Here is a 69914-nt window from a genome sequence, read left to right as displayed (position 1 = left end):
TCATTCGATGCATAACAAGTTGAGTTAAATGGCGGCGAGAATGAACGTCACGAGTATTGGACCAGGCGTGCTTTAGTACAGCATGGATCCGATAAGTGGCGATAGCAGCTAACGATGAGAGAAAAGATCATCATTTGTGAGCCACTTGGACAGAGCAGGCTAGATTCATGAAAAGATCAAGATTCATACCTTGAACTTCTGCACAACCTGGGTCTAGCTTCTGTTCTTCATCAAGAGTTGGTTTTGGAGAGAAAGCTTTAATGATACGTGATTTGTTAACTTTATCAATCGCTTTAGAATCAGCATTCCTTAAATCTAGGATCCTAGTCAAAGCTTTCTGTTTCAAAGATTCTTCTGAAATACTTTTGTCTTGACGTTGTTGTTGAACAGATTCGAAATTAGTAACATCTAAGATTGATTTTTGACTACTAACTAAAGGTAAAGCTTTGAATAAAAGTTCTTTATGATCATCTGTTAAACCAAAGTTTAATAGATTTGGGATTTGATCGACTTGTTCACCTTCACCTAATTTACCTGACCAAACATCTTCATTTTTTAAAATTAATTGATTTAATTCACAATTTTCCCATGTAAGATAATCTTTTGGTTTGGAAGTTGAATAACCTAAGATCGGATCAGGTTTTTCTTTTTGCAAATTGATTTGTTTTTGTTCTTTTAAAGATTCATATGCTTTAGTTTTTTGTCGTTTGATTTCTTTTTTTTGTGATTTAGTTTTAACTAGATTGATGATTGATGTAGAAAAGTATGATGATTGGATTTGAATAGGATTATTGATGATGATAGGAGTTGTCCTTTGATTTGAGATTGCTTGAATGGGGGCTTCAAAAAGGGTCAAGTTGATGGTAAGCTAAAGCCGATCAAGATGAGATCTAGAGTTGAAAGAGAGACTAACTTGATCTTGTTGAAGTGCCACGTCGAATAAGTTGAGTCAATGAGGATGACGAAGACATGTTGATCAAGAAGTCAAGATGAGCTGAAGAGAAACACTCAATGACACCAAGACTCCAACCAACCAAAATGTTAAGATTCTCAATTATAAGCATACCCTCAACCTATACATAGACATACATACATAACTCACCCTAGCTACATAAGGCCCATAAGCTTCTTTACTTGACACATTTGGAAGATTTGTGACATGCAGAACAATTGAACTTGACATGGGTGCAATCTTGGGCTCAAAGTTAACCCAATGCTGCTCTTGGAGTCAAAGGCTGACATTCAACAAACATAATATGCAGCCCTGCTCCCTCCTAGAAATTAAAATCAGATACAGAAAGTTGATCAGTGATAACCTCCAGAGAAATCAATTCATATATATTCAATGCCTCCCAGTCCACTTGCATCGCCTTCTTTATAAGTTGGAGTATATTTGATGCCAATGATCTTGAATTGAAAGATATCACTTATTAGCTTCAAGGCTTTCCCTATAGTTAACATCTTTCAAAGAGAATTGATTTACATAATCAGCAGTGAGGATTTCTCATTTCACTCTTAGACACCTTCAAAAGTCAAACAGACTCTCAGCAGGTGGCTGAGCTGCTGACTGATGACGTATTCCATAGCAAGAAACTATACTCAACAATCTTGAGGACTTATACCACAGGCATAGCAAGGTTGTAGGTCACATGAGCTCACAAGATGTTTGTACACTTGAGTCTAGTAGTCAGAGCAAAGGTCACAAATATCTACAAGGTCAATTATTTTTGATCACTCCAAGTCAGAAGACTCTACAGGGGCTCAAAAAGACCTTCAACAAAATCGCCAGACCACACGAACACCTCACGTCAGGAGCACCATATGAAGCATTGTAAGGCAAATTTCCTTTAAATTACACATATTGCATTGCATACTTCTGTTACTCATCGCCTTGTACTTGTATGCCAAATGGATCCAGTCTTTGCCAGCGTCCACGATGAAAGTTTCTGAAGTCGAGGGACCCGCTACACCTTTCAAAACAGCTACTCAAAATTAAAATCAAAATGCATAAACTTTGCTTTTTGCACCATATTTTTTCTTCTTCTACGACAGTGTAGATCAAGGGGCTATATTGCTATAATTACATCTTACTCAACAAACTACATCCACTTCCAAAAAAAATCTTACTCATTTCGTGTATTGGTTTCATCATTATCAGATGTCGAACCAGCTTCGTTTGTGCGTCTACGAGTAATCAAATTATTTGAATCATTTTGACTGGCAGGATTGAGTGTTGTAGAAGCTTCCAAGTTAGTCCCAGAAGTAAATGTTGTTGATGTGTTTGTGTTGTCAGTAATCGTAGTGGTGGGAGTAGGTGCTGCATTCACAACTGCTTCTGGTACTTCAGTAGCTTGACGTTCAGTTTCGGCCCTCGCGTTCGCTTGTTCTCGTTGCTGCCGTAGAAAGATAAACGCGCTGTAATCCAGAACAGTCAGATCAGCAAGTCAAGACTCCCATTAGCGTCAATGAACAGAACTGTATATAGTAAAACAGTAAAAACACATACCCAACACCAAGACACAGGAAAAGGATACCAATCGTTTCAATGAAATCGTCACCACCCTCACCAGCCAAAAACAAATCATCATCATCCCCTTCTTCTGTCTGCAGTCTCTCTCGATCACGTGCATTCCTGGCCCATTCTACAGGATCATCATCCTGTTGCAATGCACGCTGAGCAGCAGTAACATCGAATGCAGCAGCTTCAGCATCTGACATTGGCATATCACCATTCGCAGTGCGTGGTGGTCCTCCATCTTGATTAGCTCCTGCAGGTGGTGCGATCCCAAACCATCTACTTGTAATCTCATCCCGTACCTTACGTAAAGACCACCAGCCAGATTTAGCCGCATCTTCATTCGAATACGTAAAGAGCGAAAGGTGTTTTGAATTGCCATGTACCACATAACCCCACAATGAACGAGCGTAAAGTTTGATTAATGACAGTGTGACTGGCAAAGAAGCCTCTGTATTAGTCTCGAGAGCTAAATCATAAAATCGTTTCGCCAAATGATAATCTTGTGAAACTCCGATCCCATTCTCGTGCATCCATCCTAAATTCCACATTGACATAGCACTCAAATGAGTATTTGTCGCAGTTTGATAACATGCAGCCGCTTTCTCGGGTTGTGGGATCCCAGATAATGAACCATAACCTGACAAATAATAATCACCCATCTTGACTAACGCATCAATGTTATCTTGTGCAGCCGATCGAGTCCAGTAGGTAAGAGCAAGACGATCGGTCGAATTACTAGAGTATTGTTCAATAGGTAATTGGATTCGACGTTTATGACGATCCAAAATATATGCCATATTATTCTGAGCCACTTCATATCCACGTTCAGCTGTCATCCAATAACCCAATAAAGCAGTAGCTTCATCTCCATCTGCCCATGCCTTTTCAGCTTTCCAATAAACTTCTTGAAACCAATCTCCTCGCTCGGCCACACGTTTATAAAATGCTACAGCTATCGGACATAAATCAGCACGTCCGATTTGTTCCGAATTGATCTCAGCTAGGTAAAAGTATGATTGAAAACTATCGCCATGTTTGATGGCTGAGTCGAAAAAAGACACGGCGCTGACGTAATCATCCACTCCTATAAAAATGAAATCATCGTCCGTGTAAGGAAAAGTCGAGATCACATGTGATTTTTTCGTCTGAAAACAAAAAGACTGACCCATATAGTATTTCCCAAGGTTGACATGTGCATCGGCAAGCTCTGCATTTGCGGCTGTCTGAAAGTAATCCACAGCCTTGTCAATGTCTTCCTGCACGCCCAATCCGTCCTGATACATGAGCCCCAACCCGTTGTGAGATTCTCTATCACCCTGAAATAATGCAAATGATAACAGAAGTTAATGATGAGATAGACATCAAGAAGATGCGTAGATAACTGACTTGAACTTCACCACGACTAAACCATAAGAACGCTTTAGCATTGTTACGCGGAACTCCTTCTCCTCTCAGGTAAAGTCGTCCTAAGAACCCAGCGGCCAATCCAGCAGCCATAGCTTGATGCTCATCAACCTTCAACTTCACATCTTTTGATGCGTCATAGGCTCCTATCACAGGTGTTTGCCAATGTCCTTGTGAATTCTGGAATGATTGACCGGTAGGAGAAGTAGCGGCTTCAGGATCCCTAGGCCATACTGTCCTTGCAATTCGATTGAACCACATTAGAGCTTTTCGAAAATTACGACCATTGGTCACTGCAAAATCTTTGATATCATCTCCAGCAGTTCCAAACCCGTAATAATAAATTCGACCAAGCCGAAACATAAACGTAGCGTCCCCTCTCTCAGCATGAAACTCTAAAAAATTCAAAAAGCAAATCATGAGCTAAGAAGCAAAACTCTGATGTAGTCAAGACTGAATAACTGACGATAGAATTCCAAAACGTCATTCCACTCTTGAACTGTGGCTGGATGTTGAGGTGAGTGTTGGTGTCGATTGGTACCAGTCGAAGCCACAGAAGCACCAGGTCCATAAACCCCACCGTCGCGATCAGATAGCCGAACCTTGAGAGGTGGCATATGATGACCACCGGGTGGGCCCGAATTGAACGTTTTCATAGCTGTTTGAGGATCAAATGATGAGTTGATTTTCAAATAAATAGGATCCCATCAAGGACAATTTTGACTCACCTTTAGTGGCCGCACTCTTGTAGAAGGGTAACGCATCACTACAGCTCTGTTTAGTGCCAATTCCAGTCCAATGACGATACCCTAGAGACATCTCTGCTGCATAATCACCGCCCAGCGCAGCAAAAGTGTAATACAAAAGTGCAGTACTCTGATCACCAGTATTGACCAGCTCATTTCCTAACGCGCCACCATAACCTGTTGCGTAAAGAAACGCCAGATTTGCCTGAGCAGTAGCATTTCCAGTAAGATCGGCAACCCATTTATAGGCTTGCATAGCTTTTGTAGCATTTCGCTTAATGAGACCAGGAGGAGTACCACCCCAGAGCCATAAATTACCTAACGCTAGACCAGCATCAGGATTTCCATGCTCATACGTAGCTCTCTCGAGAAGTTCAGCCGCTCGATAAGTAGCCTCTTCAGCATCTCTTTGACCTAAAACCTTGGCGCTACCATTCTTTCGACCACCTTTAGTAATCCGTTCTGATGTTCTTCCAAACTTATCAAAGATCCGTCGTGGAAGTAACAAAAAGTTGACTAATCCGTTTCTTTTTCTTTCAGATCTTGAATCATCTGTATCATCGGATGATGTTGAAGGTTTTTCTTGACGGACGAGCTTGATAAGGTAAGAGAATATACCACGGTTGAGCCATGAGGCCCGGTCCAGTAGAGGGGCGTAAGATGAAGGAGAAAGGAATGAAGCTGAGGGTTGAAGAGATATTCGAGGAGGAATAGGTGTTGAATGAGCCTGAACATGATTAAGTAGACGTTGAGCCCGATTGTATAACAAAACACCTGAAAAACAAATCATATAAATAAGTTAAGATGTATGGATTTCAAAAAAAAACACCAAAGTTGATCTTTGAGATTCGTACCTTCTGATGGTGGAGGTTTTAGTGATTGAGAAGGTAAAGAACCATCTACAGAATCTACAGAATTCTGAGCCTCTATAGGCGGAGTTGACAAATCGTCATTTTGTGTTGTAGTAGACGATGATTCTGTCGAAGGGGCCGAAGTTTCGAATTGCTCAGTAGCAAAGACCAAATATGTGAATCCAAAGGTAAATAGTAGGAAAAGAGTTCCAGAGACACAAAGCACTTGACACCGCATTGTCCACCTGTGCGGTTAAGATCTTGAGCCTTCCCAATTGAATGTCACAACCAATTGAGCTATAATAATGTGTTCGATGATAAAATGATTTTAAAGAGACTGAAGCCTTGAGTCAATTATCGGATTTCGATTGATGATAATGAGTTGAGAGAGGTTGAGGTTGTGGTTGAGGTGGTAGTTGGTGATCTTGAGAATGATTGATCGAACTGATTGACGTCGTTGTGCTGGATACCTGTACATTGCCATACTCAACACTGACATAAACTGCGTGGAAGGGTGACACGCCATTCATTCTCCTGTATACAAACCCATACTCGGGTCGAGTCACTCCAACAATCCACTTCACGGAGATACCACTTAAACAGACCCCGTCGCTAGTATGGGCAGTGATGAGTCTGTTTCATTCGCATTTTTGTCTTACACAGACGCTTCCTAAGCCTCCGTCCGGTGCTCTCACATAGTCTTGTATGAGGATCCTCCAGCCGTGTGGGATGAACCCGATGCGCCAGTGCCATCACCTTCAGGTGCCTTAGTAGAACGAACTGGAACACCCGGTCGCACCCAGTTCGATCAAAGGCATGAGGTGTTGATTTGAGTTTATTTCAAGTTCGAGATAAAAAATGTAGTCCATGGTACCGAGGAGCAAACCGAAGAGGTCAATGGATCTGAATCAAGGAAACGATCATTGTCGAATCACATCATCAGGAAAAATGAAAACAATTTCTTTGAAATGTCAACTTTCTTCGTATATCAAACCTGCTGAGCAAGGTCCAATGGCTCCTGTTTCCTTCTTATGATGCGCCAGTCAAATAGTGCTGAAAACATCAGCCACATCACCATCGGAAGCCAGTGTCAAGGTGTTGAGTTTGGCTGACAAATCTTGCAAGAAATGAATTCTACGAGCACCCATGGTGATGGGTTTGGGTGACGTCATTCTTGAAATTGGTAAACAGCTTCTTTTCTACTTTCTAGAATTCTACTTAACGATCAGTTCACTCTGTCCAATCAACCCTCTCTCACTTCACTTCTTCTTCACTCCCAATCATGGATCTGCCAGCATCAAGTAACGCATCCATAGCTGGAGACTTTGATATCCTTGACTTCGGTCAGTCTGTCTCATTCACCTTGCTGTTTTTAGACGCTCATAGACCTTCGTTTGTTTCTATCTAGCCATCGAGTGCTTGAATCACCTTCCGGGTCAATTTGAGGAGACAGTCCAACTACCTTCAGGCGCCTTACTAGAACCAATAGGGACTCCTGCTCGCACCGAGTTTGATAAATTGCATGAGGTGTTGATTCGGGTTTCCTTCAAGCTCGAGTTTGAGAAGCAAGTCAATGCTACCGAGGAAAAGACTGATGGGGTCAAGGATTCCAATTCCAAGGAGAAGAAGATTATCAATTCGAAAGACTTATCATCAGATGGAGAGGATCCATTCTTCAGGGCGTCACTTTATGGCAAGAGCTTCGACGACTTCAAGGATCTGTGTGTAGGCGTTAGCCTGAATATTCTTGAGAGACTGAGACCATTAGACCCGACCGACGAGTTCGAAGACTTGATATGGAAGGGCCGAGTGGGCAAAAAAGAGTTAACCCTTGACTCCTTCTCAGCCTTTGTTGAATTTGTCAATCGTATCTACCGATCAAACTGTAAGACTGGTGATGTGCTCATACGGAGCCCCAATGTAGCAGAAAAGAAAAAACAAGCCAACGCGGTAAGCCTTTTTGGTGTTTCTTTTTCATGTTTACTAATGTTTGAGATTGATGTATCTGATACTTTTACCAAATGGTCAAATGATAGAAAATCGATCAGATGCTTGAATTTGAGAAGACGATGGTGAGTTCTCACCTTTCGATTCGTTTTTTCTTCAAGATAAAACTGAATCTCTGCTCTATATGTCGTCTAGGCCGAGGAATAAATCACCCAAGACTTACAAAGCCGTTTTTGGAAGCTCGTCAGAGGCTTTCCCAAAGCTAACGTATTGACGGCACCATGGGATCCAAATTTTTACTATCAGCTCGCGCTGTTTTCGTCTAACACTTGGGCCATAGCCATTGTCAGTCAAATGCTTCTTGTTTCTCTGCCGAGTCTTGACTAATGTCATCTATTTAGATGAATGGAACTGCTACGCCGGACATGCCACCTGACTCAGTGGAATATCGCGAATATATGGCCGCATGTCGACGGCCTGACAGGTCTATACCTCCAAGTTCTTTACCCTATGAACGACGTTTTAAAAGACCTCGACCTCAAAACTTGGTGACCGATTTGGAAAAAGAGTCCAAAGATAACTGATCTCAAGAGCCGGCTCAACATCCGGGCAAACCTTAGATTGATCAATCATAAATGCCTCACACCATCATTCTTATCCTTAAAATGCCTATTGTGACGAGTCAGTCTTGTTCACATCGTGTAGTCAATCATATGTAAACATTATGCAAAATTTTGTGTTGTCAGAGTTATGTCAGTATGAAACATGGCTATCAAGGAGTTTGTTTCTAATCAATTTGAGTTTCTGCTGGTCAGGAATATATGCAAGTCATTGATGCCAGAGAACTACAGAAAAGTGAAAAATCACTCAGTAGAAACTCAAAGTGTGTGGCATTCTAAGTTTTGTAAGAAGGGGAGAAGGATTCTGGCTGTTGGGTCCTTATGAGCATCTGCTCAAAAGTCAAAGACGCAAAAAATTGCATCATCTTTATATACAACATCCCTAAAGGGGTTTTTGTCAATTAAGCCATATCTGTTGGAAAGATATCACAGAATCTTTTGCTCTGGTTTGAAGTGGACAGTGGTGTGATTCCAGAGCCTACTTTCTCTAATAAAACAATAATTCTAATTAAAACCAGAAGAAAGAGGAAAGTTTGCAGTGCAGCAGCCCAAACTGGTCTGGTGAGCATATCTAATGAATAATGGTAAATATAGTTAAAAAAATTCCTTAACAATCACCGCGTCCAAATCAGACCGTCTTGACGTCAAGACGGTCAAAAGGCCACAAATTATCAGAACTTTGTCAGAACTTTGTCACTCGACAAATGCCTTAGCAATTGCTGAGGAATACTTGATCGTGAAGCTCTCAAACTGAGGCTTGCTTGATCCTTAGGGCCTCAGTCCCAGACTCACTCTTGGCTGAGATGCTTGAATTCAAGAGTTCAACCTGTTCATTCACTTCTGAAAACGCTTTTGATCAGAATTTGCACATTGCCTATGTCCTCAAAAATATATTTGAATACCGATGAACAGGGAGGCGGTACAACGGTCTTCCTCGCGTTTCCTGATTGTCTACCCGGCTCTCGGTACCCAGCGTCTCGGGAAGTGATGCATAGAGAAAAGTCCAAACGTCTTGCAGCTCTGAGTCTGGGTCAGTCATCAAAGATCATCTCAAGATCAGTGCTTTCAGAAGTAAAATCAGATTGAACAAGGACAGAAACAATTCATTCGGATCCAGGTCTATCGAATGCATCAATGGATGGACAAGAAAGGGAAGAAAGACCATGGCGGATGGCACGACATCAGATGGTTGACCAAGAGATGGAATTAGAAGATACTAGTAATGATGATTATCCAAGGATCAAAAACATCAAAAAAATCTTTGATCAGTCTCCTAATAATAAGTTTGTTTCGATGGTTATTAAATTATTCTTCAATTGCTTGGTCAAATGAAACTTGGAGAATTGGGTCCGATAGGATTGATTGGGATCATCAAATCATACATGTTACTGGTGGCTCCGATGGTTTAGGTAGAGTAATTACTGAAACTTTGGCTATTAAGAATATGAGGTTTTTTTGGGATATTAGACCTCTTACTGCAAATCCATCTGACTCAGGTTAGCTTTTTTTGGTTATGGACTCACTATTATTCAAATCAAGCTTGTCATTGACTTTGGTTGTCTTTATCTCTAGATGTCCATCACTATGAGTGCGACATATCGGATGCGAAAGCTGTAGAAGCTGTAGCTGATCGAGTCAAAAACGAAGTAGGAGATCCAACAATCATTATCAATAACGTTGAAGTAGCGAATGGAACATTTATCATCGATCTTAATCCTAGTGAAATTCGGCGGTTTGCCACTTTGTCTTATAAACAATCTCATTGGAAATCATAACTGACAATCACGATGTACCTCTTAACCACTTTGTAGGAGCTTTGGAGTGAATATAATGGCTCATTTTCACCTCTTGAAGGCTTTCTTACCAACATTAATTGAACTAAAGAACGGATACATCGTCAGTACGATTTCTATTGTGAATCTTGATATCATCACTAAACTCATCGCGATAATCTGTTTCTACTTGTTCTTGTCATCTCAGGTCACTGTAGCTTCAATTTTAGGCACTTTTGGCGTCTGTCAAGCTTCAGATTACTGTACTTCAAAAGCAGCTGTTTTGAGTTTACATGAATCACTTGAACTAGATTGTAGGTTCCTAAATATCCTCATTCCCACTGTATCTTTCTTTATTGAGTGAACAGAAAGATAGTAACATGAACCAAAAAAAATGAATATCAGTGTTCAGGGGTTCGTGCCACTTAAGTAAGTCCAGGTAGATTGGAAACCAAAATGTTTGGACCCTGTAAGTTTTATTATTATTTAAGACCTATCGAACTATTCAACTTCCAATCCAAAAAACTAATCAAATTTTGCTAGAACTTCTCATTAAGAAGTAAGACCACAGAACCCATTTTTATTCCCACAAGTTGTACCTCATGATCTAGCCAAACTGGACATTTGAACATTAGGTTCATAAGTTTATCTGAATCATCAAAGTGTTTCCTTCTTGGTTGAAAGATTTGGCTCATTGGTTTGCTGGCTCTACTGAGGCTGTGATCGATTTCAATAAGTGAAACCAGTCAGTTTTGGGGGATAAATAGATTGTGTGTGTTTTGTGCATACCTTTTTTTCAAAAAGTAGTATGAGGCACCACAAATGGCATTAGGTGTAGTTCCTTTATAATATTTGATTGCTTAAGAATCTAAAGAATGAAGATTCCGAGCGATTTTTCAGTGTGATTCATAAGAAAGTCGATGATGTTATGAATTTGAGGGAAATTTTGAACACAAAAGTCTAGATGAAATCTCTGATTCCCTCCTAAAAAAACTCACAAGATGTGGAAAGGGAATAGTTCATCACATCACTCATAGAGTTTAGAAGTATTGGAATAGATAGAACAGTGGGCAGTGAGAACCTTCTCTTTTATTCTTTTAATTTACACTTATTCATTTCATTGAGATAAAATCCTTTTGGAGTAAAAAATCAGTCCTACTCACCGTGTCCGGGACGTTCGCTCTTCGACGAGCGCGCACGACTTCCCTTTCTGCCTCAAAGGGAGTTGGTGTGCGCTCGTTGACTAGCAAATCCTACACAGACACGGTGTACTAAGCATCTAAAACTGACTTTGATTCACAACTCTGGGATGTTAATTGGATATGGGTCCACATCAAACGATACAAAAATGTTTTTTTGACAATTTCAAAGGTAATGAATCATTTCATCTTAGCCATCTTGTTTTTTGACAGAGTGGATATACATTTCATATCACCATATGCTGTTGAAACAAAAAGTACACTGGTTTTCGAATCGAATGTCTCTCTAATTTGATTACTAGTGGAGCTGTACAGTGTCCCTGGGTGGCCATACCCAGTATTGTATCTGGGCAGAGGCCTTCGGATCACCCGTCTGTTCATTGGTACACCTTATTGAGCAGTGTGACATGGTAAAACTTTTGTATCGGTCCAAGATCTCCCTCAAGCTATTTGCGCAAGATTATGCCAGCAAATAAAGCACAGGTTTTGAACCCCATATACCCTTATGATTTGTCTCTCAATGTCAATTGACAAGACCGAAACACAAAGCGTACCAGAGTCTTCCTATACACAATTTTGATTCAGTCTCTTACTTAGTGGTCTAGCTTGTTAGATCACTTGCTCATGATTTTAATGGTGCACTGCCTAGTTACACTTATTGTTGATCTTAGAAGTGTGCTCAGGTTTGGCTGAACTTGCCAATTGCTAAACAACGCAGCGGCCCTCTAAGGTAGCTCGGATCAAAGCTCTGAGCTCAGATTGAAGCTGCTGAACTGGGGCAGGGAACAATTGACACACTTTCTGAAGAACAATATGCATGCCTTCTGACTGTCTCGACGTTGAGACGGTCAGTGGCAGACGCAGTGAATGAGATAAGAAACTTTTTGGTGATACCAACACTCTCAGTCCAGACCCAGTAAGAACTTTTGTTTGCCTTCAGGTGGCCCTTTTTTCTTGGTATCCTGCATACACTGATCAGTTGTGTTACAGCCATCCACGGGAAAGCTATGAGAGAAACCTGATGTGTTCACATGGCCATCAGTGTAAATTGAGGAGGTCACAGGTATTGATGGACAACAAGTCGGAGTTGGTCGATTGTGTTTGTTTGAGCTTTCAAAAAGTGATGTTGAGGTGGAATGGTTAACTGAACAATGCTGAGGACTGATGCATTTTAATAGTGGCACAGTCCGAAGCTTCAAGCTGCTGAGGTTGAGAAGTGCTGGGTTGCAAGCGTTTGTGAGCAGTTTGAAACGAACCAGAGATCAGCCATAACACAGAAACAAACTCAAATCGAAATCCCAAATCATTGGCCCCCCGACGTTCGTTGGGGGCACCAGCTGCCAGCAACGGGCAGAGGTGTAGGGTCCTGTCAAATAACAGGTCTGGCTTGGGATCAGTCCAGATCCCCGCAAAAGCAAAAGCTGCCGTCATGAGTACATATAACCGGCCGTCTCTCACGCGATGGAGACTGATTGAGATTGATTGACCTACATAGTGAGCTTCTTTCACTTTGATATTTATCTTTTCCTCCTGCCACTTCACTCACCTTTTCATCGGTTTTCAATCATGGATCCGACGCCAACTATTCACACCACCATAGCTGCAGACGGCGAAACCGCACCAATAGATGCCGTTGATAGCATGGACAGTGGTCAGTCGGCTCCATTCACGCTTTTGTTTCGGACGCTTTCTAACCCTCCATTGCTCTTAAACAGTACTTGAGGATGCGCCAGCCGTTGAGGATGGACCCGATACGTCAGTCCCTGCACCCTCAGGTGCTATACTAGAACCACCCGGAACTCCCGCCCGCACAGAGAATTGGAGGACTGCCGGAGGTTGGGAATCGCGGGAATGGGAATAGGATGTATGAGCCTGTACTCACCGCCACGTTTCAGTCTGTTTCAGTCCAAAGGTTTAGACTGAGCAGTACACAATTATCCTCAATTATCTTCTTCGTAAACATTCGTCCCATTGGCCTACATAGAAACCATCCTGTCTATGTTTTTAATGCATTTTGAGTACAACTATGTAGTGCGCGACATAAGACTAGATCACATTTCGATGATCTTGACCAGACCGATCATACAAACATCCTACTATGAACATATCAAAATAAGAGTCTTACAAGCTCTTCGGATGATTTTTCTCACTTAAGTTGAGTAGGAGTGGGGAAGGGTTGCATATGAAAGGACCTACGGGAGATCCGGGTGAAAAAGCCTCGATCGCTGTCACCTGCTGTCACATGTTAAAGCATCGATCAAGCGCCATCATCAGAGCGGTCTGAGTGCAAGACCAACTTTGATAATGATCGGAAGAGAGTCAATCAAATGTCTTCTTTTACTTTCTTTATCGTGTTTCTCTCACTTAAAGCGCTCTGAAATTTGGACAGGCCAAATTGGTCTGACGGTGCTGTTTGTTCTAGCGTACGCTCTCGACTGATGTTGTTCTCGCGATCTTGTGATATTTTTGATCCTCCTGATTATCATTTTGTTATCTTTGTTGGTATCGATCTATGTGTGCCTTTGACACTCTGTACCAGTTTGGACTTGTATGTTTTTGATTGTACTATATCATTACTCTTTGGCTTTTAACAATGACTTACTCGGTTATTTGTTCATTTGTTTGATTCGAGTTTTCATTGATTCTTCTCTATCACGGAGAATATGATACTTCAGCTTATGATATCTGATTGAATCATTGGTGTTTTGTCAAAAAAACAAATCGTTTTTCTTGTTCGCCTCATAATTTCAATCGATATGTCGGTTCGGAGCGGTTATGAATCGATGATGTTACTGCTCTGGAACAACTGGAACTGCACAACCTCTCAATGCTCGGTGATTATTGGAAAGGAGGTAACTTTGTCTACAAACATACGCGAGTGACTGAAGATGAAAGATCAAGCTGCATATCTCAAAAGGGGTCTTGAACGTCTATAAGCCAACGGTGTGGCGCTTTGTTGGATGTTTCAAAATAAAAGTTAAGACCAATTGGGCGTTGACCAACCCCTGTATGCCTATTCATTCATACAGCTCCCAATCCCAATCCCATCCCATTCCCAATCTCCGGCAATCCTCTGGTGCTCCCCGCCCGCACCCAGTTCGACCAAACGCACGAGGTGTTGATTCGAGTTGCCTTCAAGATCGAATCTAAGAAGGAAGTCGATCAAAGCGAGGGACAAACCAGTGAGGTCGAGGAACCCGACTCAGACAACACGACTATTGTTGATTCAGCAGACCTATCCGAAGCTCAGCAATCCATCAGAGTGACACTTTATGGCAAGAGCTTGAATGAGTTTAAGCTCTTATGTGGAGAAGCATGTGATAAAATTTATGAGGGAATGAAGCACGTTGTCTTGACCAGTAATATCGCACAGGACTTGATTTGGCAGGGTCAAGTGGGTACTACGAAACTTACCCTTGACTCTTTCTCAGCCTTTGTTCAATTTGTCGATCGTGTCAATCGATCGCACTGCAAACTTGGAGATGTGCTTATACGCAGCCCTAATGCAGCAGAAAAGAAAAAACAGGCTGAAGCGGTAAGCCTTTTTCATATTTACTGATGTTGGAAATTGATTCATCAAACATCTTTTTTTATGGGGTAGAGGGCTGCTCTGCTCGCCGAGTATGAGAGGGTGAAGGTAAGTTTGTCTCCTGTGCTTTCTCTTTTCCTCTGCATTTACCAACTGAGGATTTCTGTTTTGGATGTCAAGCAGGCCGAAATAAAACGGTATGAAACTGCTTATGACTTGTTTCAACGTAATGAGGAGATTGGCATGGCGCTCGGCATGGGCAATTCTCTTATATTGACGGCACCATGGGATACAACTTTTCATTATCGACTCTCGCTTGAGGCATCTCAAATTTGGGCCAGAGCCATCGTAAGCCAAGTCCGTTTCGTATCTTTGTGTACTCCTGACCAACGTTCAATTCTTTAGATCGATGGAAGTACGACGGGAGATATGCCACCTGACTCAGTGGCATACCGTCAGGCAATAACTCCCTATCGAGTGACAAACAGGACTCATGCATCGACTCGGATTCCAATTTCCAGAGGTTTCAAAAGACCTCGACCCTAAAACTAGCCGACCCATTGCAAGCTCCCTATTGGGGAACACGCTCGAGAACGAGCAAATTGGGCTTCTCAGTCAGTGGCCCATTTGGATGATCTTTGCATCGATGTTCCAGCGAGGCCAATCCAGAAGACACGCGCGATCATATTCTTTCACAGAACATCTCACGTGATGAGGCAAGGTTGTTCACATCTTAGTTGAAATATAAGTATCAGCCGAGTTTGTTATCCGAATTGTATTATTGTTTGATCATATCCATTTGAAAGTTTTATCAAGTGTGAATAGCTTTGAAGGAGCGTGTACCCATCACCCACGTTGTTATTGCCACTGTTGATCTAGGGATGGCCCATGATCCCAGCAAAATGACATCATTTGCTCCTGATGATCACCTGACTGGGGCCAAAATGGGCAACCACACCAGTGACAGAAAGTGATACACAGACAACAATTTCCCACACTGAGAGCAATCAAAGGACTGAGGAACTACAAGCCGCCCGTGATCAAGAGCCCTCCCCTCCCCTTTTGGATATATGATATGATACATATATCTGCAACGAGCTTCAATCCCACAAAAAGATCAGTTACCACAGAAGGTTTGAGGAACCATGATATCATACCAAACCTCCCTATCACTTCACAGGCTGGTATGTAACAGTGCCACAGGTCGTAACTGAATGTAGCACAAATGGAGCAATGTAGCACATCATATAGCTTATATCTGATTCATGATATTTCCTTCTCACCAGATTGTGGTTATAAAAGTGAGGAATTTGGAATGGCCATAGCGGCAAGGTTCAACTACATTTTGGGATGTAAGGGATGCAGAAGATGAGATAAATAATGTGAGATAGAGCCATGTGATGATGATTATAATTATTGAGTGACATTTAAAACCATTGAGCTGCATATACATATGTCATCTTTGGGTCTAGATATATATATCCCTTTTGTCATCTGATTGTGTTCCTTCTGTATCTAAGCATTGATGCAACACCGGGTAAGCTACACTTTGCCACATTACTTGTCCCATGAGCGCTGTGCAGCTCTTTCTCAATTTCTCACATTGTGTTCATTTTTCTACAGAGCATTTTCAAAGAAATGAAAAAATGAAAGTTTGAAAGTCAAGCCCCCAAACAGCAATGATGCTTACATTAGCCGTTGAGCAACTTTGGAATATGCACAAGGCTATGTGAAACGCTTTAGCTTCTGCTCACCAGCCATAGATGTAGCTTGAATGGAACATGTAAATAAACAGTAAAAAAGTGTTAAGGTTAATAAAAAGATAGAAAAGAACAGTGAACAAATGATAATAAATGAGGGTGATGGAAAAATATAAAGAAAAACAAATCATGAACTTCATTTATTCATATATGTCAGCCCTGAGCCCTGTGTACAGGACCACGGGCTAACAAACACACATGTAAATATATGTATTACATATGTAAATATATGTAACTTGTTTAAACCCATAAAGATTACATCTCATGGCTCAGTATCAAGAGTCACTCAAGTAACAAGACTTACTATGACTTGAATTAGTAATAGTAAACCTAACCCAAACCTAACCCAAAGAAAAAGCAAACCTAAGTGCCGACCACAAGTTGACACCTAGGTCTAGGATATATAAACCCCTCTTCTTCCCACTCTGGAAGAAGAACCAACTTCACATCATTACACAACTCATCATCACAACTTACTTGATTCTTCACCAAGAATATTGAGTAAAGTGATATTGTTGTACTTTGACCGTCATACTTCTTTTCTGTCTTTGTTCAGGTTATTGTAAAACCTCAAGTGGTGTTCTGAGTTGGTGGGATTAATAGCTAACAGAACAAGTTTGGAATTTACAAAGGGTTCCTGTTCAAACGAGTCTAAAGTACCCAGCGGCACCTCTGAATCCTCAGAGTCTAAAGTACTGTAGGCTCCAGAGTTGTAAGACAACCAGAGCTCCGAGTAAGATCCTTAGAGGGATTACTCAGCCATCCCACTGGCTATAAATCCTCTCCTCGGAGGTCAACTAACTGTAGTCTTCACTTGGGTGTACCAAGTGAAGACTTCATCTTTGTCTACTCTTCACCTTTTTTAGTGAAGAGTCAGCCCAACAGTTGCTGACTCCTCACAATATACCCATTGATTCAAAGGACTTCACAAGAGCTTCAAAATCTGGACCAAGATCTTCTCCTAACCATATCTTACTTGAAATCAGGCATTAAACAGTCTGTGCAATCAAACTACCTTGACAACTAAAGCATAAGTTGGCAGCATCTGAGAGTATGTCCCTGAGATTGGAAGTGCACAATGATCAAGTGGTTGCCAAATAGTGTCTGACCATGTGTGCAAGTGTGCAATAATTCCTTTCATGTAACTAGAGATACATTAAACAAAATGTTAATTCAAGAAGAATAAAGAGGATTGAGATTGATACTCACCTTCCACCACTGAAGACTTGCTTCAGAATCCTGAATATCATAATCTTCAGCCTTTTTTATTAGTCCCATGTAAGTAGTTTTCAAGTGGAATATATTTGGATTCCTCAACCTTGTGTTCTTTTTCAGAGTCTCTGCAAAATATGTCAGGCTTTGGAGGAGAGGTTGCTGTTGTTGCTTTTTTGGGATTGAGACAATTGTGTTACATTATTTGAAGGTGCTGACAGCTTTTACTCCCGATAAATTTTAAACAGAGTGGCTTTGGCTCCAATACTTACCACAGAGGCAGAACCATACCATTTGTGGAAAAACTTGAGTTGGAAGAGAAGATGGAGAGTGGTAGCCATGGCCAGGGTCTTGCATCAAAGTACTTTCTCAAGGTATTTGAATGTTTTCTCTTTCATCTTGGCAAACATGGGATAAGTGGTGTCAGTGGGGCTGAGGGGGTAGATTTTTTTCTCTAGTGTTGTACAAGTTCCACATAGATATGATGATAAGTGGAAAGGAGAAGGATAAGGGTCCGTTCGGCTGCACATCTGGTGACCATCTGACCGTCATCTGTCACCAAAAATCAGGATGACAATCTCTTTGCCCGACCCCGACTGGGCAGAAGGTCCAGTTGGATGTCAGATGAGATGGCGCAGCCGAACGGACCCTAAGAAATGAAGTAAAAAGGCAATTGAAAGAATTTGGTCAAAGAGGTACATTACCTTTGAAACTGTCAATTCTGTTGTTTACATGCCACAGACTCATTATTGATCCCCTGACCTCAGGCTGTACTAACCACATATGTCAAGATAAGTCCCAGATCAAGTAGTGTGGTCTCTGGTCAAAGGAGAAGTTGGTTCCAGATTGAATGGTGTGTCTGGATAAGAGAGGGTCTAGCATGTGTATGACTGTCAAATGTGGTGATAGGGTAGTTCTGCTTGTTTGGGCAGATTAGCCCCACTTCACCACTTCATCAATGGTCCTGGGTGTTACATGAGCTGTTTCAAGACTGATTGAAAGTCAACCCACTTTCAAGATCTTGGAAGCTCAGCTCTGATTTCAAGGAGAGAGTTGTGCTACACAGCAGCGCAACACAATGTTGTGCAAGCACTTCATGCAGCACAACTTACCTGGTGTTGTTTGATGAACAACTTTGCCCACATAGGGACTGCACAACCAGTAATCCGTGGTTTAGAACATTCCCAATTTACCTCCAGAAATGGAACATTTACATAACATTTACCTAATGTTTCTGATACAAACATAGAATCATCTTTATTTTTTCAAAGATTTTCCAAAAAAACCCTCCTACACAAGCAAAAGATCAGACAGTCAGCCACTGGTGTGAGTTTGCTTTCCCAACAACTGTATTTTTCAGAGTTTGTCATAATTGTGTCCAGTTGACCTGGAAACTCTGGAAACTGTGGTGTCTCATGCTATGAACACCTGGAGAAACAAATGATACCCTCTTTGTTTGCATTGTGTGCCATCTTGAATCAAAGATAATATATTACCACCCTATTGATGCAATCTCATCACTTGATATGATTGTGTTCCAACACAATACAATAAATTGGTCAAGCTTAGACATGGGTAGAATCCCAAACTCATGATTCAGTTTGTGTGGTGCTGAGAATGCTGGCTGAAGCAGAAATATGGTGACTAACTTGTAGAGGGTAATTGTGGACAATAACTAGTGTTGGTAATGATCTACCAAAAACAATAAGAAATGCAACAATAGGAAAGAAACCCAAGTTGATAGAGAACACAAGATCTTATATATGAACCATGTTTAACAAGGTGTTTTGACTATGACAAGATAGGAAATGGATACCCTGGTTACAATCATAGCATTCCTATACCTTTCAACCAGTCTAAACCAAAAACAAGGGAGCCTAGGCTAAGTACCTGTCATCTGTGATGCCCAGCCAGGCCAAGCTGTAGCACAACTGTCATTTTTACACACCTGTACCCACTTTCTGGTTTCAGCCTCAGTGGGGATGCTCTTAGAATGTATCCCAGTCATGTCTTGATGAGGTATTACACTGTTTTACATGAGGGAGTGTTAAAACATCCTGCTGTACTTCACAGATAAGTTGATGGGGGTGGTGTGACAGTTTTACCTAAGAAAGATTCAAGCTGTTTTTTCAATCAACTGTGGCTCCTGAACCAACAAGCCACCCAGGATTTCATCGCCTTTGTGTTCTCTGCCCACATCAACCACTCAGCATCCAAATACAACTCTCAAGTGGAGCGAGGATCATCTTGTCATTGATGAACCCAGAGACAAAATTCATGGCCAGAAGCATGGGTATAGCAAGGTTGGACTCACAGGTTGATGTCAAATTTTTGATTGATAGGCACAACATCAAGATACACCTCTCAGTTAGATTATTGTTACGGCCTAGACATCATGAGACTTGCATACACATAAGTGCTTAAGCTTGCTTTATACTTGTCTAGAAGTTTGGAGGTTGGATTCCTCATGTGGCAATCCAACTATGATACTAAACCATCCTCACCCTTCTCTTCCATCCTATAAGATCCCCGGTTCTATCATATTGCTACGACTAAATAAACGTAGGACCCAAGAAATGAAGTCAAAATAGAAAACTATTGAGAAGTTGAAAAAAAAAGAAAGAACAAAGAAAAAATTTAAATAATCAGAACAAATACAGAGAAGAAGGTTTATTTTGATTATGCTCTGTATGGCCAAAGGCAAGAAGCTTCTGTGGAGCAAACAATATACTCTTCCTGGTGGCGCATAGTGTTGAAAAAAGCCAAAAAAAACTATCTACCAAAAATTATGTACACATACATACTCACTTTGAGCAACCTAAATCTGTGTAATTGTTTTAAATCAGAACACCTTACTAAGTGTCCCAAATTAGAAATACATTGGTTTTACAAAAATGTTTTTGGACAACTGGTCCAAATTTTAAAAACATATGTAAAAATAATTAAACTTGAACCCCCTTGATAGATACCCCAGAAATCTATGAAGAATCTCACACATAAAACATCCACTTGTTTATTTCCCATAACCTGAAAGTACACATCTTACATTATCTAAGATGGCCCAGATTGTCAGGCCAGATTCCCAGCTTGTATATCATAGTTTATATGTTGATTGTCAGACTATATTCCACTACCAGAAACTTAATATCTTCTGGACAGAAAAGGAAATGAATAAAGCAGAAAAATATTGAAAAGCCATTAAGCAAGCCAAAAAATGCCCAAAAAATATGGATTTTATATCCAGAGTTTAAGCCTTCAATCCAAAATCTTTCAAGTCCTCAGAAGAGGACCTGTAACATATTCTGAAATTTTCCTCATGACTTTTGAGATATATTTTTCAATTTTACCAATGCCCATAGTTTCCTGAAGTCTGCTTCAAATATCTTGATTATGAGCTCATTAGAAAGCTAGCCTTTTCCTTTACAAATTTTATTTGATGTTCAACTCTGTCGCTAGGCCATACAAGATGTGACATGTACGCACATCCAAACATCTTTTGACATCAATATGTTGCTTGTTTGAACAGCTAACCCTTTGATTCCTTAACAAAATACATCAAGGAAAAGGCAAGCTTATTGATGCTTTAAAATTCAACCTATTTGGAGAAAATCTGAAACAGTCATTGGCATTCATGGCATCTAGAATTCTGCCATTACAGTCATGGGGCATATTTTAGAATATGTTACAGGTAGTTTGTTATAAAGCTTTGGGGTTAAAAAATGAGCAAAAATACTAGAATTGAAGGTCAAAAGTATGGGTATAAGATGCATATTTTTTGGTATTTTTTGTGTGCTTAATGACCTTTAACACTTATGTGTATTGTGAATTTGCTTTTCTGTCCAGAAAATATTAAATTTGTGATAGTGTTCAAAGCTAGTTCCAACCCATATGATCCAGAGAGTTTAAAGGTAGTTTTTACAATCAGACCTGATAGTCCACTCCACATGCAAGTCCTACACTTGAGAGGGACAAACCAGCTCTTTTATAAGGCCATTCTAATCACCATTCTGATCCATTACTTGAACAAAATGAAAAAGTATGATAAGTACTACTTTTGAGGAAAGAATTGCTTTGACTGCTTTGCTTTGGACGCGATCTCTTTTATCAGAAATCTTTGTCTGCTATATTTGAAGTCTTGTGTGTCCCACACTGATTATCAAAGTGAATGACCTCCATTGTTCCCTGATATATCCATAACTGTCGTCTCTGACATAAGTTTAACTAAACCCTTCACGAGGGTGTTCCGTATGTCTGACACCCCGGTTGGGGTTTGTATCACCATGGAAAATCATTCTTTATCTTCTCCAGAGGACTTGTCAAGAAATCATAGCTGAAATTTTTGGCGCAAGTCTCATCTTTTACTTCTTCTTTTTGATTTGATTGAGAAGCTTCAATATTTGCCTTGTGACCATCCGACAAGACCTTGGACGGTATGCCCATTGGTAGCCTAAGCATGTCAATCCCAGATTTCTGATTGCAAGACCATGATAACTCTGAGATTTAGTAATTTGATAGGATCTCTTCATTCCATCAAATCCCTTAAGCACTTTGATGGTCATATCTTCCTTATCCAAGATTTCACTATGGCAAGGAATCCATTCTAAAAAGACCTAGAAAAATTGACTTTTTCCATCTTCGTTTTGGTTTTGTTTACGAGCTGGTTTTACTATTCCATTTTCTCATGTTTCCCCTTCCACCTAAGTTTCTCATATATTTCTCTGAATTTTTGTATGCTCTTTTACAGCAAAATACTATTTTTTACCTATAACGTTGTGACAAAGCGTTGTAAAAATTTATCACACTTTTTATTGAATTCTCCCGAAATCTTTTTCCAGCCCTTCCGCTCTTGAGTTTGACCAAAAATAAAATCAGTTATATTGTTCTCTAAATAAAGCTTCGCAGCTTTGTGTGACTTGGTTTCAATCTTTGTACCTGTTTTATATAATGTCTTAATTAAAAAGTCTTTCAAACATGTATGGAAGATTTTATTTATCATATAATTGACAATCCACTTGTCTGCGTCTGTCTATCATCTGCTGACAACATGTCTCTCAAATCATCCAAGATGATCAAGTTCATTTGCTTGTCTATCGTAGCTTGTCTTTTCATTGTTAGTTCTTCTTCAAAGCCATTCTCTTCCAAATCAGACATTACAAAGTTAGATACTATATCTAAATCTACTTCCAAGATCAACAAGAAGAAAACCAAAGAAGAAGAAGAATTTATCAGTTTTACAGATTGGAAGGCTCGAAGAGATGCAAAAAGAAATGAAGAAAGTAGTAGTTCAGGTCATAAAATGAAATCTCAATCAAACTATTGGAATGAAATTGATGATGATGATGACAATGACGATGGACCACCAGGATTTAATTCACCTTTAATCCATTATCCAAAAGACGTTGATCACTCAGGAGAAGATGACTCTAAAAAGACATATTTCAGGACATTGTCTGAGAAACTTCTTGATCAGCCTGAAGATACATCTGAAGTCAATGAGTCAGACTATTTTGAAACTTTCGAGGAATGGAAATCTGTATTAAAAAACCCTTCAAAGTCAAAGAATAATCACTGGAGAAAATGACTGATGTGAATACTCTCACTATGACCATGCTACTGATCAAGAGCATGCCACAATCCAATCCATTCTTTTTGCGTACATCAAATCACATTTGGGAAAGAAAACACAAGAGAATTCAAATTCAGAATCCAAATCCAATCCAACAAAGATGTAACTCAATTAACACTGCAGGGGAAGATATGACTCCAAAGAAGGGATTGATTCATCTTACCAACATATATGATGTGTAACTCAAAACCTTGTAAATCTGATCAAAACTCCAAATCATTGTCTTATGATCTCATGTCAATGTTTTCTTTGAGAACACCGACCAAGGAACGACTTGGTGTGTAATTCCATGAAAGGAATTGTGTAAGAATTTATGCTTATAGTGGGGGCAACTGGTTGTGGAGCGCAAGCGGAAGTTGGAAAATTGTTTTCTACCACACCAGTCTCCCACGAGCTTAAGCAGCCGAGTCTTACACATCTCAATCTCGCGTAATTGTTTAGTCACAATCTCTTAAGTCATACTTTGTTCTGAAATGACCTCCCACCCACCCGGCAAAGCCAGGGGCATCAAGGTTTGCGAAGCGAGAAGGATTTTCTCAGCCACGCAAACCAAGAGGCCCGGCGGCGGCGCCCCCCCCGTACTAGTTGTGCTCAGCAACTCAAAGTGAGCACATCAGGTGGAGGTAGTTTCAGGATGCGGTAGGCATCTGGGAACAAACAATAATCCTACAAAGGATTGTAAAACATAAATGCAATTGAACAATTCCAGCAAGAATGGAACAATACATTCACTTTTATTTGGTTGTGAATTTGACAGTATGTAGTCCCTTCATGATATATTATGATCTTCCAAAAGCAAATAAGTTATCTTGGCACTAGACTGTATGAAATCTATCATACTTTTATCCTGCTTGCATCAATCTTTGTTCCTCTTACCTGAAATCAATTACACAATGTGATCCCACGAGGCAGTCTAGCTATTAGGGCAGTTCAAGTTTGAGCCCGCGAGCATGAGAATTTTTCCGAGAGATCATGTTATTTACGCATGCTCGTGCCTTAAAAGGGCTGCTCGAGATCCTTAAAATGTCGTAATTATAAGTACCAACGTCTTTTCCAAGAAGGTACAGAGAGGCCCAACGGCCTTCCTTTTTTTCTAAGATGATCTATCCTCTCCAGTTGGCAAGAGAGATGATCAGGCCCAAACTCAAGTTGCCTCTGCTCTGCCTCGTCTCGTCTCTCCATCTTCGAGAGATCCCAAAAATCATCACCTAAAACACCTCAAATGCCTCGAATATCCCAGCGCGCCGAGATTCTTCGAGACCTCACCAACATGTGCGTCTTTGCGCATGCGGACATGTCGATTTCATTACCTGGTTTTGATGGTGAAGACAGTGACAGTGATTTTCCCACCGACGGCACTTTGTTCTTCCCTGATGATCCGGAAGATGCGTATCTGTACGACCTACTTTTCGATGAAGAAGACGACTGGTCTCAGTACCTTACATTGATTTCGACTACGCGATATCTAGAGCCACGCTTCAAAGCACCGTTAGCTAGTCCTTTCAACTTGAAGGACATGCTACGTGATAGACGTACCGACTTTCGACAAGCCATGCGCACTTCTCCTGAAGGCTTCGCTGCACTTCTGGCTATGATCGAAAACCACCCGGTGTTTTTTTCAACAAGTCGCAATCCACCACCGCCTGTAGAACATCAATTAGCTATTACATTAGAGCGTTTGGGAAGTAATGGGAATGGCGCCTCGGTTGGGAGGTTTGCCCGTAACTACAAGGTCGGACGTGGAACAGTAATCAACTGTACACGTCGAGTGATTGAGGCGATTTTAGATAGAGGAAAGATGTACCTTAAATGGCCCAATGCTGAACGACGTCAAGGTATTTCCCACGTACTTGCTCAAGACGGGTTTCCGGCGTGTGTGGGGTTTGTGGATGGAACAACTGTTCCTTTATTTCAAAGGCCCGGAAAGGACGGCGAGGTCTTTTTTGATCGTAAACATAACTACTCTCTCAACTTTCAAGTCATCTGTGATTGTGATCGCAGAATAACTTATGTGTACGCTGGCTGGCCAGGTTCGTGCTGCGATAGCACCGTGTTCAACAAGTCAGATATCGCGGTCAATCCAGATAAGTATTTCGAAAAAGGTGAGTTTTGGACCACCGATCTTGAAAGGAATGCTTTCTAACCCAATTCTCTTGTATGTTCCAGGTGAATACCTCATTGCGGACTCGGCATATACCCCAACGGAGACTGTCGTGCCATTGTACAAAGGACAGGCAGCAGAGGTGGATAGAAATCGCGGTTTCAATTGGTGTATCGCTAAAGCACAAATCCGTAACGAACATTCAATTGGCGTGTGTAAGCTTCGCTGGGCTTCACTTCAGTGTCTACGGTTGGCTCTGAATAAAAAGGAAGATATGGAACATATCTTGAAATGGATCAGATGTTGCGTTATCCTGAATAACATGTTGGCAGATTTTGGCAATGCTTGGAGTGATATTGCGATGGAAGTCATGCTGGCTGATCTAGGTGCACCAGCGGTTTCTAATCTCTTGGTGGAAGAGAATTGCAACATATGTGCCGTTGAGCGTGGAAAGATTATGAGGGAGAAGGTACGGGATCATGCCGTTTCTTACAACTGGGCAAGTGGTGGTCTTCCGATTGTTGATTCGTAAGGGTCAACACTTTGGTTCTCTTGCTTGGCTCACTATCATGTCTTATTCTTTTGTCTTCTTTCTTTTAATTTGTGTCTCGTTCTTTGTTTTAGTTTAGTTTTTGAATGTTATGTTTGATTTAGTTTTGAACAAAATACAAGATACCTAATTAAATTGCAATCAGACATCAAAAACTTTCACTCTACAACAGCACATATCTTGATCTTTTCATGTATCTATTTATTTAACTGGACAAACAAAAAAATTCACTCTATTCTACAACAGAAGATCTTTTGATCTTTTCCTGTATTCATTTATTTAACTCAACCGAAAAGTTCACAACAAAAAAAAACAAATGAAAAGGATAGAAACAATACTTCGATAATCAGAATGCACATTTCGTTTGATTCCATCCGTGAGAATAAGAAAAACAAAGATAAGAGAGCCAGTCCTTATCCGTGTCATATAATGAAGTTTCGAGCTTTTGTTAATTTTATGGACTGATTTGAAAGGGATATTGATTTGAAAAGGAAAAACAAATAACAAAAATGAAGAACAACTTCATTTGCAGAAGAATCAGAGTCAGCAAGAGCAAATTGATAATCATATCTAAATGATCACATACCTTTGATATCATTGATCTTTTGGAAAGATTACATTGAGATAATCTCGCACCTCTTCAGGAGACTTGCCACCTAAAGCCAAATCTTTAGCCACCTGACTTCTCTCGCGTGCCTCTTCCAACTTCTTTTCAGCAACAGCCTTCTCTTGAGATTCTTTGTGTTCATGATAATATTGCTCTCTTGCCCACTCTAACTTTGATGCTTCAACACTCTTCTTCTCATTGCTCAAACGAAGTTCTTCTGCCAGTTTCCTCTCTTCAAATAAGTGTCGCCAATCGCTGTTGTCCTTCAGTATGGACATCTTGACATCGTTTCCATTTTGAAGAGCAGCTGCAACTGGATGCTTGTGCTCTCTGGTGCGCACGGTTGAAGGATCAATGGATGGAAGGGGATCCAATTGGCGGCCAGCTAAGGTTCCTCGATGTGGAAGGACCGCCATGCTGCTGCCCTCTTCAACTAGGCCTCCTTTGTTTTCAAGATCAGAGTCGTCCAAAGCGAGTTCGGCGTGGGTGAGTTGGGCAGAATGAGCTCGCTTTCTGCGGACTGCTGGTGTAGCACGTTTTCGTTTAGGACGGGTCGCGCTGGTTGAGGTCGAGGTTGAGGTTGAAGCTTCCGATTGCTTGCTGATAACTTTCTCTTTTGTGTTTGGAGTCTTTTGAGAAGACTTTTGAGAAGACTTTGGATTTTGAGTGAATTGATTAGATTGAGGTTTTTGAGGTTTCGCAGTTGATTGGTTGTATGAAAGCGGAGGTGGAGGAGGCATAAGAGGCAAGTCGGGCAGGTTGTCATTGATAGTGTTTCCTTCGATGCGGCGCTTGATTTTCAAAAGCTCTTCATCTTCTTCAGAGTCTGATATCACAATTTCCTTCGCACCAAATAACGCAACTTGAGGCTTGACATCTAAGTCTTCATCTTGAACATCTAAGTCTTCATCTTGAACATCTTCATCTTCATCTTGAACTTCTTCATCTTCTATTTCTTCTTCTTCTTCTTCTTCTATTTCTTCTTCTTCTTCTTCTTCTGCTTCTTCTTCTTCTTCTTCACCGTCATTCACGCCACTATCCATGATCCCAAAGGCATTCACATTCCCCTTATCTTTGAAAATCGCATCCATCTTGGAATAAAGCGGACACATCTCCTCAAGTTTACCTTCAATTGAAAGCCCTCGTTTCTGTTCTGTATCGGTAACTCCAAAACCGGTACTTAGGCTTTTACGCTTGGTTGCCATGTATTTTCCTTTGTATTGTTGTAATCGCAGCTGAAGTTGGCGTCCAGTGAGTCGCATCTTAGTGGTTGTGTTGCGCTGATTGTAGTTGTTGTTCAGTTGAATTGCTAGGTTGTTCAGGATGACCTTGGTTCCCTGTCCAGTCACTTTCGTTTTGACACCTCCACCAAAAATAGCGTTCCGGAATTGAGGACGACTCAGGTTTGTCACAATCTCTTCATAGTCAGGTAATTCGAAATTAGGGCTACTGGCTGTTGCTTTACGTCCGGGTGTTACGCTAGGTGCTGCTGAAGGCTTAATTGGTTGAGATTGAGTTCCTCGGCGAGGTGTCTTCGCAGTTACAGACGTTTGAGCTGTTGATCCTGAAACACTCGCTTCCGCCGGCTGAGTACGAGCTTTGCTAGCGACAAGGGATTGTTGAACTTCAGCAGGTGTAGGCTTGCCCTTGCCTACACGTCCACTCGCCATGAGATCTTGCGCGACCTGAGCTTTTGTTCTGCGAGGCCCGCGGGTAGGCTAAGAAAGATGTTGAGTGTCAGCCATACTCTTACACGAAGAACCTATAACCAAGTAGATTACTTACTACAACTTCCATCGTGTCCGATAATCGCAAGAATCAATCAATTTGCCAATTCGATCCAAACAAAATGATTGTGATGAGAGATGACGCTTCGAAGTAAATGATTGATTTAAATAAAAGAGAATTTAATTGGAATCGAGTGATCGAAAAATTTGAATATTGAGTTTTTGAATAAAAAATTATCAAACAAGATGAAACTGGGTGGGTTTGAGAGCGTTTGAAGTGAATATCGAGTTTGATTGAAGATTTAAAAAGTTGAATATCGAGTTTGATTGAAGATTTAAAAAGTTGAAGATTGAAAGAATAAAAAGATTTAGAATAACACCAATCACACGTTTGAAGTCGAAATCGAGTTTGATTGAAGTTGAATGTCGAGTAATTGTGTGATTGAATAAATGAAAGAGTCAAACGAGATAGAACTGGGTGCGGGGTGAGTTCATAGAATCCTTGCAAATCGAGAAACTGAATTAAATAAAAAACAATTGAAAGAAATGGAATTGGGTTTGATTGAGAGGTTGAGCTTTTGATGAGAATAAAAGTTATCGAATGAAAAATCAGATTGGGGTTGAACTTCATTGACTTGATCGAAAAAGAATTTCTAACATAGACTGAATGAATTTTTGATGATCGAATGATTGAATTGAATTGAATTGAGAATTGAATAAAAAATAATCAATCGAGATGGAACCGGGTGAGGTGTGAGTTAACGGAATCCGTGAAAGTTGAGAATGGATATGGATGAGGTGAAGATGGCCGAGGATGAGGATGAAAAAAGGGATACATCGTCCTTTCCGTAAGGCGATTGAGTAGGTGATCGAGCGGGTGGAAGCAGGTGGAAGCAGGTGAAAACGGGTGAAAACGGGTGAAAGACGGGTGAAAGCAGGGCAGAGCGTGTGAAACCTAATGATCATCGTTTTTTTATTTTTTATTTTTTTTCCTCACCTCTGTCCTGTTACCACCTGCTTTCACCCGTTTTTTTGCGTGTGAGCCAGATGACATAAAAATTTATAAGTTGTCTTATAATTTATAAGTCAGCGAGCCACCTCGAGAGGTGGCTCGCAGGTCGTAATTTATAACATTAACTTTAAGGACAACAATCACGTTGTAAAACATAAAATCGTGCCTTAAAAGCCAAACTTGAACTGCCCTATTGAGTTTAGAGCATCCGCACTCGTTTGCGGTTGTTAATTTGGTCACGTGCGGTAACAAACACAACATTAAGTAAAAAGTTACTTAACTCAACCAAATTTCGCACTCGTTTGCATTAGCAGCGCTGTAACTTTTATAACTTTACAGATAGTGCATGTACTCCGCACCGGTCGTGCAGTAAGGTAAAGTTTTAATTTTTTGAGTACACATCACCTGCTTTCATGGCCAGTTTTCATGTGATAGAGGCACTGTTCTCTTCTTTGCACTAAGATACTAATACTCCATCTACACATGAAGACCCGATATCATCCTGTTCATCTACTCGATCGATAGATCTTAATTTAAAATTACAAATTTAACATGAGTTTGTTCAGATCTTAATACATGAATTCCGATTAAAAAACAAAGGCTTTACTACATCGAGAAAGCTTTTAATGAGTCTGAATACACATAATGATCTTGTAAAAGATTTAAAGATTTAAAACTAGGAAATAAAAATCCAAACTTCAATTTTTAATTTGTATCACTTGATCCTAAAAGTCCTCCAATGATTGGTCTTTTAATGTTGATTTTCTTAAATATTGACCTCTACATAGCTATATGAATCTAGACATCTTTCATTTTCATCTGAATGGTTTGGAGTCGAGTTCAAGATGGTTGATTGACTTATTTCAATTGAAGACATCGATCGGTGTCAAACGTTCTCGAGTTGATTCATGCAACTGTAAGGCTTGGAATTCATCGTGTGTGAGTGGTGAAAAGGATATATTGGTTGTTGACTTTGGTGTTGGAGGTCTGGTTGAGTTTTGTTTTTGGAGTCGAGTTGCCGGGAACAAGTCGTGATGTGTGATACCGCATGCGTTAGCCAATTGGTAAATTTACCGATTCGCTAACGCAAAATGACCGAAAATTAACTACCGCGGGGCTAATTTTTCACCGGTGTGGAAAAGACCCCGCGTTTGCGGTAAATTTAACCTTACCGCACCCGACTTACCGCACGAGTGCGGATGCTCTTAAGAGATTACCAAGAATTTGGTAAATAATGAGAAAATAAATTCCGGTGCCTATTTCCACAGCTTGTTATGTAAAAAACATTGAATAAAACCTATCATAACCAATAGTGGCCAATCCAAATGAGTGGATTAGACAATCCCAAATCTTCAACACTTATAAATCATTGAAATCCAATCCCACTGGTTAATACCATCATGGGGGCATATTGTCAATCACGTTCTCTGATCCAAACATCATTATTTGTAAGCTAACCAGTCTTTCTCAAACAAAAAAGACTAATCCTATCCTGTGATGATTAATCCAAAAAGAAAGTTCCAAAGAGAAAGATTATTTTTTTTGTAGAAAAAAAATCTATTTACAATTCAAAAAAAAATTCAGGTGTCAAAAGAAAGAGTCATGAAAAAGCATTCAGAATATGCAAAATCACTCAAATTCATGTGTCTGTGTCAAGTACAAAGGGCTTGAAAGGGGTCAGATGTTGGAGTGGTACCGTTTCTGACGAGGAGATTTTAGGTTTCTCAAATGATGCCTGCTCTTCCTTCCCCCACCTGATAGGCGATCCTGGTTTAGGTTGAGCCTTCGGTGAGTTTGTAGAGCGGGGAGGCTATCATTGAGAACTTCACAATGAACCTTTTGTAGTAAGTACAAAGGTTCAAGAATCCTCTAACATGGGAGATGTTTGAGGGGACGGGCCACTCAACAATTTTTTTCATTTTATCTGGGTTTGTTCAAATCCCGTTGCTATCTACAATGTGTCCTAGAAAGAGAAGTGATGGTAACCCCCATTGGCATTTTTTGCCAGAGACTACCAAGTTATGTTTGTTCAAAATGTTGAAATGCATTTCGATATGCTGCTGGTGCTCTTCTTCAGTTTTTGAGTAAATTGCGACATCATCTAGATAAACAAGTGCAAATTTGTCAATGATATCTCTTAGAATATTGTTCATCATTTCTTGGAAGGTGGCTGGGGCATTACATAGTCCAAACGGCATGACCTTCCATTGAAAATGGCCTTGTCTGCATGTAAAAGCAGTTTTTTGTTTATCAGCTTCTGCCATTTGAACCTGCCAGAAACTGGGTTTTAAGTCAATGGTAGAGAAAACTTTAGCGCCTGAGAGGAATAAGTACGCATTGTCAATGCGTGGTAGAGGGTATGCGTTTTTCCTAGTTACCTTGTTCAAAGCGCAATAATCAACGCATACTTGAGTGCTTCCGTCCTGTTTCTTGACCAATAGCAACAGCGAGCTCCAAGGTGAGTCTGTTTTTTCAATGATACCCTGTTTTAAGCCTTCTTCAACAAATTGACTGATTAGTTTGTGTTCTGGGGGGGTAAGTGGTCTTCCATGAGATTTGATGGGCTTACTTTCTCCCATGTCGATGTAGTGTTTATATTTTTGTTCGTGGATTTCAATTTCAGCCTTGAAGCAATAAGGTGCAATCTTTCTTGTTGATTCTAAGAGTTGATTACCAAAGGATTTATCTTCTATAGTAAACAACTTTGGTTTGTCGGACCGCGGGCCAAAAGAGAAAGTTTCGTTGCTGACTTTAGCATCTACCATATAGACTCTGGTTTTGAAGTCTATGCTTGGATTGTACTCCTTGGACCATGGAAGTCCTAAAATTAGGGAGATATTGGGCAAGGGTAGTACAACAACTTCCACCTTGAAGGAGAAAGATCCGTTCTTCTTGTGGTGGTCCATCTCAACTTCAAACACTGTGATCTTGTTAGCAACTTCTTGAGCTCCATTGGCTAGTCTCACACCACGTCCTTATACCGTTTTGATCTTGATATGGTGGGGGTTCATTCTGTTCATATCATTCAGTCTGCTTTCTGAGACATAATTGGCGGCAGCGCCAGTATTGAGAATTGTGTCAACTGGCATGTTTCTGAAATAGCATGCATAGATGGGTAGTGAGGTATATTTGGTTGTGTCTTGAGTTGCTAAGTCAACCGTGTTAAGTTCAATGATTTCTTTTTCATCCAGTGTGGTTAAATCAATCATGTTGAGGGCAATAACGTCTTCTTTTCCTTCTTCTTGCTTGTCTCTGGTATCTTCAAGATTTATAATGATTTTGTTGGTTTTAATGTAATCCACAGCCCAGACAACGGGATCTTCTATGTCTTCATTGAAACCGGACATAGTTAGATCTTCAAGTCGTTTTGTTTTAAAGGCGGTTGAAAGAATTGTGTTCCATCCTTCAACGTTTTCTAGCTCTTTTTCCGCCAGTTTGAATTGGTCTTTTTCTTCTACTGGCCAGTTGAAGGGCATGTTGGTGTATTGGTACCCGTCAATGAGGGTACGGTCAAGTTTGATTTTCTTCTTATCTAATTGGCCACTGATAAAGATCCCCAAGTTCATATAGTATAGCTCATTTATTAGGATCGTGAGCCAGGAGGATCTCGGGGTCCAAACTATCCTCTTGTGATTGTTTGCAGGAGCTGTTGGGTAAGTCATGAGCTTCTGAGTCAAAGTACTCTATACCTTTGGAGATGGTAGGAGGACTGTCTTCACATCCATAGCCATAGCAGGTTCCACAACAGCGTACTTCTTTAGAGTTCTTCTTGAAGAGTTCTCTAACAGTGTCTCGCTCCTTTTGAAGGTCAAGGAAGTCCTCTTGATTCATGTCTTTTAAGGCCTTGAGATAATGATGTTGGTACTTGGCTAACGCTTCTCTCCCATCTTCACAAGGTCCGTCAAGACTTTTGGTTGATTCTTGCAAAGCTTGGAACATCTGGCCGTTGGCATCTTGAACGGGGTGGTAAAGGATCCGAAGTTGTGTAGTTTGTGGTCTTGGAAGGGGGCCACGAATTCAGGTTGACGGATTGCTTGGACAAGATCCATCAAGAGCAGATTAGGCTTTCTGCTGTCTCCTTGGGGGTTTCCATTTTGGGAGTGTTTGTTAGGCATCTTCTTGGTGCAGTTCCAGGAGAGATGTCCCATTTTGTGACACTTATAGCATTCAACCTTGCTTAAGTCCGCCAGATCCAGGTCCATAGGTACAGCAGAGCTGGTAGTTGCAGGAGTTTGTCCAAAAGGTGTGGAGGCACAATGATTTTGAAAGTAGTTGTGATTTTTGTGAAAACCAGGTTTGTGGTCAGAGTTAAACTTTTGGTTGGTGGGTTGAATCTTGCGTTGTTTGATTCTCATGTTTGCCTTGCTTTCACGGGCGGCAGCGTAAAGGATCTCCATATCCATATCTTTCTTATTTTCCGGTTTGTTGATGTCTTATCTATGGATAGCCGTTAGTTTGTCAAGAAATAGGTAGGAATGCTCGAAGAAAGGGAGGTCATCCTCGGGGATTTGGCAAACAAGCTTTCTAAACCTCAGAATGTACTTGTTTACATCACCTTTATAGAAGCAGAGTTTGAGCTTCTCCCTAATTTCATCTTTCAGCATACCACAGCTTTACTTAGCAGGGAACTGGAGACGGAATTCTTGGCAGTTGGTGGTGGTTCCACCATTGGCCGTATCTCAAACCTGATGCCAGAACATTTGACCTTCTTTGTTGAGGTAGTTCCCTATCATCTTGCACCAGTCGGACTCAGGGTAGCAATGGGTTCTAAAGTTGGATTCTAGTTTGGAAATCCATAACTCGGTGTTGTCACCAAAGCCACCAAATTTGTGTGGTTCTGCGCGAAACACATCTGGTTTCAAGGGAGCAGGTTGAGTCGAGCGAGTGTGATGGCTCTGTTTGAGCTGGTATATGTGGTTCTGAGCATTGGTCAGCTCTTGGTGGGTTTTCTGTTTTTGATTTTGGAGCTCAGCAATAGCTTGGGTGTCCTTATTGTTCTGTTGTAGCTGAGCCTTGATGAGTCTAAGGTCCTTAGCGGGGATTTGGACAAATCCATGAGGGTCTTCCATTCCTTGATGGTGTTTTTCTGTATGTCAAAAAGAATAATGGACGGGGTTATTGTGTTTATAATAAACAAGACTTGGTCGGAGTCTCAAGGAATATGTACTGGTATTCTTTTTTTATAATAAGTTCTTCAACAAGAAATAGTGCTTGGTTTATAATGATTAAACTTCGAGTAGCTGGTGGTCCTGTGTGTGATAGAGTATAAGGAGCGTCTATCAGATCATCTAACTAATCAAAGAGGTGTCGCAAAGGATTTGGATAACTAGCTAGGAAATCTGAGAAACTTACAACAGGATCTATGGGGGATTTTGAATACTTCTGTGGTGGATTTGACTTTCCAATACGGGGTCTAGGAAATAAGTATGAATATGCTAGGTGTCTTGAACCACGGGTTAATTGACCTGATGAAGTGCAACAATTGCACAGATAAGCTACTGAATCCTACAAGGTGTCTATACTAAGGCTCTGACCCGATGAAGTGCAACAATTGCACAGATAAGCTACTGAATCCTACAAGGTGTCTATACTAAGGCTCTGACCTGAAAGGAGGGTACAGATTTCAAGATAGACAAAGTTAGTTTAAGCTATCAAAAGGTGATAGCGATCTCTGGTGGGCTAAAAGAGCAATAGTTCTCTTTCCAAAGATGGATTTTATTCACCTGATGAACTGCAACAATCGCACAGATAAGCTACTGACTCCTACAAGGTGTCTATACTAAGGCTCTGGCCTATAACAATAATGAATAAGGAAAATTAGTCAAGAAGAAAGAAACATTGAGATTGTTGAGACTACGATGTATCTGAAAGGAGGGTACAGATTTCAAGATAGACAAAGTTAGTTTAAGCTATCAAAAGGTGATAGCGATCTCTGGTGGGCTAAAAGAGCAATAGCTAACAAGTTCAAACAATATCAAGATTAAAACAAGACCAACATTCAACGTGAAAATAGAAAATAGGAAATTTACTTACTTCTCTTTCCAAAGATGGGAAAGAGAAGTAAGATTGAGCAAACGGGAAATGTATAAGTACTTCTAACTTTCTCTTTTTGTTTACTTGGTTGGGGTAATTCAAATGTACTTCTTTTACTAAAGCTAATAGCTCTTCTTACAAACTTTACTTATCACTCTTCTCAAAACGCTTTCTCTCATCTTGTACTTCGAACTTTCATGTTTCGTCGATTGGAGATTTCAAGTTCAACAATAAGGAAGTTACAGAGGTAAACAGAAAGGGATAGATCAATATCTCTTTGATATCAAGGTGCGTCTTGATTGAAAATTAGAAAGTAGAAAAAACAAAAATAACACACAAATAATTATTCCTATCACAACTTGGTACGGTAAGAGTGAAGGAGAAGTGACTTGAGTCTTTATTCCAGAGGGAAGAGCGGGGGAATTTATACAGTCCTCCATCTTGTCTACAAAGTACAAATAAGGCAATGTTGTGGTACAATGAGAGACAACAGGGATGTTGTTGTTTTACAACTGAGGATGAGATAGGAAGGCCGGATCCGATACTGCTGGATCCGGCTTACAAAGGTTCTCATGTATCTGATCAGGACGGATCTGGATAGGACTGGCCCGATCACAGGAAATCAAGTACAATGTAAAAGTAACAAAAAGTAGTAAAAAGCAGTGGAAAGTGCTTCGAGTCTCTCAAAAGCGCATACAATGAGAACAAAGGGAATGCGCGGAAATAGGAATTACATCCCCTGCCGTTGCTTTTCTTTTGCAGTGCTTTTCAAAGCTCTCAATCCCTACTACAATTTCATGGTTTACGCGTCCTAATCATTTAATTCAACTCTCATGTGTTTGAAGAAGAAGAAGAAGAAGAAGAGGGAACTCAAATCACTGAAAGTCTTGATGAAGAAGACACAAACCACTCTGATTCAATTTCTCTATGTAAGCTATGATATTTCAAACAGAAACCCAGAACTCCTCCTCTGTGATGAGTTATGTTGTACAGAACTCAGTATGAAATACTCTCAAAGGTCTTTTAGCATACTCAGCGATACATTTGGGACAATTTAGAGCAGGCCGGAAGGGCGCGTCAGGTTTCTGGTATTCAACTCTTCATATTCCAAGGCAGTGGATGCAATTTAGATCAATTGAGATCTAATAAGATGACACACGCAGATATTTGTTAAAGAGTTGAGTTCTGAAATCCAAAGCTTTGAAACCTGTGAGACAGTCTTTTTGGCTTTGAAAGATATGAGCAATGTGCTGATAATTCTTTTTTAATCCAAAAAAACAAATGAATGATGCTTGTATCACTGCATCTAACAGTTTAACTTTCAGTCTGCCAAAGAAAACCCATTCTCTGAGGATCAAAAACATCAGAGTTTGTTTTGTGCGCCCCCTCTGATGTGGGACGGATGTTTATCTTCTCCAAAGTATCCACACCCCAAGCACTTGTCTCATTTCTTTTAAGAAGTTGTGAGTCCATTTTGATCAATTTTTCACCATCCAATTTATTACCATGTGTTTAACAACTGCAAGGCTATCTTTCAATTCATTTTTTGATCAGTCCCACACTCAAGGTGCATGACAATTACTATACTACAGTGCATGGAGCAGCTATTACATTGAATCCACCAGTGGTGATGGGGGTAAGAAGTGATTAGTGGTACAAGAGTGATACAAGAAAGAGATATATGAGGTTTCACAAAATCAATAGCAATAAGCCACAATTTTCTGACGTTAATCATAAACACAACACTTTGAATTCAGGTGACCAAGTAGATCATCAACACGAAAGGGCTATTAACAAGATACACAGAAAGGTTTGGATAAGGGGTTGATCGCGCGAGTTTTGAAGGATTTGCTTTTGCCTTGTTCTCAAGGTACTAGAATAGGGCCTAAGAAGTCTTGTTCGTCGTGTGATCTACCAGTTTCCCGCACGGCAAGTCAGACATGCTGAAAGGAGAAATAATCATCAATGAGGTGGAATTCTGATTGAGAAGGAAATACGACTAACTCAAGGCGCCAACCGTATTTTGAGGATTGTACTCTGGGCAAACATATTTCACACCCGAAAGATTGCTACAAGCTAACATAACCAATTCAAATCGAAAAGATGAGTCTCGGATAGAAAATTTTCTCAGGTTTGCAAGATTCAAGAAAAAGAACTGACTATAACCTTTGTTCTGTCCCTCGTAATTATATTCCTTGCACTTTTGGAATGAAACCCCCGTGTTAGCTGAGTTGGCTAGTCGGCAGTTATTGAAAGGAACCCAATCTTTATCTAAAATAAGTAAACGAAATCGATCAGCAATGAGATATATCAAAGGTAATGAAAATTAGATTATATAAGGGGCTTACCATCATACAAGCAACTGTTGTGTTGGCAGTTGTAATGTAGTTCTTCACCAGTTGTCCGTACATATCTGCATGCTTCAGATGTGGAATTGCGTATCAACTTCACATTAGCAGTGCACGTAACTTGTTCTGGGTTCATGAGGATAAAGAGAAAAGTTGAATCGAATACGTACCTGCATCCTGTTTCCCGCCTGTGTACAACCTCATGCCGCCGTTACAGGCTGCCGCATATATCGGTTTTTCAGCATTCAGGCCATGAATACCCAAGGAAGATAGTAGAAAGGAGATCTTTAGGAAGAGATGGAGCATGCTGACTATGTACAACAAAAGTCAAAGAAGAACGTTGGGTAAGAGATTTCAACTTATGAGAGCGTAAATTGCGTGTGGGTTGAGTCGAAATCAGCGCCCAAAAGAAGATGGTCAGTCTATTTATGTGATATTTGCAGGCCCTAGCAAAAGCGACTTCAGGCTAGGCTTCCATAGGGTGATTTCCTCCGCCTTGAGGCTCCACCACCGGCGAGGACCCTGTGTCCTTTGAGATCAGGTATATGGCCCCTGTAGATACACCATTGTAAGCAGGACGATGTAAACAGATAACAAAGTCGATCCCCTCTGAGAGCGCTCGCCGCGCCACCCCAGTGCTGGTCTCCAGGTGCCATGTACAGGAAAAGATGCGCACCGGATAGGACTTTCCAATAAGTCCCTATCGATTTGGGCTCTAATGACCAGCTCAAACAAACAACTCAAAAAGATAGGGACCTGTTAAGATCGGAACGACTTGGAAGTACTCGGTAATCCTGCTTATCAACTTAGGATATTTTTTCCCAAAGAAATAAGTTATTTTGGCACTAGACTGTATAAAATCTTTTATCTTTCATCCTGTTAGAAGTTGCAGCCATCTTTGTTCCTCTTTACCTGAAATCAATCAATCTGATCACATGAGGGACTCTAGCTATTGAGTTAAAGAACTTACCAAGATTCTGGTAAAGGCAAAATAAATTCCTCATGCTTGCAATGATGCAAACGGCCATGTTTGATTCAAACCAGTTGTGGTGCCTATTTCCACAGCTTGTTACAGTCAATTTACAAAAGCTTGACCAAATCTGCACGCAAAATCAGCAAATCCGCCGGGAAATTCTGACAAGCTTTTCTGAATTGAATTTATAATCATTCAAATCCAATCCCACTGATGAATACCAATGTCATCAAACACATTTTCCATCACGTTCTCTGAGCCAAACACCATTGTTTGTAAGCTACCCAGTCTTTCTCAAACAAAAAAGACTAATCCCATCCTATGATGATTACTCCAATGAAAAAGTTCCAATGAGAAAGATTAATCTTTTTGAAGAAAAAAAAATCTATTCACAATTCAAAAAAAGAAAAGTTAAACAAAGCAAATCAAATCAAAAAAATTCAGGTGTCAAAAGAAAGAGTCATGAAAAAACATTCAGAATATGCAAAATCACTCAAATTCAATGCCACATTACCCAAAGAACCAAAAAAGAAAAGAGAAAAAAGAGAAAATTTGAAAAAAAAAAAAAAGAGATGAACCATGGAGTGAGTTTAAATTTAAACTTTATCCATTGTATTTTTTTTATCAAAGTCAAGTTATTTCTTTAATGAAATTATATTCAAGGGGATTTCAATAGATCTATGTATACCATATTTATCAAACCAAACTCTCAAACCAGATACAAAAAACCCCTTCATCTTCACACCGGTCTATTTCCTTTTGATAATCCAACAAATTCACTCCACTATTTTTCAAATCATACAAACCTTTCATCAGTCAATTGAAAACAAAAACAGAAAATTTCTACCTCGAAAACCTAATCATTGAAAGATAAAAAAAAACACTTACACTATGAACTTCAGATGGAATACTACCTTCAACATATCCTTTCAATCCTCCTTGTGGGATTTTCTTTTCTAAAGCTTCAACAAACAATTTAGCACATTTATCATTATTGATCAATGGAAGACCTATGTGAAAAAAGAAAGACAAAATCAAATCAAATCAAATCAGTTCAACTTTTTTTCTTTTTGACCTCATCATTTTTCAAAAAAAAAAAAAAATCTTCACTTCACACTTACCAAAATCTACACAATTCCTACGTGCCACATAATCTTCATCTAATACATCTCGACCACGTTGTTTAGCCAAATTAATCACACATTGAATTTCATATTCTTCAAACACTTCTCGTAACTTTCGTTTATCTCGTTTAGGAAATTCAATCTTCTTAACTTTAATCATTGATGTATCTGATGAAGCTGAATCAAATCTAAGTTGATCAAAATAACTTTCAATCTCCGTCGAAGAACAATATAATTTAAATCCTAATCTAGATAAGATCTTTGCACAATAAACCAATTCAGGTTTCTTTAAATCTCCTCCAATCAAGATTCCTGAATTCAATTTAGGTACTTTAAATCCAGTAGTAGATAGTAATGATGCCCAATAAGCTTCATGTATATCTCGTCCAAAGGATGCTACTTCTCCTGTAGATGCCATCTCGACTCCAAGGAATGGATCGGCTCCGGCTAATCTAGTCCATGAGAATTGTGGTACTTTAATCGCACAATAATCTCGTTTCTCTAACATCAAATCGATCGGTTCGGGTACGTTTTCTCCTAAGATGGCTGAGGTGGCAATATCAATAAAGTTCGTTCCTAAGACTTTACTCACAAATGGGAACGATCTGGATGCTCTCAAGTTACATTCAATCACTTTCAATTGATCATCTTCATCTGCTCTTTCGGATGGTTGTTTGATGATTTGCATGTTAAATGGTCCTGAGATCTGAAGTGCTTTGGCAACTTTTTGTGCGATTTCTTTTAATCGAACCATATCTTGAGCTTCTAATGAGAAAGGTGGTAAGACCAAAGTTGCATCTCCCGAGTGAACTCCAGCATTTTCGACGTGTTCAGAGACCGCATGAACAAGTAGTTTGCCTTCATGAGCCACACCATCGACATCGATTTCCTGAGCTCCAGCAATGAATTTGGTCAAGACGACTGGATGTTCAGATGAGACTTCAGCTGCAGCAGTAAGTGAGTGTTCCAAGGTCGATCGATCCCAAACCACATTCATGGCTGCACCCGATAAAACGTACGATGGTCGGATCAGCACTGGATAACCTACCTCATCGGCGAATTTCATAGCCGAATCAAGCGTGGTGACTTCTACCCATTCCGGTTGATCGATCCCAGCTTGATCAAGTGTCTTTGAAAACTTGTGTCGATCTTCAGCATTATCAATCATCTCTGGATCGGTACCAAGAACCTTGACTCCATTCTCTTTCAATCGAAGTGCAATGTTTTGAGGTAATTGTCCACCCACACTAACAATCACACCTTGAGCCGATTCAAGTTCATAGATATCCATCACTCTTTCAAACCCAAGTTCTTCAAAATACAATCGATCAGCTTCATCAAAATCCGTGGAAACCGTTTCCGGATTATAATTGATCATCACTGTCTTTTTACCCATTTCTCGAACTTTACGAACACATGTGACTGCACACCAATCAAATTCTACTGAACTACCAATCCTATAAACTCCACTACCCAAGACCATCGTTCCATTCTCATCAAATTCTAAATCATGTTCGGTAGCGTGATAAGTCGTGTAAAGGTAATTCGTATGAGCAGGATACTCAGCTGCCAATGTATCGATTCGTTTGACAAAAGGTGTGATGCCGAGTGATTTACGCTTAGTTCGAACTTCACCTTCTGAACTCGAAACCAATGTTGCGATTTGACGATCAGAGAATCCTAATTTCTTAGCAGATCTCATCAATTCACCATCCACTTGATCCAAACTATCTAATCCCTTTAATTTTCGATGACACTGAACGATATTATCCAATTTATACAAGAACCATTTCGTAATCTTTGTAAGTTCATAAATCTTATCAACCGAATATTTCTCCACCAACATAGCATATGCCACTGCAAACAATCTAGTATCAGTTGGAACAGATAAAGCATGATCAAGATCTTCTGGTTTGATATAAGCTTCAAATCCTTGACAAGCTGGATCGACTTGTCTAATAGCTTTTTGTAAACTTTCTTCAAACGTTCGACCGATCGCCATCACTTCTCCAACTGATTTCATAGCTGATCCTACTTCTCGATTCACATATTGAAATTTCTTTAAATCCCATTTAGGAATCTTGGTCACTACGTAATCCAATGAAGGTTCAAAACATGCAGTTGTAGTCTTGGTCACTGCATTGGGTAATTCAGGAAGCGTGTGTCCTAATGCGATCTTAGCAGCTGTGTATGCCAATGGATATCCAGTAGCTTTTGAAGCCAAAGCACTACAAACCGACCAACCAGACGTTAGATTTGATCAACACCAAAAAAGGTTCTTGAGGGGAGATCAGTTCAACTGACCTAGATCTTGATAATCGAGCATTCATCTCGATGACCATATATTCACGTTTGTGAGGGTTTAGAGCGTATTGAACATTACACTCTCCTACCACACCTACATGACGAACAATCTTGATAGCAGCCGAACGTAACATGTGATAATCATCATCGGAAAGTGTCTGAGAAGGAGCCACGACAATCGAATCACCAGTATGTGTTCCCAAAGGATCAAAGTTTTCCATATTACAACAAATGATCACATCTATGGGCATCCAAAAAAAGATATCAGTCAGCTTTGAAGAGATGATGATCAGTTTGGTAAGCGAAAAGAACTACGCTGACTATCTGCTGCATCACGAACGACTTCATATTCGACTTCTTTCCAACCTTTCAAACTCTTTTCAATCAAAACTTGAGGACTCAATGAAAGACTCTTGGCACTCAAATCTCTTAGTTCATCTTCATTTTGAGCAAATCCTGATCCTAATCCACCTAAAGAGAATGCAGAACGTAAGATTACAGGGTATCCAATCTCTTTAGCGGCAGCAAGTGCGTCTGGTACGGTTGAAACTGCAGTAGAGTGAGCTGCTGGAATATCGATTTCTGGAAAAGATTAATTTTTTCATGATGTGTCAGTTACTGGGTTTGTGCTTGGTTCAGAATCAAGAGTAATGAAATACATACCATTTAAAGCCTTGACGAACAAATCCCGATCTTCACTGACAATTAAAGTCTGAATAGCTAAAAATTAAAATCCAAAGAATTAACCAAATGCGAAAATCGAATTGGATCTGAAAAGTCAAGATGAAAAACTTACGAGTACCAAGAACTTGAACACCTAATCGTTCAAGAATACCCATCTTATCTAACTGAATTCCAACATTCAAAGCACTCTGACCACCAAAAGTAAGTAAGATCCCATCTGGACGTTCTCTATTGAAAAGTTGTAACGTTTTAGTAATTTGTTTTGTTTTTTTTGGATTAAATCTTTCATATCAGGTTTTAGAGAGATGACTTACTTTTCTAAAACCCATGCAACATAATCAGCTGTGATAGGTAAAAAGTAAACTTCTGAAGCTAAATGATGAGAAGTTTGAATGGTAGCAATATTCGGATTAATTAAAATCGTTTCAATATTCGATTCTCTTAAAGCTTTAATAGCCTGAGATCCTAGAAAAAAAAAAGAAAAAAAAAGAAAAAAAATCAACATTAAAATCTTTTACAATTTTCTCAAAACACAGAAGATAAGATTAAATGAGACCTTCAGAAAAACTTACCAGAATAATCAAATTCCCCAGCTTGACCAATACTTAACCCACCACTACCGACCACCAAGACTTTCTTCACATCAGGTTTAATCAATTTAGGTAAAGCATTAGCAATGATTTTTTTAGCCAATTGGTTTTGTTCAGTACTAATAGTTTGATGAACTGCTTTTGGTGATGAATCCAAAGATGAAGATGAAGTTGATAACCATCTATGATGAAGAAGATGAAGAGATGATGGATTTGTAATTGATTGGGTTCGGTTTAAGATCAAGTTTGATGAATGAAACGGTTTGGAAGGATTGATCGATTTGGATCGGATCAAGGATGAAAGGTTTGAATGTCTTGATGAGACTCGAATCATGATGAATTATAAAACTTGAATTGAATCACCAATCAATCAAGTCTAAGATAAAATTGATCTTCGTTTTCTTAGTGTTCGTTAAGTTTAGTATCTAAGAGGGTATAAAAGTGAATAGTTGCGATGCCTGGTTGCCCAATCAAGAAAGAGATATACTGATAGTTGTTAGTGAGATATAAGTTGATAGTTTTCCTTCGATAAAAGTGCTTTCTAACTTTTTTTTTCTTGTTTGGTTCTTCCGTCGCGCGAGATTTGAAAAAAATTTCGACCATCGGCTTGCAAAGTGGAATATGCTTATAAAGAGTGGTGTCTCAGATTTATATTCAAAGTCACATGACTGATGTTCTATGTTCAACACATTCACACTTGTCATCGGGCCATCTATCTTCTCGGGTCGGTCAATCTGATAAGATCGGATCAACCTCAAAATGACATCACAGCTCAGCCTCGAGTGACTACCACTTCTACCACTTCTTTAACCAAAATGAAACCAACTAAAACCATCATCAAATTAAGTTATGATATAGTCAGGTAAGTTTCCTACTCCCATCATTCCTTTCTTTAATCCACGAACCTAACACCTTCAATCCAAATCACTCATCTCAAAGTCCATGGGTAAGTAAACCAAACCAATCAAACTCAACTCAAACAATTCAAATAATCTGCTTCTGATGATTACCAAAAGTCTTATTTCGCTTACGAGATTCTTAAAAGGTATAGAACCGAATGGAACTTAGAAATAATTTTAAATCCAATTTGGTTAGGAGGTATGTAAACCAATCAATCTTCATAATTCTCGATTTCCACAAACAAACTTATCTTTTTTGGATCTTGGGATTCGTGTTTTTTTCTTTTCTTTTTGGTTAGCTGTGATGATCGGTTCGGGAAATTCACCACCTATGACTGTACCTAATAAAGGTAAGCTTTATAATTTCTTCTTTTTTGAAATTATGTTATAATTATTGATGGGTTTTTGGGTTTGTTCATATCATAGGTAAATATATGGTACGTGATCGAATTCAAAAGTCCACACTCATCAAATCAAACCATTCTTTATTCTTTCAAAATCTTTAAATTGATGATAAAATTATATGTTGTAGAGTCACGAAATCGATCTAGTAAGTTTCCAAGTTTCTTTAACTCTTTATTTACAGAGTATGAATTAGTTTAATAAACTTGATCATTTATCTTTCATTCGACTTACTAGATGTCTAATTTCTTCAAAAGTAAACCTCGAATTCAGATTCAATAAATAAAAGATTAAAACCCTCATTTCATGTTTCTCAACTTCGTTTTTTTAAACAATATGTAGTCAAATACAATCACCCTTCACAATTCCCAACAAACACCTTAAAAGTGATGCGTATCCTACGAATCATTCAACAACTCTCACCTTCCAAACTAGAATCCTCAACCAATAAACTCTACGTAAGTATCTCCCCATCCAAACCCAACCCCACAAAACCCTTTTCTAAACCACACGAAATTCCTTTAAAGGAAGCCATGTTTATTACCGGATCTCAAATAGAAGACTTATCCATCACAAAATCCATCCTAACACCCATCTTAAATTCCTCAACCCTAGACCAATACATAAGTTTATCTGAGACAAACGAATGTAAATCGGCTATGAAACAGGCGGCTCAGGAGTTAGTGGAGAAGGGCGCATTTGGGTTTCCTTGGTTGGAAGTTGTTAAACCGGATGGTGATCGACTTACGATTTTTGGATCGGATCGGTTCGAGTTTTTGGCTCATTGGTATGTGATACTTTTTCTGGAATCAACGTTTGGAAAATGGTTTTGATGATTGATGTTTGTATATATCTTAGGCTGGGTGTTAAGTGGTATGGTCCATCATTCAATCACACTAACCTACAAACCAAACTATAAAGTCAGTATCTTTAGAAGTTAAATAAGATATAAATTAATTTAGTTGGATTTACTTTAGATCTTGAGGATTAGTTTCGATTTTGATCATCCTTTTTGTAATTTTGATCATCTTGGTGAATATGTAAAAAAACTGATCGTTTTGTAATAGCAGGGTTTTTCATAATGACGGATTTTGGAGTTTAGTTCGTAGATACTCGAAGTTGAACACTTTACTTGGTGAAAATGTCAAACATTTGAGAATCTACGTAAAATCGCATATGAGTCTTCAGAAACCACAAATGATTTATCAAGACATTCATCAGTCGGGTCAGTTGTTTGGCAAATGCAGATTGTCAAAGCAAGTTTAACTTTGTTTGACCAATTTGGATCTAAGAGATGATTTGAAAGAAGTACACTGACGCCAACGCCCAGGAAAAATTCTCAACCCTTTCTTACATCTCCAAACTCGTCAAGCTACTAAGAAGTTCAGCGAGTCAAATTGACAACCAAGATCTAAAGCTTTCATCACTCAAAAATATCTCAAATGAAGTCAAATGGGAGCATTGGATGGGAGTTTAAAATAAAATGCATTCAAAAAGATTCAAGTAAAACAAGCTCTATAATACAAAACTCTTGAAAAGATCATTAAAATTTGTAACCTAGTCGCAAAAAAAACAAACCCTATCACTTTTCCAAATGATCAGAAAAAGAAAAAGGAAGAGAGAAAGAAAGAGATGCTTTTTTTTCTATTTGATGATTGAAAAAAAAATCAGATTAGATTTAATATCACATGAAAGAAGGATATATTGGATATCATAAGTCAATATAACATGAAAGTATACAGTTTGGTTTTTCAATCAAAAAGAAAAAGAAAAAAAAGAAAAAAAGAAAAAAAGAAAAAAAAGTGATATAGAGGAAAAAAGAAAGAAAAGAGTAATGAGACAAAAAAAGGAAAAAAAAATGTTCAAGAAGAAGCTCAATGAATGAAACATAAAAGAAAAAAGACGAAAGAGAAACCGATTTCTTGATCAAAAGATACGTTTCTTTGAAGTAGCACTTAATGGAACTCTTGTAACATAAGGACACATTCCTGTCCATTTCAATTCAAAGCCTTCTGCTCCTTCTTTCAATGTGAGTGAAAGTAATTGAAGACCCACGACGATCTGTTCGAAAAAGAAAAAATCGAATGGGAAAAAATATATCAGAAAAGGTTCATCACAAGGGAAGATGAGATGAGACTGACCAAGTAAGCACCAGTTCCGGTAGCTAAATGCCACCATGCATGTCCTTCTAACAAGAATGAGAATGGTACACCAATAGCTTCTTTCAAATGAGATATCTGATCACAAAATCTATAAGAGAAAGAAAAAAAACATTCGTAAGTAAGTAATGGAAACAAGATCCAATGTCTTTCAAAGATCAAACTCACATATTATCAATATTCCAAATCAAAAAACCACTTAAGAAAATAGCAGATCCCATAACTTCAAGTTTTAATGCATCAGCTCGGTTTTGTTGTTCTGCAGGAGTGGTATCAGGTGCGTTTCGAACAGTATAATAAACTCTAACAGTCGACAAGCTGTGCTCAAAAAAAACAATCAACCAAGGTTAGTGAACTGAATGATTAGAAATGACAAAAACACTCAAAGAAAGAATACGATTACATTTGAATAAAAGCATAAGCCACTTGATGAAAGACCGGGTTTGGCCATCTCACATAAACCACGGTGATGATGATCGCATAGAGAGACAAGATGGTGGGTAAGGCTTTGACGAACCAAGAGCGAGGTACTGAAGCTGGAGCAGTATCGAAGGCTACATAGGTGATAAAACAAACTGAATAGATCATCGGTAGTTCATCACCCAATTGCCAATTCCAATTCAAGGTTGCATGAAAGCTAAAGTAAGAATTCACACCAAAGGGAAAAGATTAAGGTTTCTGGTTTCTGGTTCTGGTTCTGGTGAGTTGAAGAGAAGACTGACGCAAAACTTCCAAAACCGACTAGAGCTATACCGATTTGACAAAGTGCAAGTGGAAGAGGTAAGTGTTGTTCTCGACATTTCTTAATCCCACTACAAAAAAAAGTTCATTCGAAAGAAATCAGTCATCTGGTTTTGGGAAAAGCAAAAGGAGTTGATTGAATTAAGAAGAATAAGAAAATCAAAACGAACTAGATGGCCAATCCGACTATAGAAAAAGAAGACAAAAATCAGTTTAGGTTGAAGATTAGAGTCATGTAAAGGAAAACGTTGCAGACCAAAGACTAGGTTTGAAAATGTGTTTGTGAATTCGGCAATGTATCGTGAGATGGCATAATTGGCTTCACTGAAAAGTTCGAAATCAAACAGAATAATGATTGATGGATGAATAAAGTGAAGTAGTAGTAGCAAAGACGTGAAGATATCAAACTGACCACCAATCGATAGATGCCGTTCTATTTTGAACCAAGAAACCATGAAAGATTAGTTATGATAGTTTTAACGAGATGAAATGAATTTCAAACTTACGCTGGACCCCAATAACCAAGTACATCAGGTTGAGCAGACCACCATTTAGTAACATGAAAGTTTTTAGACATTGAAGTTGAGATGTATAAAGCGTGTTTTTTTGAGTTTTGGAGTCTTGAGTTGAATGAATTTGTGAAGAAAGTAAAATGAAAAAAGTGTAAAGTTGAGATTGTGTAAAGCTGATGAAGAGTTAAAATCAGTTAATCAGTACAATCGAAAAGACGGCCGGACTTTCAGAAGGCAGTCAGGAATCGAAAGAAGAAAAAAAAAAAAAGTAAAACTAGTTGAAGATGGAGAAATCACAAGAAGACTCAAGAAGACTAACTCAAAAAGACTTGGATATGTAAGTTGATTGGTTAATATGTAATTTGGAATTTGAATTAGAAATTTAAAATTTTTTCAACTTCAACTTCACTTCATCTTTAAAAAGAAAATCCCATTGAAGATTACATAAGAACCATCCCATCCCATCCCATCAAATCCAATCAAATCGATTAACAACAACAATCCAATCAAAGGGGTTCAACTCAACCACAACCTCAAAGCCTGGTCGTCAAGCTCCAAGTCAACCAACCTCAGTCGGTCGTATCATCTCTTCCTGTTCCCGTCGTAGGGTAATCCAGTCAGTCTAAAACAACAACAACAAAAAAAAAACACCAGATCATGCTTTTTTTTCGGCGTCACTATTGATCAGCTCCTGGTCTATCCCTACACCCTAAATACTTACTATCCTACCCTGTGAATCGATCTGGGTGTGAACCAATCAATCATCAACATCAATTATCATTTGGTACAACTCCGGACATCAAGTTTGACATTCTTCCGTACCACTTCAATAGGCATTCAACTTTAAATCATTGCCAAGTGAGCTTTTTGGTGATTGTATTCATCACTTTTCACTTTGGTTTATTTCAATTAGACCTAAACCAAAAACAAAATTGCAATAAAAACTTATCTATGCATACACTTTCCGTCACAAAGATTACAAACAAATCGGATCTTAAACTTAAAGACTTGCAAGAGCCAAAAAGGTAGTGCCAACCTCACCAATAAGAAAACGTAACGAGTCTATCCGATCCATGTCCTCAGCTCCTCATCAAACAGCTTGGATATCTTGAAGATTTTGGGTTTCCAGGGGGACAGAAATCGGTCGGGAAAGATCAAAAGACCCTTTCTAGGAGTTAAGCATAAGCCATAGTTAAGAGTATGTGTAGCGATAGAGACTGTCTTGAGCTATGAGATCATTTGAGGTTCCTTCATTTCCCATGCCATAGACGTGTGAGTTGAAGTATCAGTAAGGTAGGATTTTATGAATTGGCTGATGGTAATGGTAGTCAGACAACATGGAAGTCAGAAATTCTGATCACTTGGAATCGAATGCAGTCTTTCTAATCTTGATTGATGGTATGAATCTTTTGAACCTGAAGAAAGATTATAAAACTTTGAAATGGTCTTTGAGCTGTGAGGAATCGAGTAGGAGAAAATGATATACATGCATGCATACAACGATCAATCAAGGAAGATGAAAAAAGGTTTTCTCCTTTTGTGGATGATACTTTGAAAATTAAAAGGTTATTAGGAATTCGATTTGGTTTTCAGTGTTGCTTGTGTTCTTGATTGTTTGGTTTTGATATCCTGATTGTTTCTTAGCTATATCCAATGAAAAGTATCACATAGCTTACGATTTGTTGAAAGGTTTTGAGTAATTTTAAAATACATTACTTTTGATTTTATTAGAAAGATATTCAGGTTATCAACCAATGTCCAAAAATCAAATAGTTGACCAAAAATCTTCAGTGGGAAGTCTTTTTTCTGAGGAATAATAAAGACTCATCAAAAGGTTTGAATCCGAACAAAGTAGATTAGTTGAGCTGTTTACGTAATCAGTTTGATGACCAATTCCACTTCATTTCAACTTGGTTAAAGATCAAGATCAAGTAAGTAAGAAAAAGGGTGCTTATCTAATTTTGATCCTGTGTTCAACTTTGATCAATAAGTTTTGCTGTTCATGATTCTTAGTCAGACTCCAAGCTTTTCTTGTCTTTTTCTTATTCAGATGATAGAACTGATCAAGATCACTCATCTTCCGTTTGAAGTTGCTATGATGTACATATGCATCTTCTTACCTTTCACAGTTTGGATGAAATACAATTATTCCTCTACCCCATGGTAAGTTGTAAGATGATGATGAGAAAGGTTAAAGTTCAAACCTCCAAAGAGTTATTTGAAAGTTTTAATGTGGTAAGCCTGGCACTATGATTTTGAATTTCTAGCTTTCGAAAACCATCTTGGTGATGATTTCTAAGTTGATGATTTGGTTTTTAATCATCACTCCATTCAACCATCCACACCTTTTGATATCAAGTTCTTTCTTTATGTTCTGTTAATCCCACAAGCTCTTCCATAAACCCTTGGTAATCATTCTATGTAAAAGAATTCTAGACAATTTATCATAATAGTAGCACTTTATCTATCTGTATCTTACTCATCAAAATCAAAACTTTAATTTGTCAAATGATGAATGGATTGCTAAACATCCAGTCCTGATCAATTCATCAGTTCTTTTGCTTTTCTTCTTCAACTTCAATGAGCTATCAATCACAAACACACCAGAGAGAGGAGAAATTCCAATTTACCTTCAAATTCACTACCAACATCCTTCATTTCTTTTAAATTCATTTCCATCAGCTAATCATTCGAGATGCCTCATAATCATTCTCATAGCACTTCTAACTCACCAAACCTTCATCAACTCACTCATCATCAATACACATCTCTTCCACAACCCCATTTCAGTCCTTCAAGACAGAACTTTCTTGATTCTGCTATGGTTTATTCTGATCAGAGAAAAGGCTCTAGAGTTCCTTATAACAATCTTCCACGTTACCCTCCAATTCTAGAAACTATGAGTTTAGATCATTTTCCAGTTCAAGAAATCAAAACAAGTACATCAAGACTTCCATCTCTTCCACCCCCTAAGAAGGATTTATTGAAGACATCATCAATCACAACCTTGGCTGAAGATTATGTTCCATTAAAGTCAGTTCGATGTCTTGAACTCATCTTTCCAATGCGATCAATCTGAATTTTTTTTGGTCAATTTATATAGTTCTATTGGAACACTTCGATCATTTAATACATCCACTAAACTTGATGAAAACCGTTCTAATACCTTACCTACTCTTACTTCCTATCCTGAATCTTCTTCAGCTCAGTCTTTTAGTTCTAAAAAACCTTTTCGCCAACTCACACCCACACCCTTACACCTTATGTCAGTTCCATCAATCGAGCCAAAACCACTTATCAAACGATTTCATCTTCCTACTTCATCAGATCATTTTCCTAAATCCCCAATCTCAGCTTTTTATGAACCTAAGATGCTTACTCTCCAAACCGATCCAATAACCTTACCAACTTCAAGTTTAGTACACGAATCTGAACTTATCTTACGACCTTGTACAAGTTTTGAAAAAACCTTTCAAAGGGATCAGTCACTTAGGAATACGGATTTAATTAATCAAACTCATTCACAAGAATCTATTGGATTTGTTTATGATCCTACAAGTTTGGTTAGCAATTTTACAGATGAAGAAACGTTTTATCATGCTCAACTTACTAAAGAACATAAAGATTTGATTAGGTTTAGGATTTGTAGGTTTAGGAATAGATCTTCTTGTGTTTCTAAACTTGAGAAATTACCGGGTAGGTTTGGTAAACTTTTTAAAGTCGATGATTAAGAAATTTTTGGGCAAAATTAACTTCGGGACTGGTTTGGGTTGTTTGGCTTAATAAAATTTTGTGTATTTATATATATATATATATTGAGGTTTCTTTGATTTGATAGTAATTATTTGTAGCTCTATTAATTTGAAAGTGTGCTTCTGAATAAAATAAAAGGAATCTATGATTTCCGAAAGGTTTGTATGTACAACAACATTAAATTTCTTGATCCAGTGCTTTTGATCATTTGTGCTGCATTTGGGTCAAGGGTTATGCTGATCATTCAAGAAACTCAGAATGGAATGAGCAGGGCGGCTGGAGATGGATCATGGGGCGCGGGCGTGCTCGGTTATCAGATTGGCATTCAACTCACGGACCGGATCCCAGATGACTTTTACCGAATTCGAGTTCAGCCAAAACTTTAAAAAGTGGTTCGATTGTATCTTATCATTCGATCGAGATCACTCATCTAATCATAATGAATCGACGGATTCTCTTATTCTCTATTCCTAATTCTCATTCATATCACTTCAACTTGAGGATCAACAACCCATTCACTAGAACCCAATCACGTCACATCCATCACATGAATCTTGATTCACAACCTTCATCTCGGCTCAACGGGAGCACAGAACTCAAGAGATTCGTGTGCGATCTTGCTCAACAATTACCATGTTTTAAAGCACGTGCTCAGGATATTCAAATCATCAAGAAACCCAATGAGTTTTATCAAACATTACTGGTGAGTCTTATAGAATCAGTAATAGATGGTTGGTCTTGATCATCTTGTCTTGTCGATCTTAATCATCAGGATATGATTTCTAAAGCAAGACATCGGATCTTTATTGCAAGTTTATATATTGGTAAAGAAGAACATGAGTTGGTGCGTCTGAAGAAGTAATGGGAATGAGCCATCCATTCTTATACCTGATCCTGCATACAAATAACACTCAGATCACCGCTCTACATCGATCCTTAAAATCTACTCCTACTTTACACCTGACGATCGTGGTGGATTGTTTAAGATCTACTCGAGAAGATCCTCAACCTTCATCTGGATCAATCTTGGCAAGTTTGAAAACTGAGTTTCCTAATCAAGTCGAAATTGCTCTCTTTCATACTTCTGAACTCTTTGGATGGAGAAAAAGTTGGATTCCTAGACGGTTTGATGAAGGATGGGGATTACAACATATGAAGGTTTATGGTGTAGATGATCATTTAATCATGAGTGGGTGGGACAAGCATTTCGTTTCGTTTTCTTTTCTTGTACTTTTTCTTTTTTTCTTCAAAATGCTCATTGTTTTGTACTTTTATACAGTGCTAACTTGAGTCATGATTATTTCACAAATCGGATGGATCGTTACATCAAGATCTCAAATCATAGTCTTCTAGCCGATTACTTTCATGAGCTATGCAAAACTACTGCCCAATTATCATACACAATCGATCCTAATTCCACACCTACAAACTTATCATTCTCATGGCCAAAGAATCATGATCTTCAACGACCTGATCATTCGAAACTAACATCTACCAAATTCAAAACCACTGGTCATCACAAGTACCAAAGCTTGACTCAAAAATGGAAAACTTTAACATCTGATTCAACAGCTTTTGATTCGCAAGACTCAAAAGTTTACATTTTTCCAGTTTTACAAATCGGACCATTTGAGATCCGACAAGAAACTCGGCTGGTGGTACCTGAATTGATCCGTTTAGCCAACACGTTAGAAACTTTGACTGATGGTTGTAAAGTAAGACTAGATTGGACAAGTGGATATTTTAGCATTTTAAGAGACTATAAACGAATGCTTTTAGAATCCAATTTGAATGTTTCAATAACATCTGCATCACCTGAAGTAAGTGATCTAAGCTTTTCAATAATACAATCTATCTTTAAATCTCTAACATTTTCTTGGGGGCGTTTCAAAGGCAAATGGGTTTTATCAATCCAAAGGTGTATCGAAATATATTCCAGATGCTTATACTTATTTAGAAAGCTTGTTTTATCAAGATATCATTAAAGCTCGTAAACAGGATCAAATTCAAATTCGAGAATGGATTAAAGAAGGTTGGACGTATCATGCTAAAGGTAAACTCAATTTGATTTTTTACTCACTCATTATTTTTTGGATTGATGATCTTAATGTTTTGGTTTCATAGGAATTTGGTTATCAAGAATTTGTAATCCGAATCCTTCAGCCGATATACCTACTGATTCGACCCATTTAAACTCAAACCGATCTATATCTAATGAATTTGAACCGTTTTTAACAATGATCGGATCATCAAATTACGGACGTAGATCAGCAGAAAGAGATCTAGAATGTAATTTATTAATCATAGATGAAACAGAAGAAAAGGGAGTTTCAAATCAATTGACAGAAGAATTGACTGGATTAAGAAAAAATGCAACAGGTTTGGTTTGTGAGGATTGGTTTGAAGGGGATGGTAGACAGGTTGGGTTGGGTGTTAAGCTTGCTACTCGATTGATTAGGAATATGTTGTGATTTTTTTTTGGGATTAGGGTTTGGTTGAAGGATTGAACTTCTGCGGTTTGGATGGGGAGTCTTTGATTTGATGTCCATTTCTTTAGTCTGGTGTATCTTAAAGACGTGTGTCTTGGTCATCTTGCTCAAGGAATATTTGATGTGTACCAAAGAATGGTTTAAATGAGCAAACTTGAAGAGGTTTTGCTTAGATCAATGAGTAAGAAGTTTTGGAAAGTCAAATCCCAAGTCAAAGTTCTGGAGGTTTGGTTGTTTTTGAAGCAGGTCAAAGTCTACATGATCTTAGTACATTTCTTGCGAGAAGGAGACTTGGACCTTTCAGTGTTCTGGGGGTCTCTTCTCTGACTCTCACTGGAGATCAGATGTTGGGCAAAATTGAGTAAGAGGACCTCCGCATTTCTTACCAGTGACTCTTACTGTTAGTTGGAAGCTTTGAAATGGTCAATCTTACATCATACAATGAGCTACAAAGTATCTCAAAAGTATTTATAGATTTGTACAATCATCCTTGCATTCCTCAACAGTAACGGAAGATCCCTTCGTAGAGCGTCTTATCAGATTCTGAACTTCAAATTGCTCTAGTGGACTGCTTGTTCAAATTATTGTCATTTTTATAGCTGACATTGAAACAAACAAAGATACACCAAGATCAATCTGAGCGCAGAGGGTTCAAAATAGTTGGAAAAAATGAGATACAAATAATTAAATTTATAAAACCATCCAAAAGAATCGAGTTTGATGAATTTGATCACCGTAAGTGAGAGCGTCGAATCCCATCTACTACTCTGATAACATCCTTAATTTCTTTAGTATCATGAACTCTTAAAACTCTTGCACCTCCCATCATAGACATCACACAAGCAGCAGCCGTACCAAAGACTCGATCTTGAGCAGGTACGATCTCCATGTTTGATTCTTGACTTCCATCTGATTTTCTTGAAATTAAATCACCTATAAACTTTTTACGTGATGGACCAATAAGGATTGGAAAATGTTTTAAAATTCCATGTTGATTTAATTCACTTAATCGATTGATCAGTATACAGTTTCCATTCGAATCTTTTGCAAAACCTAAACCAGGATCAAGAAGGATGTTCCAACGTTTGATACCTACTTGGATGGCTTTCGAGACTCTTGATTCTAATTCTTTTTGAACTCCTTTTAAAATATCTTCTCCATAGTTTATCATCTTGTTCATTGTTTTTGAATCACCACGCATGTGCATTAAGACAATTGGTACGCCTAGTTTTGCTACAGTTGAGAGCATCTTCGGATCTGCTTCACCACCTGATACATCATTCACCATGGTTGCTCCAGCCTGTAGAGCAGCTCTAGCGACATCTGACTTAAAAGTATCAATACTAATATGACATTTAACAGCATGAGTTTTTCTTAGAGCTTCGATCACAGGTATCGTTCTACGAATCTCTTCTGGGCTTGAAACTTCATCTGCACCAGGTCTGGTTGACATCCCACCAATATCAATGATATCTGTACCATTCTTGATTTGATCAAGAGCTTTTTGAATCGCATCAGATGCTTCGAAAGATATGCCTCCATCTGAAAATGAATCAGGTGTACAATTTAAGATTGACATTAGATGGGTCGATTTCGAAAGATCTAGGGTTGGGGAATCTGGTTGGGTTCGGGAATGGATTGGATGGATTCGATTCACTGATGATGGTTCTGATTTTGTAAGACGTGATAAAAGAGAACCAATAGTAAGACGATGTTGTGGATGTAATAGATGAGCAGCAATACTACAGAAAAGTTTTTTTGAGGAGAAAAAAAAAGAAGTTTGAGCTTGGAGTTTTGGTAAGAAAGATGATTTATAGGAATCGAATCTTACTCGTTTAATGGTTCTAAAACAAATTGTCGACTTGGGATTCCAATATGAGGTATTTTTAAATCTTCTGCATTGATGATGTTTGAATTAAATAATAGGATATCCAGATCGATAGGTCTTGGTCCATTACGTTGGTTTGTATGAAGGTCTCTACCGTAATGTTTTTCAATAGATTTCAAAACATTGAGAAGATCAAAAGGTTCTAGTGGGGTTGAAATCTATCAAAACGAAAGTACTGTTAGATTAGACTATAGATTTGAAGGGAGAAGTATCGATATCTACCTTACAAGCGGCATTGAGGAATGGCGATTGGTTCACCACATACATAGGTTCACTTTCATACATAAAACTTGTGTCTAGTAATTTAGCATTCGCACCTCCTGATTCTAATGGTTCACAAAGTCGATCTAAAGCTGAAGAAATATTTTCAAGTCGGTCCCCCATGTTTGAGCCTAAGCCGATATAAACTATATGATTTGGTTCGTCAAGTTCTTGTGAAGGTGAAGATGAGGATGTAAGTGAACGAGAACCGATTTGAAGATTTGAAGCTGAGCCCCACTTGGGGCCTGTGATGTTGTTTTCTACAGTCAATTTGTTAAGTTCATGAGGGCGTCTGTTTCCCCAACGCGTCACTTCGACTCCAGCGCCCTGAGCAAATGCGATCGCTGAAGGTTTTTCTATTCGAACAGTAACCTTTTCGATCGGCTGTTTCCTTGGTTGGTCTACTGATGTAGAGTTAGGATACTGAAGTGAGAGCAATGTATCTGCCAATGAAGTTGCCAAAGCTTCGACTGTAAAGAATGAAGATTTCTTAACATACTGAATAACAAAGTCAACCAATCAATCCAAGTCAACAATGAAGCTTTGAGTGAAGAATCAAAGATGACTAACACCTATGGTCGCTGATGCTAGGGCTTGAAGACCGATGCCCATGTCAAGATGACTTTCGATAGTTTGAAGTTCGTAATCCGTTCCAGCAAGTCTTGTAGGCCAACAAATAAGATTAACCAGTACAGTTTGTTCTTCTAATCTTTCTTGATCGAGTACTCCAATAATACAACTTAGCCGTAAGTCTTTTAAGATCAATCTATCTTCTTTTGCTGATGTTGATGTTACTTGATGCTTTAGTTGAGGTTTGATAGATGATGATAAGTTAATGATTGGTTCAAAGTGATAATCCAATCGGTTTCTTGAGATCACTAATCCTGAACTTTTTCCTTGTAAAACTCCGTTTGTCAATTCGATTCCTAAATCAATTTCATCACATCCACAATCCCAAAGAGCAATCTTAGCCAAATCTTCAATCAATAATTCTACTCTAAAATAAATTGATTGAGTTGAGTTGATATGTTCAATGAATGCTTTTGCAATACTAGCATATGATATTGTATCTGAATCAAGTAAATCTAATTTTGCAGAAATTGGAAATCCAGATCTAGGTAAAACTCTTGCATGAAGAAGAGCAGGTTGAGCTTCAGGTATTGGGGTGTGTTTAGAATTAGAAGTTGACCATGTGGTGGGACTTATAGTTGGGCTTATGGATAATGATCGAAGTATGATGCAGTCACGTTGAGTTGGTCGAAAAGGTTCAAATGACATTTCTTTTTCTCATTTGACTCTTTGAAAAGTTGATTCGATGGTTCAAGTGTCATGCTGATCAGTGAACCTATCTCGCTCAACCTCGGAGTTTCAGATCGATAATTGGTTCATTTTCACTAATTCTCAACAAGATGACATCCTTCTGATTCACAACCCGTCCCTTCTTCGCCCTAACCATGATCTACTTTTCGCGTCCCTCTGGTAGCACTAATAGAAATAGTAGCCCAGTCCCCAGACCTGTAGACGCCGTCGAACGCCACTCTTCCACGAGAAAATTCACCACCCTTTACACTTTGCAGAAATTGATCATGGTCACTTTGTGATAAGATGAATCAAGGTTTATTACACATAAAGTTTAAAACTATTCTGTTAATTACAGACACTAGAAAAATCTGATCATTAAAACATGTTTGATATTTGAAAAGGTCGAATACAAGATTTGATAAACATTTCTATATACAATCTCAGTGCTTAACAAAGAAAAGGGCTAAATGACAGTAGTCATGATGATAGTAATTGTCTATACAAAACCACATACTTTTAATCAATACTACCTACACTACTGAATCAATCGCCAATAAACCGCAGTGGTATCCCTAAATCCCCCAACCCCCAAAAAAAGAACCAATCAATCCACTGGCACTAACCAGAAGATGATCCAGAAAAAGAAACACTTACCATCCAGCAACAACCGTTTCTTCTGCATCTTTCCTTGCGATTTTCTTTTTAGGATTTAATTGTAATCTATGATGAGGCATAGGAGAACTTGTACCACTTTCGATTTCGGTTGTCATTGCTTTGGATCGACTTTCATCTTTTGGAATCTTCGGTAATGGTGAAATGTGTTGAGGAATTGATAGATTTGCTCTTTTACGATTTCCAAGTTGATAATCAACATTATGTCCCCTAAAAGTGAAAAGAAAAAAGTTTGGAAATATGAGTATAATGATATGATGATATGGTGATTAAATTCTTGCCATAAAAATACATCTCGACCAAAATCGATTCCATCAGATGAGACAGCGTTATCTAGAACAGCTGCAACATGTGTTCTTCCGGTAGACAATTGATGAATTCCAATTGGAAAGACAGTCTGATTTTTTTCCGACCCTATAGTATACAAAATATATTTTCCCAAATCAATCTTCCAAAGGAGACCCAACCGATCAAAAAATGATGAAAATCTTACATTCCATCAATCCGCTAATAGTTTTAACTTTCACAGGACTAGCTTGATGATTCCATTGTCCATTCCCAACCCCACCAAATTGACCATACCCAGCTGCCAAGACTTCGATAGTCTTTCTATGAAGTTTGACATCTTCTTTTTCAGTGACTAAATAACTTGTGTCTCCAGCTGCTGCCAATCCGATACATTTCCTTGAATAATCTTTCGATCTTGGCATATCCACTTCCGTTGGGGCTGGTAATGCTGGAAAAAGTAGACTGGCTCCTGCGGCTAATTGTCCGTATAGGTTAGAACCATATGCTAGTACGTCACCAGTTGCAGTACGGACGAGTGAATGTGATGAGCCACAGGCGATTTGGACTATGTTTAATTGACGGAGTGCTGGGATCTCGTGTAATGTGGTACAAAAGTTGATGTCATGTTCTGGCTCTATTCCTAGATCAGCAATCGTTGATTCAAGTGGGGTAACTTTGGAGACTGGAACTTCAGGTTTCGAATTCTTCCTCAAAGGATCGTCTGGCAGCCATGGTAATTGAGGGGTTAAAGGGTTGATCGGTTTGCTGACAGTATCACTAATTGCTAGAGGATTGAGAGGTACAAGACAAGATTGCTGAGAGATCTTATTAAGCTTGACTTGCTTTAGGCCTAATTGACCATGCGAGTTTGCTTGAAGATCAACAGCTGAAGCAAACGTTCTTCCTTTTGATGTAATAGCAAGTAAATGATGATCACCAGCCGAAATCGAAGTAAACTTTTCTCTCCAAGATAATTGATTTTCTTCAGAATCGATCTTTAAACAAACAAGTTGAGATTTAGAATCATTTGAACCTCCTAACCACCAAGGCCACCATGATCTATTCTGTTTATTTAAAGTTTGATCATGTGTGCTAGTTTCTTTTGTACCTGATGGGATTATATAAACTTTTCCTGATTTGGATAATGCATAGATTTTATAAGAAGTGCATGCGATTTGTTTTATATCATGATTTGATAAGATGTTGGTTGGTTTTAATGTTTGGTTTGAAGGAGTTTGAGATCCCCATTGATAAAGATCACCACGAGAATCGACTGCCACTAAGATGATTGGAAAGAAAATAAAATATTATCATCAGAAAATTAGTTTAAGGAGTCAAGATCCATGAATTCTATCAGATTGGTTTACCTGCATATTTCTCATGTAGAACTAAGTCACGTAAAGCTTCTTCTTGAAAAAAAGGTAATGGGATCGGTTTCTTTATGATCTCTGTATCAGAACCAGGAGCAGGAATCCCATTTCTAAACCGATCCTTAAATCATACATCAATTAAAACTTCAAAACCTCATCAATCATAATGAATCACTTACCTATTAGAACCCCATATAAACACATTACTCTCAGGATAAGTTGTATTCGATTTCGTGGATTGTGGTGTGTTTGTTAGACCGGATTCATTATCTTGTTGTAAAACTTTTTGAAATTCTTCATTTGAGATTGGATTTGAAGTTTTTAAATTAATCCAAAGTAATAAAATTCCAGTCAAACTTCCAGTAAGAATAATTGTAGGTAATTGTAATTTAGGTTTTTTAAATGGTTTGTTGATTGGTGTTTGCTTGAAAATGGTTTGGGTTGAGAATTGAGTTTTGTTGATTGAAGGTTTTTGGATTGGTTTAAAGGTTCGATGAAGTGTTTTAAATGTTCTCCATGAGCTTGACATCATGAAGTGGATTTCAAGTTTTCAATTTTCTTCAGATCCTTGATGTGATCGCATAGCTTTGATTGAAGAGGACAATACTCAATCCCTTGAATGGTGACCATTGGACTAAATATTAAGGGTTATTCTTAAGATACATAACACATGTCACATCACTGTGTATGTAAATCAGACTAGCAATGAAAGTTGAAGGTGTTTCTTCTTGTAATCTTGATCATCATATCCAAGGATTGACAATAATTTGTGAAGATTCACACTCCAAATTGTAAACTCCAAGAAAGTGGAGCACCATGGCCATTTTCCAACTTGTAACAGATCTATCTTCTTTAAAATGTCTCCTTTTTTTTCCTTTTTTTAAGAGATCTGGTGATGGAGGAGCCTATGTAGACAGCTGAATCAGCCATGCATGTGTTTCTGAGAAAGCATTTGAGTGAGCTCATGAGATGTTAATTTACAATTTTGAAGCTGCATATATTGATTGTATAAGCAAGAATGCTGTGTGCTGTGATTGTCCTGTGAATGCGGATTGCTGTGATATGTAGTCATGTGTGATAAAGTCCGTTGGATGTGATCGGGTCTTTCTTCAAAAACTTCGAAACTCGGCTGAATTTGATTTTCTGCCCCAAAACACCAATCGACAATAAAAACCAATCACCGATCGAGATCCAACTTCCCTATCCATCATTGACATGGCAGAGTCCTTAACCACATCCATGGCTGCTACTTCCATCAGCTCTGCATCAACCGTTTATATCAATGAAACAACCGGATCTGATACCACCGGAAATGGATCCGAATCATCTCCATTTCAAACTATCCTTGGTGCTTATATCGCTCAAAACAATACCGAACTAACTTGTTTAGTCTTTAAGACCGAAGAAGCTCCAGATTCAAAAGGATCCTTTCAACCAGCCACTTCAACAGCTATCAAAAGAGCTAAAAAAGGATACGAATTACATCAAAAGAAACAAAGTAAAGCTAATAAAGCTGAAGAAGCACTCAAGGATCGTGAATCGTCTAGCAAAGCAGATGATGCAGTCAAACTTGAAGAAGCTAAAAAGATTGTTCTAGAAGAAACAGATGGGCTGGCTAAGCGTATTAAGATTCATCAAGCTGTTGATAACAGAGAGGTTAAAGTTCGAGTCTTTGGTTGGATTCATAGACTTAGACAACAAAAAGGTTTGATCTTCTTAGTGCTACGTGATGGGACTGGATTCCTTCAATGTGTTCTTACTGGAAAACTAGTAAGCAAATCACTTTGTAAACCATTGATAAGATAATGTACTGAATCTTTTTTTTTGTTCGATCAGGCTCAAACCTATGATGCACTTACTTTAACGATCGAATCCACTGTTCAATTAACCGGTAAGATCGTAGCCCTTCCAGAAGGAAAAAGTGCACCAGATGGACATGAATTACAAGTAGATTGGTGGTCTATCATGGGAAAAGCTCCAGGGGATTCGGAATCGTTTACTAATCAGATTTCAGAAGATTCTGGACCGGACACATTGGCTGATAGACGTCATCTAGTTCTTCGGGGTGAAACGGCTTCGAGTGTGTTGAAAGTTAGATCAGCTCTTTTAGATGCTTTTCGTCAATCTTATGCGAAACTGTCACTTATTGAAGTCACTCCTCCTTGTATGGTACAAACTCAAGTTGAAGTGAGTGATTTGTGTCATCCATTCTTGTCTTTGGTACTAAGTCTTTCTTTCTTTCTTTTGTGTTACTAGGGTGGATCGACCTTGTTTGCCTTTGATTATTATGGCGAGAAAGCTTATTTGACTCAAAGCTCTCAATTATATCTCGAAACTTGTTTACCTAGTTTGGGAGATTGTTTTTGTATTCAAGAAAGCTTTCGTGCTGAGAAAAGTCGGGTAAGTAATACTAGTAATAGATACTCAAACTGAAATTCGTGGCCTGATATGAATTGCTTTCTTTTAGACCCGAAGACATCTTAGTGAATATACCCATCTTGAGGCCGAACTTGGTTTTTTGACTTTCGAAGACCTTTTGAGCCATATTGAAGAATTAGTAAGATCACATTCGATCTCAAGACTGGTGTTTTAAAGCATTGAGCTGACAACGTATTCTTTTAGATTTGTTCTACTTTAGATATCCTCTTAGCTAACCCCAAAGTCAAAGCTTTAGTCGAAACTCTTAACCCCGATTTCAAATATCCAAGTAGACCATTCAAAAGAATGGATTACCAAGAAGCTATAGCTTGGTTAAACGAACGAGGGATCAACAAAGCAGAAGAAGATGGAGGTGGTCCATTTACCATTGCAGATGATATTCCAGAAGCACCTGAACGGTTGATGACCGACACGTTTAATGTTCCGATCTTTTTGATTAACTTTCCTAAAGAAATTAAAGCCTTTTATATGAAACGAATCTCGGGTAATCCAAACTTTACTGAAAGTGTTGATGTGCTTATGCCTGGGGTGGGTGAAATTGTGGGTGGGTCTATGAGGATGACAGGCTATGATGAACTTTTGGAGGCTTACCGTGGTGCGGGAATTCCGGCTGAACCTTATTACTGGTAAGTTGGATTTTTAAGTTGTTTTTTCAAATTTATGGGGTTTTGATGGCTTGAGGTTTGGGGGTTTAGGTACACTGATCAACGTAAGTATGGGACCTGTGAACATGGAGGATATGGACTTGGAGTAGAGGTAAGGTTTGATTGAATGATGCTATTATTGATCTGGGTGTTGATGACGAATTTTTTTGTGTTTAGCGATTCTTGGCTTGGCTTGTGAAGAGACCTCATGTTCGAGAATGCTCCCTGTATCCTCGGTATGTTTTACTTCTTTTGAATGTTTTGAAGGAAATATAAGTTGACTTGGATGAAACTTTTTTTTGCATTTAGATACACTTCTCGTTGCACACCTTAAATAAGTGTAGCTGTGATTCAAATGATAAGATTATGAAGAAAGTCATCAATGGCCATTACATACTGAGAAGCAGTTTCCATATCTAGAAAAAGAGGGCAAATTGAATATACGTATGCTTTTACTTAATTTGGTTGTTTTCATTGAAATTTAAATGAGGTTTGTCTTAAAGTCTAGCTAAACCACAAGTCCACTACACCAGACAATCTTCTTTATGCACTACTCTGTGCCTGAAGCAGGAGGTTGGCACATTCAACATAATTTGTTTGCCTGACTAATAGTCTTCCTGTGTCAGACAGATTTCAAATTCTTGCAGGGCTCTTTTAACCTTTGCAAGCTTGGTGCCCTGGAGAGTGACTTGTGACTTATCAGCTTTACTTCTGTTGTGCAAGCTGGGGCCTGAATAGGTTTGATCAAATAGTAGTCCTCTTGCATGAGTAAAAATTATGGTGATTAGTGGCTCTCAAAGTGGACTGGGTTCCAACAAAACCTGACTGACCTGGTTGCTTTTTGGCAGTAACTTTGTGTATTGACTTGACATTTGTTGACAGCTCCCTGCCAAAAAGCCAACTGGATCAACTGGGTTTTTTTGAGACTAAAACTCATACAATTTGGCAGTGGATATGTGGCAAGCTTTTTGAAAACAACTGTATAACAGGTCTCAAAGAATGTTTAAGTCCCCTGTGTAGATTCCACTGCATGGCTTGTAGGAACTTTTACTCTATGATTCAGGGGACTTGTATGATTGGATTTTTTGAGCTTATCTTGGTCTGATTGTACTCTGTTTGGTGAGATAACTTCACCTCTTGTTGGAGTACCTTCATCTTCTTCCTGCTACAGTAAAGATTGGTCTTCCTGAGTTGGTCTAAAACCAAGGCTAAGTGCTTCTTGTGCTCCTTCATTGATCTGGAGAAAAGCACAATCACAGGGGCAAAAATAAATGCTCACTTTGGGGTGAGCATTGAAATTTTCTTGTTTTCTTCAACATTTGTTCAATTTTCCTTCCAAATTCTTTCCCTTTTATTTCCCTTTTATTCCTGCTTGTCAGCTGATTACATGATTAACAGGAACTGAAAGGATGAACTAGGCCTTTCCTTAGCAAAGAAACCTGAGGGAGGGCTGGCCTATCTGCTCACTTCATCTCAGCCCCTCAGCTGATCCTCAGTGGCATGCCTTGGAGCCTGCCGATCTGGGATTTTGGACAAGGCTCTGAGCTGTTCTGAGTATGCAGTGACTTATGAATTGATTCTGAGTACTCATATGAGAGACTGAGCTCAAAGGCTGCTCATCCAAGATTGACAATGGAAACAAGCATTCTCCAGCAATGTACAGCAAAATTTGAGCAAAACAGCCAGATCACCTGAGAACTACCAAAATTGTCAATTGAAGGAAACTGAAAGAGAAACAATCTTTTTTGGAGCACTTCTCCTCCAAACCAATAGGTACGCAGACCTAAGGTACTAACCTAATCACAACAAATAAAAAAGGAAATATAAAAATGTATAACAAAGATGTTGGGTTAGATTGATGTTGGGATTTTATGAGAAAGGTTAAACACAAGTACCTAGTAAAGGAGGGATCATAATAGATGTAAGAAAAAAGTAATGATAATGAGCAAACTGCTCTTATCAATCTTTCAATGGTGCAAAGGCCAGCGGAATTAAGGTGCCGTCAATGAATCCTACAAAGTCCTGAAAGAAAGACCAATTGCCAATATGCCTCTTAATATAATTTCCTTCTTCTTGATTTGGCCAATAGACATATTGATATTCCAATTTTAAAATCACCTCAAAACAATGGTGCGTAAAATTGTGAACAGACCCTTTTAAAGACACAAATAGAGTCAGTAATGTCTCAAGGACCAGGACTTCCAGTTACCAGTTACCTACCACTAAATACAAACATCTGACCTATCATATAAGCACTACCCCCATTTCCACTTGAACCTAAACAACACAAGGTGACTAAAAGAATTCAACGGAGATGAAAACTTGACATTAGACACTGTGTTTAAAAGGCTTTAACAACACAAGAGAATATGAGATCTCTCAACAGCAAGGTGACTTGTCTAGAAGAGATCAAAGAATAAGCAAACCTTTAACAAAACAAGAGAATATGAGATCTCTCAACAGTGAGGTGACAAGTCTCAAAGAGATCAAAGAATAAGCAAACCTTTAACAAAACAAGAGAATATGAGATCTCTCGACAGTGAGGTGACAAGTCTCAAAGAGATCAAAGAATAAGCAAACCTGACAAGGTTTGATAAAAAGAAAAGAAGCTTTAGATTTCTTTTTCCCAATTGGTGAGGAAACACTACTCATGACTAACACACCTTTAACAAAACAAGAGAATATGAGATCTCTTTACAGCAAGGTGACAGGTCTTGAAGAGAGCAAAGAACAAGGAAACATGACAAGGTTTGATAAAAAGAAAAGAAGCTGAAAGTAGTGAAACAAAAATAGAGAGACAGACACAAACAGTTTTTGATGAAAAGAATTAGTTATAGCTAACAATTTTGACACTGGTGTATGAAGAGAAACTTTACCTTTAGATTACTTTTTCCCAATTGGTGAGGAAAAAGAAAATCAAAAGGGGAACAAGACAGAGCCAGGTATATAACTTAGAAAACTCAAACAAAGCAAAAAGAAACAAGACACACAACACAACATTCCTGCATACACATAAGCTAACACAATCCAACAGTCAACCTCACACATCTCTTCTCGCTTAACATTAGTAATACCATCCCTTTCAACCTAAGATCCATTTCCTAATAAGTCAAGTACATTTATCAGAAATCAGTATACTAGACGTGTCAATAACTTGATGCTCGAAGGTCTTGACAATCACAATGAATTCCAATAGTGACCAGTAACTGCCCCTCAACAGGTGATTGAGGTACAGAGGAGTTGCTATGGAAAATTAGATCATCTCAGATTAGATTTGCCAAATGGTCAAAGTTTTCTCTTGACATCTGAGCCTGGTTGAAATGTTTGGAGGAGATCAGAACTAGACTTGAAATACATGAGAGTAGAGGCAAATGGAACACACATGGCCAAGAAAATTGTGTTTGGGTCCATTAAAGACCTTGCAAAACCTTAGTACTTGGAACACAGTCAATTGGTTGTGAATCCTTGGTTCAACATATTGCAGGTGAGTAAGTAAATCAAGCGCTTGACCAATAGCCAAAGCTAAGTTAAAATTATGGTGATGAATTGCTTGCTGAGACTGGATGAAAGCTTCAAGTTTCCAGCCGGTTTGGACGAACTTGCTGAAAGCACCACCAACAGTGATAGCCGCAATGATGAAGGCTTTGTTGGAGTTGCCCATCAGCATCAGAGTTGTGATGCTTAACAATTCAATGTGAATACTGGCGTATAAGCCAAGATAAGAGGGAGGATTTGCGGCAGATAAGAGCCCAGACAACACATGGGCACTTGCTTGGGCAAGCTCAAGATAGATTTGCTGCTGTTTGCCAACATGAGGCATGAAGAAGTAGATAAGAAAGTATGCAACAGGGACTCAAAGCTACATACTTTTGGGAACCAAATACAGTCAATCTAAAATACCTTGTCCGGTCGAGTTTTTTTAAAAAAATATTTTGGTCAATACAGGCCAAAATATGCTTATATTGAGCCTTCAATTGAGATTCACCTATCTCGATTGAATTTGGGCTGTTTACCACAGCTCACCACTTCTTCCATACCCTCAATCCCACCGAACTTCATCAATTTTTCTTATTCATTCAATTCTCATTGTTGATCAATCCATTTCTCTTGCATTCACGCCATGCCATTCATCAAATACACCCCACAAATTAAAGTCATCGCACTCAACAAGTGGCTTCTAGGACAATCAATCCCATCAATCAACCACGATCTTCTCCTCGACATCTCAAGAAAATCATTTTCACGATGGAAACTTCTTTACGAACACACTCATTCTGTCATCAGAGATCCGGCCACGTACGCGAAACAAGGACGCCCAACTGTATATTCTAGAGAGGATTGCGAGTTCATGCTTGAGCTTATCGACGATGACCCAACACTTTTTCTAGACGAGATCCAGGAGGCAATGTATGATCACACCAATATCATTGCTTGTCGACAAACAATAGCGAACGATTTAAAAGACCGTCTCTTTCTTACTGTTCATAAAGCTGCCAAAGTGGATCCAAAGCAATCCCCTGACCTTCAAGCAGCTTATTCCATGAGAATTGCCAATATCCCTTCCAAGTGTCTTGTCTTCATGGGTGAGCTTCTTTCTTTTTTTGTCATAAACATTATCAACAGTAACTGACTTGATTGTTCTCCTTTGCATCTACAAGATGAGACAGGTCTCAGAACACAGGATGTGATGCGAGACAAAGTGAGATCGAAGCGAGGCAAACGACCTGTGAAGTTGAAACGAAAACGAAATGGACCACATTACAGTATGCTCGCAGCCATCTGTGAAATGGGGTTGCTTGCAGTACATTCCAAGATGGATGCCTACCTGCGAACAGATTTCAAAGCTTTTATGAAGCATCTTTTGGTAAGCATCTCACCTGTTTCTCATTCTTAATACTTCAAATGTACTGATTCAATCAGACATTCCTATTGATGCAGCTTCCCGTAATGAATCGTTACCCCGCGCGAAATTCAGTATTGGTGTTGGACAATTGTACCATTCACCATGGTGGCGAGATCGAACAAATGTGTAATGAGATGGGTATTGTTGTTCGCTACTTATCACCGTACTTGCCGGATTGGAACCCAATCGAGAGAATCTTCGATGTTTTCAAAGATAGGCTCAGGAGGAACCGCATGCTGAATGATGCAGCTGATAGGCTTGATTGTATGCTAGTAGTAATGAGTGAGGTTTCGACCAGTTCATTGATTATGAGTCTTTATAAGACTTGTGGGTATGAAGAAGGTTAACATGTCATGTGCATTCATCACCATCACCAATCCTACATCCCAAAACAAACATAAATCGTGTACATTTCTCTCTACATTATCCTCAAGAAATGCAAAAGGGCTATCATACCCAATTCTGTGTTCTTTTTGTGAAGTGAGCTTAAGTCTAGTGATTTAATGAGCTTGAACATGCTTCGTATTCATTAGAGAGTACGTGTCAGACTTGTAAAAATCTACACATCCTAAAATCTGGAGAAAGTCTTGCTCAAAATCAAGACTTCAGCAGACTCTAGACTCTAGACATGTTCGGTTGTGATAAAGATCAATTGTTGTTATTTTCCCTTGCAATAGACCTGTGGTAATCACACTGGTGACTCAGATCTCTCAGGTGTTGGAGTTGGTTCAATGGCTAGGAGAGTTAACGCATAAAAATTTACATTGCAGCACAAGCGATCACATTGATTTTCTTGGGGGTTAAGGTGGATATAATGAGTAGCTACATGTATAAGGAAAGCTTCTGCTACAATAAAGGTACACGTGATTTGTCTTCTCTTTCTTTTAATTTAAACCATTCAACTCCAAATTGTTGGATTCTTACGCTTCTTCAGCTCAGTTCGATACAGTGGGGCTTTGTCGTGTAAACACACCGCCGCTCCATAAGGGAATCCCAACCTCTCAAGGGTTGGGATATCCAACGCAGGAGAGAAGAAGGACTCGAATTCAACGATGTTGTGTTGATCAAGAAGCTCTTGGGTCACATGATCCTCGGTTCCAACCTTGGCAAACCGGAGATAATCTTCAAAGTCCGGAAGAGGATATGGTGGTGGCAACTTGGAATAGTGTTGAGGGATTTGTGAGGTCGATGCAACACTATCGGCAGTGTATTTCGGAGGCTGGCGAGGTTGGTTGGAAATAGGTAGGAATTGGAATCCAGGTCGGCGGGTTGGAGGCTTCATGACTGTAACTCCGGGTTTTTTTGAACTGTTTTGAGAAAGAGAAAGGATCATCAATAAACAAAATGAAGAAATGATTAAAAATAGAATCACTTACAATGTCGTTTGCCCAAGTGTCCATCATTGCATGGGACAAGTGCACCACCTCATTGCTATTTTCCGGATTAATCATCCCCATGCACTCACGGCCTCCGATTGAGACACACCCAAAGTCTCTCATGAGCTTCACTCGGATTTCCTGAAAGCTTGGATTAACGTTGATTCCCTGTGAAAAAAAGAGGTAATGAGTACAATGTTGGCTGGAACAGAGACGAGAGATAGACTTACTAACATGTCCAACTTGTCATTTCAGGCAGGAGCCAAGGTGTCCGGATGATTGTCTCGGATGACTCAATCAAAGGTATCCTCCTGATCAGCCCAGAAAGACAAATGAATCAGCTTTCAAAACCATAAACAAAGTCAAAGATTAGAAATCCAACGTACCTTTGATTTGAGACGGTTTACAGTCTTTGTGTCAACCGTAGAAATATTCGCAGCGCAAATATTCTTACGTGTTAACAGAAAAACACATACTTAATAACATAAAAAACTAATAATCAATTACACCTCTATCACTCTAGTTTCAAGAGTGTAAAACTTCTAAGAATATAAAAAATACTACCATCCAGGTATCGAG

General features: G+C 38.9%; 15 protein-coding genes across 15 annotated transcripts in view; 8 read left to right on the top strand and 7 right to left on the bottom strand.

Annotated features, from left to right (window-relative positions):
• The window catches only part of MELLADRAFT_103421 (uncharacterized protein), a gene marked incomplete at both ends in the record, with an annotated part of 1326 nt that extends 143 nt beyond the window's left edge, over positions 1-1183 (bottom strand). The window contains 3 exons of the mRNA XM_007406310.1: positions 1-108; positions 190-868; positions 1103-1183. The exon at positions 1-108 is cut by the window's left edge and continues 143 nt beyond it. Of these exons, the coding sequence (XP_007406372.1) occupies positions 1-108; positions 190-868; positions 1103-1183 (868 nt within the window). The remainder of the gene's footprint in view (positions 109-189; positions 869-1102) is intronic.
• Positions 1184-1929: 746 nt separating this feature from the next.
• On the bottom strand, positions 1930-6667 carry MELLADRAFT_115535 (uncharacterized protein; the record flags this gene model as incomplete). Its single annotated transcript, XM_007406309.1, has 9 exons — positions 1930-2415; positions 2507-3602; positions 3684-3834; positions 3905-4317; positions 4389-4580; positions 4651-5442; positions 5523-5764; positions 6215-6299; positions 6595-6667. The coding sequence occupies 9 exons, from the start codon at positions 6665-6667 to the stop codon at positions 2124-2126; spliced, it is 3336 nt and encodes a 1111-aa protein (XP_007406371.1).
• A 134-nt stretch (positions 6668-6801) lies between these two features.
• MELLADRAFT_94406 (uncharacterized protein) lies at positions 6802-8050 on the top strand (the record flags this gene model as incomplete). Its single annotated transcript, XM_007406611.1, has 5 exons — positions 6802-6862; positions 6928-7469; positions 7556-7591; positions 7707-7811; positions 7868-8050. The coding sequence occupies 5 exons, from the start codon at positions 6802-6804 to the stop codon at positions 8048-8050; spliced, it is 927 nt and encodes a 308-aa protein (XP_007406673.1).
• A 1480-nt stretch (positions 8051-9530) lies between these two features.
• On the top strand, positions 9531-10222 carry MELLADRAFT_94405 (uncharacterized protein; the record flags this gene model as incomplete). Its single annotated transcript, XM_007406612.1, has 4 exons — positions 9531-9582; positions 9659-9818; positions 9901-10000; positions 10067-10222. The coding sequence occupies 4 exons, from the start codon at positions 9531-9533 to the stop codon at positions 10220-10222; spliced, it is 468 nt and encodes a 155-aa protein (XP_007406674.1).
• A 2401-nt stretch (positions 10223-12623) lies between these two features.
• Positions 12624-15958, top strand: MELLADRAFT_103417 (uncharacterized protein; the record flags this gene model as incomplete). The annotated part of the gene is made up of 8 exons (XM_007406613.1): positions 12624-12708; positions 12773-12812; positions 14226-14592; positions 14659-14694; positions 14992-15040; positions 15108-15200; positions 15412-15546; positions 15873-15958. 8 exons carry the CDS (start codon positions 12624-12626, stop codon positions 15956-15958), a joined length of 891 nt encoding a protein of 296 aa, XP_007406675.1.
• A 6644-nt stretch (positions 15959-22602) lies between these two features.
• On the top strand, positions 22603-23139 carry MELLADRAFT_103416 (uncharacterized protein; the record flags this gene model as incomplete). Its single annotated transcript, XM_007406614.1, has 1 exon — positions 22603-23139. The coding sequence occupies one exon, from the start codon at positions 22603-22605 to the stop codon at positions 23137-23139; it is 537 nt and encodes a 178-aa protein (XP_007406676.1).
• Positions 23140-37125: 13986 nt separating this feature from the next.
• Positions 37126-37868, bottom strand: MELLADRAFT_124291 (uncharacterized protein; the record flags this gene model as incomplete). The annotated part of the gene is made up of 5 exons (XM_007406308.1): positions 37126-37157; positions 37219-37290; positions 37375-37485; positions 37563-37634; positions 37733-37868. 5 exons carry the CDS (start codon positions 37866-37868, stop codon positions 37126-37128), a joined length of 423 nt encoding a protein of 140 aa, XP_007406370.1.
• A 1406-nt stretch (positions 37869-39274) lies between these two features.
• On the bottom strand, positions 39275-43840 carry MELLADRAFT_103414 (uncharacterized protein; the record flags this gene model as incomplete). Its single annotated transcript, XM_007406307.1, has 10 exons — positions 39275-39319; positions 39424-39545; positions 39657-41887; positions 41964-42204; positions 42285-42545; positions 42627-42683; positions 42760-42875; positions 42962-43112; positions 43220-43419; positions 43725-43840. The coding sequence occupies 10 exons, from the start codon at positions 43838-43840 to the stop codon at positions 39275-39277; spliced, it is 3540 nt and encodes a 1179-aa protein (XP_007406369.1).
• Positions 43841-44052: 212 nt separating this feature from the next.
• Positions 44053-45457, top strand: MELLADRAFT_94402 (uncharacterized protein; the record flags this gene model as incomplete). Its single annotated transcript, XM_007406615.1, has 9 exons — positions 44053-44099; positions 44177-44183; positions 44254-44335; positions 44436-44486; positions 44563-44573; positions 44671-44686; positions 44881-44996; positions 45066-45325; positions 45397-45457. The coding sequence occupies 9 exons, from the start codon at positions 44053-44055 to the stop codon at positions 45455-45457; spliced, it is 651 nt and encodes a 216-aa protein (XP_007406677.1).
• Positions 45458-46001: 544 nt separating this feature from the next.
• Positions 46002-48198, bottom strand: MELLADRAFT_115534 (uncharacterized protein; the record flags this gene model as incomplete). The annotated part of the gene is made up of 9 exons (XM_007406306.1): positions 46002-46599; positions 46680-46788; positions 46866-47015; positions 47101-47334; positions 47420-47509; positions 47609-47624; positions 47695-47762; positions 47851-47871; positions 47945-48198. 9 exons carry the CDS (start codon positions 48013-48015, stop codon positions 46465-46467), a joined length of 894 nt encoding a protein of 297 aa, XP_007406368.1.
• A 2447-nt stretch (positions 48199-50645) lies between these two features.
• Positions 50646-51681, top strand: MELLADRAFT_103411 (uncharacterized protein; the record flags this gene model as incomplete). Its single annotated transcript, XM_007406616.1, has 2 exons — positions 50646-50983; positions 51054-51681. 2 exons carry the CDS (start codon positions 50646-50648, stop codon positions 51679-51681), a joined length of 966 nt encoding a protein of 321 aa, XP_007406678.1.
• A 569-nt stretch (positions 51682-52250) lies between these two features.
• On the top strand, positions 52251-54174 carry MELLADRAFT_103410 (uncharacterized protein; the record flags this gene model as incomplete). The annotated part of the gene is made up of 6 exons (XM_007406617.1): positions 52251-52406; positions 52476-52547; positions 52619-52896; positions 52983-53523; positions 53597-53756; positions 53828-54174. 6 exons carry the CDS (start codon positions 52251-52253, stop codon positions 54172-54174), a joined length of 1554 nt encoding a protein of 517 aa, XP_007406679.1.
• Positions 54175-54922: 748 nt separating this feature from the next.
• Positions 54923-57619, bottom strand: MELLADRAFT_94398 (uncharacterized protein; the record flags this gene model as incomplete). Its single annotated transcript, XM_007406305.1, has 4 exons — positions 54923-55934; positions 56024-56238; positions 56303-56839; positions 56912-57619. The coding sequence occupies 4 exons, from the start codon at positions 57617-57619 to the stop codon at positions 54923-54925; spliced, it is 2472 nt and encodes an 823-aa protein (XP_007406367.1).
• Positions 57620-58178: 559 nt separating this feature from the next.
• Positions 58179-60502, bottom strand: MELLADRAFT_103408 (uncharacterized protein; the record flags this gene model as incomplete). Its single annotated transcript, XM_007406304.1, has 6 exons — positions 58179-58215; positions 58298-58525; position 58729; positions 58809-59882; positions 59971-60083; positions 60153-60502. 6 exons carry the CDS (start codon positions 60500-60502, stop codon positions 58179-58181), a joined length of 1803 nt encoding a protein of 600 aa, XP_007406366.1.
• Positions 60503-61212: 710 nt separating this feature from the next.
• MELLADRAFT_51822 (uncharacterized protein) lies at positions 61213-63390 on the top strand (the record flags this gene model as incomplete). The annotated part of the gene is made up of 8 exons (XM_007406618.1): positions 61213-61743; positions 61810-62160; positions 62230-62373; positions 62441-62530; positions 62596-63038; positions 63108-63168; positions 63234-63292; positions 63366-63390. 8 exons carry the CDS (start codon positions 61213-61215, stop codon positions 63388-63390), a joined length of 1704 nt encoding a protein of 567 aa, XP_007406680.1.
• Between the last annotated feature and the right edge of the window lie 6524 nt (positions 63391-69914).

This window comes from Melampsora larici-populina, assembly GCF_000204055.1.
Source record: "Melampsora larici-populina 98AG31 unplaced genomic scaffold MELLAscaffold_6, whole genome shotgun sequence".
NCBI classification, from domain to species: domain Eukaryota; kingdom Fungi; phylum Basidiomycota; class Pucciniomycetes; order Pucciniales; family Melampsoraceae; genus Melampsora; species Melampsora laricis-populina.
Note: the sequence above shows the minus strand (reverse complement) of the source record. Positions and strands in the feature narration are given on the sequence as shown.